General features: G+C 39.6%; 1 long non-coding RNA gene across 1 annotated transcript; it reads left to right on the forward strand.

Moving 5' to 3' along the window:
* The first annotated feature begins 34,257 nt into the window (after positions 1-34,257).
* On the forward strand, positions 34,258-54,878 carry LOC145506627 (uncharacterized). The gene is made up of 2 exons (XR_014054077.1): positions 34,258-34,600; positions 54,171-54,878. It is a non-coding gene; the product is annotated as an uncharacterized LOC145506627 (long non-coding RNA).
* The last annotated feature ends 17,211 nt before the right edge of the window (positions 54,879-72,089 follow it).

Below are 72,089 nucleotides of genomic sequence, written 5' to 3' on the forward strand. Positions count from 1 at the left end.
CGGTGCTGTTAGGAACAGCAATAGTGACCTAGGATTTTCCCATCCGAAGAGTGGACAAGCAGCCAGAGCACCACTGGGCTTCTTGTTGTCACTTAGGATCTCAGGTCCAGAGATACTAAATCAGTTCAGTGAGATCCTCCTAGACAACCACATGTTTATTGAAGTTTGTGAAGCACTTAACTGAAAACTCAATATCTTTATGAAATGAGGAGTAACTCGGGTGTTGGAATGATTATAACAAGAAGGGAGGGATCTGTTGGGGGTCCAACCTGATGACAAAAGATTCAAAGCTGGATGTTTTTAGGGAAGAAGTTTGGTGAACGAGCTGAAAACTGCAATGAAGAGCAAGGAGAACAACCACCTCCCTTGAGAGGATGCTAGGGAGGCAGTGTTCTTAGGGGGATCTCGGTTTCATTTACGACAAGAAGATAAAATGAACATCTAGAGACGAAGTTAAGTATCTTTGAAGACTCAAGAATAGGTTGAGTTTGCTGATTTGGGGCTGTGGGTTCAGCAGGGCACAGTGAAAATACTCAGAGGTTGAGGAAGTATTGGAGATGGCCTTATGTGGTTATCTAATAGAATTAGTGGGGCAAGTGTGGGGCTTACCATGGTGACAGACATAAACAAGGATGAAAGATGTGATGACTTATTCCTGGTGGGTTCCAGGCAGATAAAGATGTCACATCTACCAAGGTCATAGGATAAAGAAATGTGGGCTTTCAGGGGCACTCCTCTCCAGTTTCAATTATAAAGGTTTGGAGGCAAAAAGGGAAACAATTCTACTTTTTTCAGCAGAGAAATGGATAAATGAAGCTAAATTTATACACACAATAAAATGGGCTTCCCAAGAGGCTCAGTGGTAAAAAATCCACCTGCCAATGGAGGAGATGCAGGAGACCTGGGTTTGATCCCTGGATCAGGAAGATCTCCTGGAGAAGGAAATGGCAACCCACTCTAGTATTCTTGCCTGGAGAATCCCATGGACAGAAGAGACTGGTGGGCTACAGTCCATGGGATTGCAAAGAGTCAGACATGACTAAATGATTGAACACACTTATACAAGGAAATATTATAGTGAAGTTAAATAAATGAGCCAGGGTCATGTGTTTTAAAGTAGCTTAAACTCAAGCACATAATGCTGAGTGAAAGAAGTGTATTCCATAAAAGAGTTTTGATATCAAACAATCAGCTTGATAACACTTTTAAAAAAAGTTCGATACAAAACACAATAATGGATGTTCTTAATGAATATATTTGTATGCTTGTAAGGGTATAATGAACATATACTTAAGAAACCCTGATGATGATCCACCGGTTTTAGGAAATTGTTTACCTCTGGAAGAGAAATAAGGAGGGTTAGAGACAGGATGTTAGCAATATTTTTGAGCCTTATTTTAAAAAGGCTTCCCTGGTGGCTCAGACGGTAAAGCATCTGCCTGCAATGTGGGAGACCCGGGTTCAATACCTGGGTCGGGAAGATCCTCTGGAGAAGGAAACGGCAACCCACTCCAGTACCCTTGGCTGGAAAATCCCATGGACAGAGGAGCCTGGTATACTACAGTCCATGGGGTCGCAAAGAGTCGGACACGACTGAGTGACTTCACTCACTGACTCCCTCACTTATTTAAAAAAAAAAAAACAGATCTGAAGCAAATATACAAAACATCGACATCTGTTCTACCTTAGTGCACATATGAGTTTTTGTTATAATTATTTGAAATGCTTTTTTCATTTTAAAATAATACATGAAAATGGTAGATAATGGAAGAAGGATTATAATTCACCAGTGAGCCTTGAAGATAGACACTGAAGTTCTTTAAAAATGGTGACATGGCCGTTTTATCCAGTCACCTCTTCTTCCTTTAACTTGTAGGCACAAGAATCCATCTCAACCCTGTCATGTCCTTCCTTTTCTCCTTCCTTATCCAGAGGTAACAAGCAGGATAAATGCATCCTATTTTCTAATGCAGAACAATGTATCTTTCACATCTGTCCTCTCCTTCTAGGCTGTTCCAGAGACATACTGTTTTACAACTAAATAGTATCTTAATATGTAAATACGCTTTTGTCTTCCTTGGATAGTTTCTTCCCTGAGAAGCAATTTGATTCCTCCTAAGTGGCAAGGACAAGGAAATAAACATATTACTGTAAAAATGGCAAATTCACCTGCAAAACACTAAACGTTCCATCCTTTGCAAACAAGCATATTGATACAACTTTTTCACTCTCAACAGAGTGTAAACTTTGAACTTATGGTGAGTTCGTGGTGATGATGATGAACTTGAATTATGTTTGAGAGACCTCTTACTGGAATTAATCATCACTTTGAGATTCAGTTTTTTCTCAATGCATTATTACATGGACTCATAAGTCAGATCTCTAAAGCAACTGAATTCATCTGCCTCTACGTGTATATATCAAGTATAATCAATGAGTTGAGAGCCCTATATTTGCTGAGAAAACTGACCTACTTCGTCTTGCTAATAGTGTTCTCAATTTATCAATGAAATACACATGGCAGCCATGAAGCCTGATCAACTTGTCACGAAGAAAAATCAACCATTTTAAGTAGAAAGCATTTCTGTTTTCATCATAACCCAATAATCAAATTTCTTTTTGATTTTTACTTTTGTAAAACTAGTGAGTTTTACTTAAGCCCAGAATGCATGTAATATAACTTCTAAAACAACACATGCAATTTTGAACTATATGAATAATGTCTAAATCAAGGGCAATGTTGTATGGATGTGTTTTCAATCTTTTCATTATCATCTCCTAAGGACCCTGCCCTTCTCTAGGGGATCTTCCTGACCCAGGGATAGAATGCGCATCTCCTGTGTCTCCTACATTGCAGGCAGATTTCTTACTCACTGAGCCACCTGTGAAACCCTATTTTTAAGATATGATTTTGTAATTGTCCCATGCTCCTTGAGATTTTAATATCATAGATACCATGTATATCTCTTTTACATATTGTGTGTATGTCTGGGCTTTATTCATAAAACTAGTAAGGTTTTTTTTTTTTTTTTGCCCTCTAAGAATGAATTTTTGCCCACTTAGGGGTGATACCTCTCCTGTTGAGAATGCCTGCTGGATGGGAAGTTCTGCCGTTATATTATTCTAAACTTACAAATATTTTAGTACCTACCCTTCTCTCCTTTCTTGTTTAATCTTCACTGCAACACCAATGCATTAACATATACTAAGTCATATTGCAAGTAAACAGGATTAGTTAACTGTTTTCCAACCATCCTTCATTTCCCACTAGGAATTTGATCATTACTTTAAAAGCAGAATGTTTTTCATGCCCAGGCATCTGCATATCAACTTTCCTTTTGTTCCTTCCTTAGTTGACCACAATGGTTCTCAAATTTTAATGAACAGAAGAATTTCTGTGCAGAATTGTACACACCATATCATATGTACCCTCCATTACGAGTTAGGAAAGGGCTTTTTTCAAGGGTAATTTTGGCTATACTCAATTTTCACCTTGCATGCAGATTTGAGAAGCTAACCATTGTATAATTCCACACAATTCCATGCATGCATTAGTCAGACCCTAGCTCAGTCTGTATTCAGTTCTGGGCATTAGTTTTGAGAAACACTGACAAACTAAATTATGCTTTTCTAGAAGATCACAGTCATAGTATGAGGAAAATGGTTACATTACCGGGGCACAGTTAACCTGGGAAAAGAATGCAAAGGGAAGACCTCATAACTGTCCTCAAGTATTTGAATAACTAGCAAGAAGGATTAAGCCATTAATGCAAAGTGGGTATGAGCTCAGGTGCTGGCTTGAACCCTTTCAACTCAGGAAGATAACATAACCAATCCATGACTTAACTTCATTATCTAAAAAAAAAAGATATTAACAGCATTTACTTTATTATGTGCCCATATTATCCACAGGGTTAAAGAGAAGATTAAATAAGTTAATATATCTATAAACTGCTAAGAACAGTAGCTAGTAGTATCATGCACTATCCTAATGCCAGTTTGAGGAAAGTGTTAACAGTTCTAAGATACGTATTACTAGCTTTAGAAAGTTCTTCACAATGTAATGAACGCCCTGAGTCTGGAAGTAATCAAGCAGAACCTGGCTGAGTATCTGTCAGTGATTCTGCAAAGCAGACTAGATTAGAGGCTGGGGTGGGGGGCTGGGCTTCATGATCTCTCAAGATCCTGTCAGTTCCAAGACTCAGGGTGTCTGCAGAACCACCTAATTATCTCCAAGCTTAAGCTCCTTGAACATTTGGTCTGAGGGAAGTTGTTTGCAAAATTGACCCATAAACAGAATTCCACACAGCAGTGGCCTAAAAATCTTCCCTATGTGGTTGGTGATGTGTCTTCATTCCTGTTCAACCACAGCGCCAAGCCCATGGGCTCCCTGAACGTTGGGGCCCCACGAGCACGCCCTTTGGTCCTTACACTGAAAATTCTTTGTTAGTCTCCCAATGAGTGAATGACTGCCAGTTCCTGCTGAAAATATGTCCCGACCTTAGATGGACTGTGTTTTCCTTGGTGCTAACAATGACTAGCCTTCACTACTAAAAAAAGGGACTATACATCGAAATACTTGTTGTGATACTGCTTACCCAAATATCAATACGACATATGGAAAACTACAAACCCAACAGCTCTATTTTAGGATATATACAGGGCTCCAGTAACTGGGGACTGGAAATAATTTCTACTTAATTTGCAGAACTGATCAGACCAGTCATCCATAAGTCGCATATGCATGGCCACTGACAATTTTATGATTCCAGTTTAAAAAATATTAATCCAATGGTCTTCATTTTTTTAATTCTTCCACCTTTCTTTAGTATTTCTTCAGTAATTTAGACTTTTCTTTACTACTTATAACCTTTTCCTTCAAACTCTCTTTTCTCCTGACTCAATACTTGCAAATCTTCATATCCACTCAACCTGTTAAATGCATCATGTCTGTTTTGTCTGTTTCCATCTCTCCTTGGTGTTGCCCTTAGGTCTCTGCTCTTTACATTCTTCTCCTGATGAACTTGTTTCTTTTCCTTAATCCCCAAATTCCCATCACTCTCAAACCATCTAAAAAGTCTCCTGAGGAGACGATAATGAAAACAAGGTTGAAAAATTTTGGTTGCCTTTGACATGGACACCAAATAAATAGAGTTCAAAACTGCACTTGTGGGACTTGCCTGGTGGTCCAGTGGTGAAGAATCTACCTTGCAATGCAGGAGTCGTGGGTTTGATCCCTGGTTTGGGAACTGAGACCCCACTGGCTGTGAAGCAGCTAAGCCTGTGCACCAACTAAGCCTGTACACCAACTAAGCCTGTGCACTGCTACCACCCAGCCCAGTGCCACAACCAGAGAGTCTGTGCACCAGAGTGAAAGACACATCAAAGACCCCATGTGCCGCAACAAGACCCAATGCAGCCTCATTAATTAATTAATTTAAAAAAACCTGCACTTGTCATAGCAGCCATCTTACATGCATTTTGGATTTAAACAAAATGTACCAGTTTTATGAAAGAAATTTGATTATTGGGCGATGATAAAACATATTTTCTTTTAACCTAGTAAGGTTGATTTGCATTGTAACATGTCACTCTTCCTAAATGATTGATGTGGATACTCTTGTTCATTGATCAATTAAGGACACTCTTAGTGCAGGCCTCTGGCCCAGGCATCAGTTAGAGAGCTTTACTCACAGGATAACTCCATGCAAAAGCTTCTACCAAGATCACAATCAAATCCTGCTCACTGCCCATGACTGATTACTCCTCTGTGTTGTGTGTGTGTCTCAGTCGTGTCCTACTCTTTGTGACCCCACGTACTATAACAGCCTGCCAGGCTCCTCTATCCATGGGATTCTTCAGGTGAGAATACTGGAATGGGTAGCCATTCCCTTCTCCAGAGAATCTTCCCAACCCAGGGATGGAAACCAGGTCTCCTCCATAACAGGCAGACTTCACTATCTAAGCCACAAGGGAAGCTCAGACTACACCCCTATTCAGATTCAAATACCCAACTATCTCTGACTCTTTTCCTCCTCTTAGTCTTAATCACCTCCCTACAGCCAGTGAGCCACAATATGCCACTGAATTTCCCCTGCAAAATGTCTCTTGTCTACCCTTTCCTTTGTATTCACATGTAAGCCTTCACAATCAAGGATCTGGATCACAACAGAAATTCATCTTTTCTCACTGCTTCTGGCCTTCCTCCTTTCCCAGCCAGTACATTAACCTCCCAAAACACTAGTTTTCACCAATTCATTAATGCTTCATCCAATAAATATTTATTGAACACCAACCCCCACTCCATGAAGACACTCCAGAGTGGTAGCCACACAAGAGGCACCCAATAAATTTTGGTGGAAATTTTGTAAAATTCTCATATTTATTTAGAGTTAAGGAATATCCTTTGAGCAACTTGACACTGCTAATTCTTCCTAGAGGAGCATTGAGTCAAATGACCTGGGTCAGAAACTTTCATATTGAAAAATGTTCCTTGGGGGGCACTGTGAGTGCCTCATACAACCATATCAATGCTTCAATGTCCCCTTCCAGTTTGCCATGGCACAAAGGACAAAGTCAAGGGAATGTGAGAGGCATAAAGACGTTCTTATTCTTGTTATTTATTTGCCTAGCCCATACCTCCACATGGGGTCAGGCTTACAAATGAAAGAAGTATGGAGTTGTTTTTTCTTAAGGCTCATCAAAAAAGCCTTTGACCAAAAATATCTCACCTTCTGGGCCAACCTCAGAGTGAAACTCACAAGTTAGTCTTTGGAATTAAAACATCAAGGGCTCAGCCTAAAATGTTATTAGGGAAGTGACATATTAAACCAGGGTTGGCCTTTAATTCCTTACTACCAATTAAGCTTGTGTTCAACAACACATCAATTCTTTCAGAGTCTTTCACATATCTTCTCTTCCTTTTCACTCCTGATTCTGTCACTCATGGTCAGCTCCGCTCAGGGCTAGCCAGGAAGCAGGTTTGTGTAGGTTGAACACTTAGCATCTCCAGTGACAACCATGGCCATGGACCACACAGATGTCTGCATTTCCTGATCAGCTTTTCCTTCTCTCACTCCCATTCTATTAAAAAAAAAAAAATTCACCTCTCTAGTATAATCTATATAAAGGATAGTATAAAATATAAGGCTCTGACTTTCTGAACAGAATTTCTATAATATAATATAAAACATCAGTCTTCCCATCCAACATATTTCTACTTACTGTTCATTTATTGGCCTCACATTGAACATGGTACCACTTTATCACACTGTTCTCAACCAAAACTTTGATCACTCTGTTCCTCCAATCAAAACTTTTTTTTCCTTCTCTTTCTCCTTTTCCAATTCATCATCATTGTCTAAGGCCTAACCTAAATTCTGCCCTCCAGAAACTCCTCCAGACTATTCCAGCTAAAATTTCTCTCTCTTCTGAACTCTTCCAACAAATATCCCTCCCCTCCATTTGATACATGTCCTTTGCAGAATTCATTTCTTATGTACATAATTTCTAAAGAGATTGTAAATTTCTCAGTGATAGGGATAAGATCTACTATTGCTTTTGTATTTTTTTATTAAAGACCAGAGAGTGTTCATTTTTGAGAAAATGCATGAAACATGCACTCATAAACATATTTCTCTGTGAAAATGTATTATAATTCAATTATAGTTATACCAAGACTGAGCAAGGCATTGGCCAAGCCATTGGAAAAAATATGAAGGCATCGAACATGGAGTAGGGACCATCCACTTGAAAGTGGGTGTTAGATGGATGAATTGACTATAGAACTTCGAGGCTATGAGTTGCTGTGAGGAGGACAATATTACTTGAGCTGATAAACTGGGCAAGTTAGATAGACAAGGGGAGAATTTATTGGAAAAATATTTGTTGAGTACATATGATGTGCAGTTACTGGGTTAGGCCCTGAGGAGGATACCATAATGAATTTGCCCTCATGAAATTCACAAATGGAACCTGTTACAACATATGTTCAGGAGTTTCATGAGCTCTCAATCAATGACCCTTTTTGAGTTTAGCTAAAGCATATATTCAGACATTCACAATTATCACCCAGAAAGAAAGCTTAAGCCAGTTTCACAAACTGCTCAAGGGTTTAAACTACAAGGTATAGTCTAACAACATAAGGAACAAAAAATAACAACTTGATTGCAATTCAGAACTTTCCTAATTTATGAGAACCCAAAGTAACCATCAGTATCCAAGGTCAGATTTGAAGTTGCCAAGCAAGGAAAAACCTGGGCTCTAATCTTAGTTCAGATTCAGACCAGCCATGAGACCATAGAAAAGGCACTCAGTTTCTTTGAGCCACCTTTTTCTCTCTATAGAATGCAGAAACTGAACAAAAACAAACATCATATATTAACACATATATGTGGAATCTAGAAAAATGGTAGAGATATTTGCAAAGCAGAAAAAGAGACATAGACATAGAGAACAAATATATGGATACCAAGGGAAACAGGTGAGGGGTGGGATAAATTGGGAAATTGGTATTGACACAAATACACTATTGACACATGTATAAAATGGATAACTAATGAGAATGTATTGTATAGCACAGGGAATTCTACTCAATGAAAAGTGGTGGCTTGAATAGGAAAGAAATCCAAAAGGTGGGGGGTGGTATATATGTATGTATAGCTGATTCATTTTGCTGTACAGTGCTTCCCAGGCGGCTCAGTGGTAAAGAACCTACCTGCCAATGCAGGAGATGCAGGTTTGATCCCTTATTGGAAAGATCCCCTGGAGGAGGAAATGGCAACCCAGCATTCTTGCCTGGAAAATCTCATTGACAGAGGAGCCTGATGGGCTACAGTTTAGTTCAATTCAGTCGCTCAGTTGTGTCCAACTCTTTGCGACGCCATGGATGGACTTCAACATGCCAGGCTTCACTGTCCATCACCAACTTTCGGAGCTTGCTCAAACTCATGTCCATTGAGTCGGTGATGTCATCCAACCATCTCATCTTCTGTTGTCCCTTACTCCTCCTGCCTTCAATCTTTCCCAGCATCAGGGTCTTTTCAAATGAGTCAGTTCTTCGTATCAGATGGCCAAAGTATTGGAGTTTCAGCTTCAGCATCAGTCCTTCGAGTGAACATTCAGGACTGCTTTCCTTTAGGATGGACTGGTTGGATCTCCCTGCAGTACAAGGAACTCTCAAGAGTCTTCTCCAACACCACAGTTCAAAAGCATCAATTCTTCAGTGCTCAGCTTTCTTTATAGTCCAACTCTCACATCCATACATGACTACTGGAAAAACCATAGCTTTGACCAGACAGACCTTTGTTGCAAAGTCATGTCTCTGCTTTTTAATATGCTGTCTAGGTTTGTCATAGCTTTTCTTCCAAGGAGCAAGCATCTTTTAATTTCATGGCTGCAGTCATTATCTGCAGTGATTTTGGAGCCCAAAAATATCAAGTTTTTCACTGTTTCCATTATTTCCCCATTTATTTTCTATGAAATGATGGGACAGGATGCCATGATCTTACCTTTCTGAATGTTGAGTTTTAAGCCAACTTTTTCACTCTCCTCTTTCACTTTCTTTAAGAGGCTCTTTAGTTCTTCTTCACTTTCTGCCATAAGGGTGGTGTCATCTGCATATCTGAGGTTACTGATATTTCTCCCAGCAGTCTTGATTCCAGTTTGCGCTTTATCCAGTCTGGCATTTCACATGATGTGCTCTGCATATAAGTTAAATAAGTAAGGTGACAATATACAGCCTCCATGTACTCCTTTCCCTATTTGGAACCAGTCTGTTGTTCCATGTCCAGTTCTAACTGTTGCTTCTTGACCTGCATACAGGTTTCTCAGGAGGCAGGTTAGGTGGTCTGGTATTCCCATCTCTTGAAGAATTTTCCATAGTTTGTTGTGATCCACACAGTCAAAGGCTTTGGCATAGTCAATAAAGCAGAAATAGATGTTTTTCTGTATCTCCCTTGGCTTTTCAATGTTCTAACGGATGTTGTCAATTTGATCTCTGGTTCCTCTGCCTTTTCTAAATTCAGCTTGAACATCTGAAAGTTCAAGTTCATATACTGTTGAAGCCTGGCTTGGAGAATTCTGAGCATTACTTTGGTAGTGTGTGAGATGAATGCAATTGTGCAGTAGTTTGAACATTCTTTGTCATTGCCTTTTTTTGGGATTGAAATGAAAATTGACATTTTCCAGTCCTGTGGCCACTGCTGGGTTTTCCAAATTTGCTGGCATATTGAGTGCAGCACTTTCACAGCATCATCTTTGAGGATTTGAAATATCTCAGCTGAAATTCCATCACCTCCACCAGCTTTGCTCGTAGTGATGCTTTCTAAGCCCACTTGACTTCACACTCCAGGATGTCTGGCTCTAGGTGAGTGACCACACCATCATGATTATATGGGTCTTGAAGATCTTTTTTGTACAGTTCTTCTGTGTATTGTTGACACCTCTTCTTAATATCTTCTGCTTCTGTTAGGTCCATACCATTTCTGTCCTTTATTGAGCCCATCTTTGCATGAAATGTTCCCTTGGTATCTCTAATTTTCTTGAAAAGATCTCTAGTCTTTCCCATTCTATTGTTTTCCTCTATTTATTGCATTGATCACTGAGGAAGGCTTTCTTATCTCTCCTTTGTATTATTTAGAACTCTGCACTCAAATGGATATATCTTTCCTTTTTTCCTTTGCCTTTAGCTTCTCTTCTTTTCTCAGCTATTTGTAAGGCTTCCTCAGACAACCATTTTGCCTTTTTGCATTTCTTTTTCTTGGGGATGTCTTGATCCCTGCCTCCTATACAATGTCACAAACTTCTGTCCATAGTTCTTCAGGCACTCTGTCTATCAGATCTAATCCCTTGAATCTGTTTGTCACTTCCCCTGTATACAGTTCATGCGGTCTCAAAGAGTCAGACATGACTGACACAGCCTAGCAGCAGATTGAGTTTGCAACAAGAGTTTGGATAGCCAGAGGTAAAAATGAGTGCATATTTTCTTTCTACAATATACTCTTGCAGTGGTTCCAAGATGCTCCTCTAGCTAGAATCAATGAAGACCAAAGAGAACTTATAACACTCGTAGCATCCTTAAAGGTGTCTTCTTTGAGCCCTTAGCAGGAAACACATACATGGCTCGGCACATCAGTGAGGTTATAAGCACCAATGTGTCCATGCTATTGTCTGACAAATGCCCGTGTTTAAGGCTCCATGGGAACTCTGAACCAAAGGGAAGCACGTGGCCCAGTAAGACTATAGGGAATGTCCCCATATAACTTTCCTGTATTTGAAAAACAGCAATGCAAAAATTGAAACTTCTCCTCTTGAGTTGGCAGCAGAATTGTGGGAAAAGTTTTGGATGAAAGGAAAGTCAGTGAAGATTGGTCTTTTGGCTCTGCCTTTTCATAAAAGGCAAAAATGACTCTTCCTTTAATGAAGGATGGCTGGGGGAAGCTTAGAAGATTCACTGATTTGGTTTCATTCTAGTTTGCTTATCTAAACCAGATCCAAATGATCTAAGACTTTGGGGGTTATAAAGTGGGACGGGAATTCTTAGGGCAGACATGTAAAATTTCCAAGTCTCCCTATTTCTTGTCATCCTTTCAGCAATGTGGTGCCAGCAAAAACCAGCTAATAGAATCTCATGATCCAAAATTAATTTGGAAAAAAAAATAACCAGCCAGAATTTTTTAACCTAAAAAACAGGGTGGCAATTTAGGTTGGATTTGCATTTTCGGCAAAGGCTCATGTCAGTCTTGCTTTTAGATTTAATGTATTCCCTCATGCCTAATTTTTTATTTTATAAATAAAATTTGTATATATTTAAGGTAGTACAACATGATGTTTTGTTATATGTATATGTTATGAAATGATGCATACAATGAAACTAATTAATACATCCACATGAGGTAGAATTTTACTAAGGACAGTTTTAGAGACCTAGGGCAGATGGGCGCCAACAAAGCTGGAAGACCCGTAGGGTCCAGTGAATGCCCCCAGAGAGTCACCCAGGTTTCAGTCTGAAAGTAGCTAGATTTCCTCTTACACTCTTCTCTGGAAAGAGAGAGAAGAAAGTTAAAAGAAAGGGATATTTTAAAAAATAAGATTCAGTTTTTACTAATCTAGAGAAGGCTTAACTTTTACCATGCAGTGTTCCCTGACTCCAATCCATAATCTTCTTTTCCTTCTCTAAACTATAATATTTGCCAGAAATTTTCCTTTTAAAATTGGTAATATAACTCTGTGTTCATGAGAGACAGTCTAATAGAAACAAAAAAATTCAAATTTGTGTTTCATACCATGAAGTTTAGAAGGTGGAAATTCACAGGCAATTGACATACAACGCATTATACTATATTTACTATGATTTATATAACAGTGAAGTTAACTTTAAAGTAAGTTATAATCATAATTTATTAATTCAATTGCTAATATCTTTAAATTATTAAAGAGAGAGGGATGGTTTTATTTTTGTATTTTGAAATAACAACAATTTAAAGTCAACAATTACAGTAATTTCCAATTTAGCTTCTCATAAAATATTTCAGCTCCAATAACAAATGAAGGTGTGTAAATTTGATAAAATTTTGATAAAATTCTGCTTTCTTATTTTGAAAGTTTACCTGTGAAATAGTGTGATTTATATCACTAAAAAAATACAGATAATGCAATTTTTTTTCTTGAAACACAAAGTAGCTTTCAATCATATTAAACCAACATTTAAATTATATGTATTTAAATTAATCTTAAAATAGCCATTTTAAAGAGATGGGAATACCATACCACCTGACCTGCCTCTTGAAAAATCTGTATGCAGGTCAGGAAGCAAGTTAGAACTGGACATGGAAACACAGACTGGTTCCAAACAGGGAAAGGAATATGTCAAGGCTGTATATTCTCACCCTGCTTATTTAACTTACATGCAGAGTACATCATGAGAAATGCTGGGCTGGATGAAAAACAAGCTGGAATCAAGATTGCCAGGAGAAACATCAATAACCTCAGATATGCAGATGACACCAACCTTATGGCAGAAAGTGAAGAAGAACTAAAGAGCCTCTTGATGAAAATGAAAGAAGAAAGTGAAAAAGCTGGCTTAAAACTCAACATTCAGAAAACTATGATCATGGCATCCGGTCCTATCACTTCATGGCAAATAGATAGGGAAACAGTAGAAACAGTGACAGAATTTATTTTGGGGGGGGCTCCAAAATCACTGCAGATAGTGACTGCAGCCATGAAATTAAAAGATGCTTGCTCCTTGGAAGAAAAGCTATGACAAATCTAGACAGCATTTTAAAAAGCTGAGACATTACTGTGCAACAAAGGTCCGTCTAGTCAAAGCTATGGTTTTTCCAGTAGTCATGTATGAATATGAGAGCTGGACTATAAAGAAAGCTGAGCACCGAAGAATTGATGCTTTTGAACTGTGGTGTTGGAGAAGACTCTTGAGAGTCCCTTGGACTGCAGGGAGATCCAACCAGTCCATCCTAAAGGAAAGCAGTCCTGAATGTTCACTCGAAGGACTGATGCTGAAGCTGAAACTCCAATACTTTGGCCATCTGATGCAAAGAATTGACTCATTTGAAAAGACCCTGATGCTGGGAAAGATTGAAGGTGGGAGGAGAAGGGGACGACAGAGGATGAGATGGTTGGATGGCATCACTGACTCAATGGACATGAGTTTAAATAGACACCAGAAGTTGGTGATGGACAGGGAGGCTTGGTGTGCTGCAGTCCATGGTTCAAAAAGTTGGACACGACTGAGCGACTTCACTTTCACTTTTCACTTTCATGCATTGGAGAAGGAAATGGCAACCCACTCCAGTGTTCTTGCCTGGAGAATCCCAGGGACGGGGGAGCCTGGTTGGCTGCCGTCTATGGTGTCGCACAGAGTCGGACACGACTGAAGCGACTTAGCAGCAGCAGCAGCCACATTTCAGATACATCTTATTTATTACCTAGATCAAGTACAAATTATCTCCTTTAGTGGAATAAGTAAAATTATGCTTTTGTCTAGTTCATGGAAAATTTAGTTCTATCAACAAACTTGTACTTATACTTTTTAACACACATGTACCAATGAATACACACACACACACAAGTCAATCAAGAAAACTCAAACAAGAAAATGCCACCTTTCTAACTGGCTTTAATGCAGTATTGTCTCATCTAATAAGCCTATGATACAAAGAGATATTTTCAAGATATAATTCCAAAATATATAGAAAAAATATAAAAAACCAAAATCTGTAAATCTATTCAAATACTGGAACCTCAAAATGTCTTGGTGTAAAGTACCAAAGACATATTTCTTGTTCATTTCTTATTTTAACTCATCCCTTAGTTATCTAGGGTGTGTTTTGGGGGCAGTTTTTTTTTTTTTTAATCTATAGGATTTTTTATTGTGTTATACTTGATTTACAATGTTGTGTTAATTCTTGTTGTAAAGTGATTCAGTTTTATATATATATATATATACACATTCTTTTTGGTATTCTTTTCCATTATGATTTATAGTTCTCTGTGCTGTATAATAAGACCTTATTGTTTGGGGGCAATTTTTATAGTAGTCAGCTGATGAATTTTACAAAACTTTGTAGGTATTAGTGACAATTTGGTTATTTGTAAAATTCTGAGATTAATTTCATTTTTGAAAATACTCTATGGCTATTGTCCCATATTTGGTTGTTTCAGAAAAAATTCCTAAAGTCATTTAAGACCATTCATTTTGTTTTGTTTCTATAATAAGAATTGTTTCCGCTTATAGTGGTTAGGTCTGCCTTGATTCTTGAAGCTTTTGATTATTTACCAGTATATTTTATTGTGTTAATCTATATACTAATGCAAGCTGGGAAGAGACAAATCTATTAATATCAGATAATTTTCATATCTGGAAAGTTTTCTTTGGTCTTTTCTTTTCTCTAAATGAGAATACTTCTATTCAGGACCTGAGTTTTTATGAATTACACTTCATATTTTGCTAACAATTCTCTCATATTTTTATAGTACTAATTGCTTCCAAATTCTGAGATTTTTTTTCTCAGTTTACCTTCTATCTCAAGTCTTCAAATATTCTGTAATATTGTGTCTACTTTCTAGTGCTTTAAAACACAATTTACTTTAATTACTGCTTTTATTTAGAAAAATTCTTATCTGAGCCTTCTTTAAAATAGAAATAATGTCCTCATTGAGAACAAGATTTTCTGTAAATATTTCTTATATTTAAGAAATGAAGTAAATCTTTTTGTTTTCTCTGAATAGCTAATGACTTGTTCTTCTCTCATGCTGCAAATGGTTTTCTTGTATTTATTTTTCTGTTTACTCATTATTGAGTAATTTAATGAACATGCCTTGAAATGCTGGTTTAAAACCCATGTTTAATTCCCTTCTTCATGTATAGAAAGATACCCATGCCTGGTATTGTGAAATAGTAAGTTTAAAGGAATTATTCTCACCAATGCCTGCATGATAGCCATTTCCTCCGCAATAAGCTATGGCTAAGAAGCTAATTGTCCAATAGATTGTAAACAAATATCAGACCAGAGATATTTACTTTTATCTTTCAAGCAGTATAAATGGAATCTGTTCAATAGACCCATCTCGAATCCCAATGGTAAGTTGAAAAGGCAGGATAAGTGGATCACCTACAAGTAGGGTGCCTGGTCCCAAAGGAGAGCATGTTCTAGTCCTCATTGGTCCCTACACCTTATGACAGAGGTACTTTTCCATGAAGCTTCTGAAGCTTAAATGTCAAAGACCTGTCACTTGCACAGGGGCATTTCAGGGCTTGTGAAGGTCTCTAACTCTGTTTCACATGATCAGATAGTTCTGTAAAATTTACAAGACTAAGATATCTCATTCCCTCTATCTTCCATATACGTCAGGTGACTAGGAGGTAACTTGTAAGCATTTTTGATATCTTGAAAAGATGAGACTGAGTTTGAGGTCAATTTAGTTTGCTTTTGGTGAAATATATTTGTGTGGCTCCCAGACACTTCTATACATAAATTCTTGCTAGTCATGCAGATGTAGGAGTGGCTTCCAAGAATATGCCTATTGGCCATGTTAATGATTCACCCCCAAGCTATGACAAAAAGATGCAAGGCCACAATAGGAACACATTCAATGGGCAGTCGAAGAGAAGTAAGATTTTAAATGGATGGAATCCAGAAGTCATCTATAACAGTTTAAGTCTTATAACTCAAATAAGAAATAAACTTAATTAATACTTTCCCACATTTGAGAACAACTCTAAAAACTTTCACCATCAGACACATCAACAACTGACCTTCATTTCCACTTTGGCCCAGGCTCTTCATTCTTCCTGTATCTATTTCTCTGCTCTTCCCCAGTAGTATATTGGACACCAACTGACCTGGGGGTGTCATCTTCTGGTATCATATCTTTTTGCCTTTTCATACTGTTCATGGGGTTCTTGAGGCAAGAATACTGGAGTGGTTTGCCATTCCCTTCTCCAGGGGACCACATTTTGTCAGAACTCTCCACCATGACCCATCTGTGGCCCTAAAAGCCTGCAACATTATGAATGAGTCATGAATCTAAAAGAAATACCATTAAAATGTCATTATTAAAAAGAATTTAGATCAACCATGCAAAAGGAAAGATTGAATTATCTATGTCCAGCATAGAAAAAAAAAATTACTAAATCATTATGTGAAGAGGAAACCAATGATTATACAGCCAAAGTTTAATTTAAATTAATGATTATTAATTTTAGAAATCATGTTCTTTTCTTCTTGTTGGTATAGTTGATTTACAATGTTGTGTTTGTTTCTGTTATAAAGCAAGGTGAATCAGTTATGCATATATATATATACATATCTCCACTCTTTTTTATGTTCTTTTTCCCTATAGGTCATTAGAGAGTATTGAGAAGAGTTCTCTGTGCTACACTGTATGTCCTTATCTATTTTATAGATAGTAGTGTGTACATGTGAATTCCAATCTCCCAACCTGCCTTGTCACCACACTTTCCCCTGGGTAACCCTAAGTTTGCTTTTTACATCTGTGACTCTGTTCTGTTTTATAAATAAATTCATTGTTACCATTTTTTCAATTCCACATATAAGTGATATCATATGATATTTGTCTTTCTTTGTCACTTCACTTCACTTAGTATGATAATCTCACATACTTCATTTAGTATGGTAATCTCTAGGTCCATCCATGTTGCTAAAATTGGCATTATTTCATTATTTTTATAACTGACTAATATTCCATTATATATACCTACCACATCTTCTTTATCCATTCATCTGTTGGACATTTAGGTTGCTTCCATGTTCTGGCTATTGTAAATAGTGCTGCAATGAACATTGGGCTGGTTTTAGAAAAGGCAGAGGAACCAGAGATCAAATTGCCAACATCCGATGGATCATCGAAAAAGCAAGAGAGTTCCAGAAAAACATCTATTTCTGCTTTATTGACTATGCAAAGCTTTTGACTGTGTGGATCACAATAAGCTGTGGAAAATTCTGAAAGAGATGGGAATACCAGACCATCTGACCTGTCTCTTGAGAAACCTGTATGCAGGTCAAGAAGCAACAGTTAGAACTGGACATGGAACAACAGACTGGTTCCAAATAGGGAAAGCAGTACATCAAGGCTGTATATTGTCACCCTGCTTATTTAACTTCTATGCAGAGTACATCATGAGAAACGCTGGGCTGGATGAAGCAGAAGCTGGAATCAAGATTGTCGGGAGAAATATCAATAACCTCAGATACACAGATGACACCACCCTTATGGCAGAAAGCAAAGAAGAACTAAAGAGCCTCTTGATGAAAGTGAAAGAGGAGAGTGAAAAAGTTGGCTTAAAGCTCAACATTCAGAAAACTAAGGTCATGGTATCTGGTCCCATCACTTCATGGGAAATAGATGGGGAAACAGTGACAGACTTTATTTTTTTGGGCTCCAAAATCACTGCTGATGGTGATTGCAGCCATGAAATTAAAAGATGCTTACTCCTTGGAAGGAAGGTTATGACCAACCTAGAGAGCATATTTAAAAGCAGAGATATTACTTTGCCAACAAAGGTCCATCTAGTCAAGGCTATGGTTTTTCCAGTGGTCATGTATGGATGTGAGAGTTGGACGGTGAAGAAAGCTGAGCACCGAAGAATTGATGCTTTTGAACTGTGGTGTTGGAGAAGACTCTTGAGAGTCCCATGGACTGCAAGGAGATCCAATCAGTCCATCCTAAAGGAGATCAGTCCTGAATGTTCATTGGAAGGACTGATGTTGAAGCTGAAACTCCAATACTTTGGCCACCTCATGCAAAGAGTTGACTCATTGGAAAAGACCCTAATGCTGGGAAGGATTGGGGGCAGGAGGAGTAAGGGACGACAGAGGATGAGATGGTTGGATGGCATCACCGACTCAATGGACATGGGTTTGGGTAAACTCCGGGAGCTGGTAATGGACAGGGAGGCCTGCCCTGCTGCGATTCATGGGGTCACAAAGAGTCGGACATGACTGAGCGACTGAACTGAACTGAACTGAACTGAATGTTGGGGTGCATGTATCATTTCAAATTATGGTTTTATCTGGATATATGCCCTGGAGTGGGGAAAATCATATTTTTTTTAAAAGAAAATTCGTTGTGGTCTTTTTCAAGTTTTAAAAAAATTAATTTGCTATAATTCCTTTTCTCATTCTGAATATTTACATTCATATCAAAATTTTGCATTTCTAATTTTGCATCATTTTTCTTTAATCGAATCCCTGGTATTTAATAATTTCCAGACCCACAGAACCTGGATTCATGTCTGACTTCTGATCCATTGGAAAAGAGTTTGTGACACTCAGCTGCCTCTATCCCTTGACCCACTCTTTGGGGTCAACCAGCTTTTCTTCTCACTTCCCTAATGTCTCCGTCCTGAAACACCTTACCCTCATTAGACACATCCAAAACTGAGCTCATCTTTCTTCTCAAGCCTTCTCTTTCTCCTTTTCTGTTGTAAGTAGTAACACTACCATCCTTTGAGTCACCTTAAGTCATAAACACGAAAAACATTTTCAATTCTCATTTGGCACTTCATGTATAATCAATCACCAATCCCTGTTAATTTTCACTTCTGTGTTCTCTCCAGCTACTCCTTTGACATTCAGTTTCAGTAACTATTCATTGAGGTAACACATGTTTTCCATTGGTCAACTGCAGTTCCTCCTTCACACTGGCTCCCAGGATAAACCAATATAAGTACATGACTTCTCTTTCATGGTGCCCTTTCAAATTCAGGGCAAATTCCAAGCTCCTCAGGATGAACTATAAGGTCTTCCATGTTATGAACCTGCCTATCCACCAACCTCATCCTCAGCCACTCTGCTATCCCCACACTGGGACCCCTGCCTGATACCTTGCTACAAAACTGAACTATCCCAGCACACTCTTGTTTCCTACCTTCATGCCTTGAGCATGCTTTCCTCTCTACCAGAACGTTCTACTCTCCCTTCAAGCCACTGCATCCATTCAGCCCTCCCAGTTCTGTGGAGGCGCCACTTGTCAGATCCTCCAAATGCAGGTAGTCATTCTTTCTTCCACACTAACTTGGGATTTTCAGTTCAAAGCTTTTGTGTTGCATCCATTATTGCAATTGTGTGCTGCCTTTCTTTCTCAGTAGACAACGAGATCTTCAAAGTCACAAAATAGATTTTATTCATCTTTATTAACCCAAATCTCAGTTGATATTGACAGGAGTCAAAATGCACCACCCCAAACTATGATGCTGTGGCATGAGGATGGTTTAGAGCCCAAGGCAGTTAAGAAGCAACAAGTTTAGAAAAAGCTCTTCTCCTATCCCTCCATCTGCCTAACAACAAGACATAAGTTTCCCTTTGTAAAGGTATTCCCCTTCCTCTCTCTGGAACTAGGAAGAGAAGAACCCTTTTCACTAGAGACAAAAAGTCAGCACTGAGATGGGTCTGCACAGACAAACCTTAGTAAAATAACCTTAGCTTCCATTTTTGTTACTGTTCAGTCGCTCAGTCATGTCCAACTCTTTGCAACCCCATGGACTGCAGCATGCCAGGCTTCCCTGTCCATCACTATCTCCCGGAGCTTGCTCAAACTCATGTCCATCAACTTGCTGATGCCATCCAACCATCTCATCCTCTGTCACCCCCTTCTCCTCTCGCCTTCTATCTTTCCCAGTATCAGGGTCTTTTCCAATGAGTCAGCTCTTCACATCAGGTGGCCAAAATATTGGAGCTTTATTTACCTTCCCACTGTATAACATTCCTAGAAGTGCCAACTCTTTTATTAAAATGGTATATAAGCTCCCAGGTCTAACCTCCTTTTGGGGTATTCGTTTGTTTTCTATGAAGGCCTTCATGCATGCAAAAATATTAAAATATTAACATCAAATTTGTATGCCTTTTCTTCTGTTATTCTTCCTTTTACCAATTTAATTCACAAGCTCCAGTTACTAAAGATAAGAAGGTAGAGAAAAGTTTTTTCGTCCCCTACAATGTTAATTAAAATGCAGTGAATTATGTAAGTAAGGTTAACTGCATGTTTTATGATCTGTAAATTAAGGTTAAGCAGACAGTCTATGATCATGGATTAGAACAAACTTAATCCGCTCAAATCTAAGTGGAAACCTATAACACTATACAGCTAACCAGGCAAAGATCACTAATTATGAATGTAAATATGATCAGTTTCTCATCTAAAACCCAACACCATGCCACTTTGAACACAGATTATATCACCACATAGCTTGCTGTAACACCCGAGTAACTTGCAAATAAACCTACATTACTCCTAAAAAGAGGCCAAGCTTTTATTAGCTCAGAAATTGCTATTATCTGAGAAAAAGTGCAGTTCTTTTTGTAAACTCAAGTTAGAAACTTCCTCAAACTCTTAGAGATTTAGAGGAGCCGACACTCATTTTGCCGTTGGTTTTTCCTGAATATTAACAATCTCTGTTTACTTTAAAAGAAAATGTACTCCATATGTTCCAGAATCATTTGTACTAAAATCACCACATGGGAGTCATAAATAAATATCACGTATACATATGTATAAACGTTCTTCGATGTGGAAGAGACTACTTTTGTCTTGAAAATGAGCAGTTCTCATTTTGATCTCTGAGAAGGAAAAAAAGGAACTGTGTGTTCTCTCCCTGTTTTGGCTACTCATTCTATGTAATCTCAGCACTGGGAAGGTGTCCTCCCATTGAACTTGAGTCATTACAGCAAATCCTTCTGGATACAGGCGAACCACAAGTTAATTTAGGAAGAAGGAGTTCAGTCTCCTAGTCTCATGTCTTTAGCCCCTCTGACAACCAAGGGATCAAATCTGCTGTACCCTAGTGCAAGGGCAGGAACCATACATTTGGCTCAAAAGTAACAAGTCTCCGATCTTCGTACTCTGCTGCCGGATAATCATTTGACTTTGGAGAACTAATCTACTCAGATTCTGTTTGTTCAGTGACACAGGAATGATGGAGCCTCTTCCACCTTGATCTTTGTGAAGTATAAGTTGAGAAAATTAAGAAACAAATATTCTTTAAAAAGGCACTATTTAAAAAGCAGGCTATTCCAATGAATTTCCCTTATAGGACTTCTGCGTGTGCTTGTGCTCAGTCACTTCAGTCGTGTCCGACTCTTTGTGATCCCGTGGACTGTAGACTGTAGTTTGCCAGGCTCCTCTGTCTGGGGAATTCTCCGGGAAAGAACACTGGAATGAGTTGCCATTTCCTCCTCCAGAGGATCTTCCCAACTAAGGAATTGAACACTTGTCTCTCGTAGCTCCTGCACTGCAGGCAGATTTTTTTTTTTTTTTTACCACTGAGCCACTGGGGCTTCTACTACATCTTGATCATCACCGTCATCATCACCACCATCATTATTCTCAGTGAGGCTTTGTGTATGGAATGCAAGCTCAAGGAAAGGCTAACGTTTTAGTTTCCATTGGCCAAAATGATGGACAGGCATTAGCATAAAAGCCCCAATAGTTGTAGAGTGAAGACCCAGGAGACCCACTGCTTATACACAGGTACCACTGCCCCTGACTTGGACTAGTCTTATTGTCACCCAGTGTTGTACCACTCAACAGAGGATGAGTGGATTCAGCCTCCATGGGTTTCATCTTTCTCCTTCCCCATGGCATACCACATCTGTTCATCCTAACCAAGAAGAAAGCTACTGGAGCCCTCTGTCTCTTTCGATGCTGGGGGATTGAGCCAGTCAGCTCCTAGATTTTTCAGACACCAAAATCTCAAAAACTGAATTCTCAGTCTTTCCTTCAAATTCTAGCCTTCCCCATCCCAGGAAACATTATCACCATCCACCTCCTTAAGAGCAAAACCTAACAGTTATAAAGAGTTCCTTCTACTTGGGCATCCATGTTCAATCACTAGATCCTGTTGTTTAATCCCCTACGTGACTCTCAAATATAGGTTTTCCCCTGACATTTGCAGAGTCCACGGGAAGAGCCCCATACTCTATATTTAAATATTTAAAAGCTCTGAATAAAATGAACAAGCCATTAGAGAAAATAGCTCTATTCTCCTACCTTGACAAACATACTTCCACAGTGACCCAGAGAGACGGGTTCAAATGAAAAGTCCTCATCTCCTTGGCATTCCTTGTCCTTAATTAATGACTCAAGAAGAGCTGGCTTGCATACCCTTTGGCATCTCATCCCAGCTTTAAGAACCTTGTGGACACACACATGGGCACCCAGGTTTCAGGTCTAAGCTCCACAAGCTTTCTTTTCATCCCTGCACATGGCTGCCCCTTGGCCACCCTTAAGCCCAGGCCCACCTACCCTGTATGCTCTGCACACACTTGGGAGTTGGGGGGATGCACAGGAAAGAGGGTAGCACAGGCCCTGGAAGCAGACACGGGGTCATTTGGGCCAAGGATTCCAGGGCTCTGTATACCAAAGTGTGGTCTAGAAGAGGGTGGGCGTGGGCTCCGGGTGGGTTCCTCAGGGGGAGGAACACAGAAACAGGACAGAATTAGGCCTATGAAATGAGGGGACTAGGGCAGGGATCCTTTGCCCAAGTCTAGGAATACTGCTACTCAATTCTTTCTGTTTACTGTTCCTTCCCTCCTCTGCCATTATCCTAGGTTCTTGCCTTAACTCCTTCAATAGCCTTCTAGTTGGTCTCTGAATAACAACTTTTGTGTCCCTTCAAAACATTTTCCATATTACAGCCAGAATGATTTCATGTTTTCGTGATTCAAATATCTCTTGGCCTCAAATCTTTGTAAGTCTAATTAACGACTCTTAAAGCTTTTAGATAAACTCTTTAACATGGTCCACAAAGATACTGCATCATGTGGCATTGGCCTCTTTCTCTACTCCGAACTCCATCAGTCCTGGCTTCCTCTCGGTCCCTCCCACCGCTGGTGCCATGCTCTAACCTCTGCATGAAATGCTCTTCTCTTTCTTCCCCTATGTGTTAAGTTACTCAGGTCTCAGTTCCCCAGGAAAGCTCTCCTAGGCTTCAGAAAAGATCAGCTTTCCTTATCCCATCACATCACTCATCAAAGCCTTCCTGGACTAGAAAGTCACTAAATCCCAATGGCTACCACCACCCGCATCTCTAAAGTGGAGATGGACAGGAAGTGAAATGTGTAAAAAACACTTAACACAGTGCTTAGTATGTCTTTTTTTTTTTTCAATTAGAGGATAATTTCTTTACAATGTTGTGTTGGTTTCTGCCATACAACAGTGTGACTCAGCCATAGGTATACATGTGTTCCCTCCCTCTTGATCTTCCCTCCTACCTTCCCACTCCATCCCACCTCTCTAGGTCCTCACAGAGCCCTGGGCTGAGCTCCCTGTGTTATACAACAACTTCACACTAGCCATCTATTTTACAAGTGGTAATGTACATGTTTCAATGCTACTCTCTCAATTCATCCCACCCTCTCCTTCCCCTGCTGTGGCCACAAGTCTATTCTCTCTGTCTGTGTCTCTATTCCTGCCTTGAAAATAGGTTCATCGGTGCTTGGTATATTTTAAGAACTAAAAATTCCACATGCTACCTCCCCAGCACTGACCTTAACATACGCGGCTGTAAACTCCATTAGGGCAGGAGCCATGTCTGATTTCCCCAACACCCACCAGATTAGCTAATTCACCACCATCCACCGTTGAGTCAAATTTACTCATCTTACAATTATACTATTGAGCTTACATTTGCTGAATGAATAGGTGAAGAGTCCCTGGCTGAGATTTAAATATCTTTAAAGTAAAACAAGATGTTGATTTAAGGATAATCATGAAGTTCAATATCTAGCACAGGCTTGATATATTCTGGGTCTTTAAAAATGTTTGATCCGAAAATACATGATTGAATTAGAGAACTTTTGTCTTTGCCATCGGCACACAAACTGTTACGCCCTGACAATGTGATCCTAATGGCAAAAAACAAAGCTTACTCTGTCATGGACCCTACCTGTCTTGTACCTTTCACAAAACAATTTAGATAGAATCAAAGGCAGTATGTTTTTTGCGTTTGAAGATGATATAATGCTGAAAGTGTGTAGGAGAAGTTAATAGAGTAAGTGCCAGAAAAATGGTTCACAATGATCTGCAAAGATGATGCAAAATGATTACATAAAACCAAGAAAGAAAAAAAAGGGCTTCATTTAAATGACCATTGTCTTCATTTTGATGTAAATCCTTTTGTTGTTTCTGTTATACCTCCCTATCTCTCTAGTTTTATGTAAATGTGTATATGTATAGAGAGACAAGCATGTATGCACTTATTTTTTTAGAGAATAGGGATAACTCAGCAAATACTGTTGTATAATCTATTTTTTCCAGTTAACACCACATCATTAAATATTCTTCTGAAATATCATTTTCCAATACCACAGCAGGCATTCTATAATTTATTTAACCATTATAAGATTGTTTTCAATTTTGTTATTTTGGACATTGTTGCCACGAACACTCTTACAACTAAGTGCCCAAACCATTAATTCTTTGAGAAAATTCTCAAAATGTGATTGCTGACATATATATAGCTAACTTGCCTTTCAAAAACTCTGTATCAATTTATTTTCCCATCAGTGGTACATACGGGTTCCTAGTTTTCTCCTTGGCCGAAATCCTTTGTTTCATTTTTTGTTAATCTTTGCCCGTGTATAAGTCACAGCTGGTATCTCAATTGTTTTAACTTACTTTTTGTATGACATGTGAGATTGAATTATTTCTTGCATTTTATCAGCTGTTTGTATGCCCTCTGACAAAATGAAATTTGAAAAATATAAAGTTCTACATTTGTTTCTCCAAGACTTAATAATGTAATCATAAAATGGGGAAACTTGGCTTGACAGCAGACTGCATGAAAAGGAAAATGAAAAAAATGCAAGGGGAATGTGAGAGCTGTCTTCAAATATTTGAATCATTAGAATATAGAAAAGGAATCATGTTTAGTTTATATTTTTCCAAAAGGAAAAAGTAGGGCAAGTAGATGGAAAGTTCAGGTCGGCAGACTTGAGCTCATCTTAAGAGAGAACTTTTTAACTGTCTCAACTATCCAAAGATGGGCATGATTGTTCCACGTAGTAGGATCCCGCCACTAAAGGAGTTTAAGAGTATAAATAGTCAGGTACCAGGAAGTTGTAGTTTCTGTACTGGGTTAACTAGTTGACTCTGAGTATCTCTTTAAGCTCAAAGATTCTTTGCTTCTGTGAACATAGGCTCATAGTAATTTCTTTAAAATAAATATATTACTATCTACTTATTTAATAGCAACTACCATGTAAATAGTAATTAAAATATCTTTTAAAAGACCATTTTTATATCATCTAATGAAGAGAATATGGTAGTTTGGGTTTTGAGTTTTTTTGTGTTTTTTTTTTTTCACTCTTATCTAAATACAAAAACTCAAATTTCTTTAGATTTTCATCTCCTTAAATTTGAATATGTTTATATTACATTATAAACAAGATTACTGGGGGTGTTAAACTTTAAAATAAGGCATTTTTAGAAGCATAAACAGTTTAGTAATAGAATACCAGAAATTAAAAGAATTGTCTAGCTAACAAACGTGCTAGAATTGGGAAGAACTTCACTGACTTAATTTAAGTAACATATGTCCTTAAAAGTAATAAAACTATTTCTCATTAAACTAATCTATAGCTTTTTCATTGAATTAGATGTGTCCCTAATAGAGAGCTCAACATTTCTAGTTATGGAAGGCTGGTTATATTTGAAATCTACAGACAATAAGATCAAAATCATAAAACATTGCCATCTTTTATTTAATATGTTTCCTTTCCTTTCTCCTTTTGGTTCACCTGGTAAAGTAACACCAGTGTCTTCCAATAGTCTTCAAGTTCTAAACAAAGAAGACCCAGAGCACATCTTATGCCAACCCAAAGGAGTATAATCATTCCACAAGGGCAGCCCTCTTGGCCGCATTCAGCTGTAGAAATCTACCTTCAAATTTGGTTTATATGAGCAGGCATCACATTGCAGAGCACAGGGATTCTGAATCAATTAGTCAGATCTAAAGCTTTAATTCATCATAATACGGTAATAAGCTAGACATGCTGTGGTATGCATTAACGCCCGACTCTTTCCAATATTCCACTATGGGTTTTTTGTGTTTTTATTTCTTTAAGCCCAGTTTGTTAAGTGATACCAGCCTACGTTGTGTTATATGATCTTGCTGATACTGCAGATAAAATATAGCTGCTATTTATTTTGGTAATTTAATATGGTACAAAGACTTTGAGAAAATTATGCTGTTCACATGCTATTTCAGGGTAACAGTGACCCACCCTGATCCAGAGAAATCAAGTTAAACTGGGCCCAATGTTTTCCATTTTGTTTTGTAGCAACATCTTTCTGAGCTATGTTTAATCCCCCAAAAGCTGAAAACACTAACTAGGTCAGGGAAGAAAGCCCACTGACTGTGATGTAAAAGTAAGCCCCACTCTAGCATTGGTGCAGTCTATATTTTTGTCAAGTCATTTATGGTTTTCCAACTCCCCTTTCCATTTATTAGTTCCAGGAACTAATAGCTTCTTTTAAAAATACTGTCTTTCTAAAATTATGTGGGGTGAGGGGAGAGGAAGTGGGGGAGACTTATCTGACCTCCTTCATTTGTCTTATGATGGAAGTGCACCCAACCACTATCAAGAAATTCCAGGTGACATAAAAATCTAGATGCAGCCAGCAAAAGTTTTCTGCCTTGTCTAGCAGAGTCAATCTAATAAACGTAACTAAGTGTTCAGGAGTAAAAAGTGATAAAGAGCTAGGCAAGCAAATCTATCTGAAGTTCTCCCCAAAGGCTGTACTTTCTCACATTTATGCCTCTGGAAATGCTATTCTCTTTGCCAGGAATGTCAGTCAAAATCTTTTGGGAGCGAGTTGGGAAGTTCTACTGGTTCTCATCTCTGTAAAGAAAAGGGAGGTCATATCATAATCCCCTGGAGAATTTCCCAAATCCACATGCCTTTTTCCTCTATACTGTCTGCCCATCCCTATGGGAACGCTGTTTTATAAAGTACCAAGTAATTACTGAACAGCTTGATGTTTTTCACATTTGATGGAAAGAAAGGTAAGTAAAATGCTAAATATTTTCAGTCACTCAAACTAACTTCCTGCTTCTTTCTTTTTTTCCATCTACCCTCTTTTCTGGTATTTTTGAAGGAATGTTCTGTGTGTCAGGACCTCTTACTGAGGATTGGAAATGGAGAAATAAATCAGACTTCATTTCTGTGGATGTTATGAAGATCTAGTTAGGGAAACAAAAAACATACATAAAGAATTCATTTAGTGGGGAAATATATAGATACAGTGCTTCACTGGCATGGCTTCATTATGTTTGGAGGGGGATGTACTGGAAAAGTCAAGACTCAAACAGGAGGGGTGAAAGCTTGGATATGGACTTTTATTAATGTCTTTTGACTGGTGTACTGAACACAAAACTTGTAGGTCTTCTCAGAGTCCCTCCAGTGCTTTCTCATTCTTTCTTAGTGTCCCAGCTGCACCATGAGGTCCCTCTTCTTCCTAACTTGATCGGGTTACCACTTTACAGAGCATGAGATCTGGCTTCCTGAGAGGCTACAAGGAGGCAGATGTTAGAGCCTAGAATTTCATGAAAATTAACTCCCCAGAGGTTGAACCTTGACCAATGGAAACAAGAGACCAGAGGAAATTCAACACATAATTTCTCTCTTCATTCTCCTCTCTATAGACTGCTCTTAGGTATGGTTCTCTTTGCAAACCCAGCAGAAATGTCTTCCCGAGGAGGTGAGTGATCTCACACTTGTTAAATAACCTTGTTGTTGTTCAGTCACTCAGTTGTGTCCGACCCCATGGACTGCAGGATGCCTAGCTTCCCTGTCCTTCGCCATCTCCTGGAGCTTGCTCGAACTCATGTCCATTGAGTCAGTGATGCCATCCAACTATCTCATCCTCTGTTGTCCCCTTCTCCTCCTATCTTCAATCTTTTCCAGCATCAGGGTTTTTCTGATGAGTTGGGTCTTCGAATCAGGTGGTCAAAGTTTTGGAGCTTCACCTTCATCATCAGTCCTTCTAATGAATATTCAGGATTGATTTCCTTTAGGATTGACTCATTTGATCTCCTTGTAGTCCAAGGGACTCTCAAGAGTCTTCTCCAATGACACAGTTCAAAAGCATCAATTCTTAGACGTTCAGTCTTCTTTGTGGTCCAACTCTCCCATCTATACATGTCTACTGGAAAATCCATAGCTTTGACTATATGGACCTTTGTCAGGAAAGTTACGTATCTTTGCAACTTATAGGGAAGCAGTGGCCATGAAGTAACCCATCACATCACATAATTTCTCAACTCTCCTTTCTTGGGTGCCTTTTCACTATAATCCCACTGTCCTTGGTCCTCTGAACCATTGTTATCTTCCTTTCTTCTCAACTTTTTGCCAACGTGTGTACAATCTATATGACTTTTCAAATTATTTCCTTTGGAAATGCTTAATAATTCAAACTTTTGTTTGAAGTTTTATGTATGCATACTTAAACCTTTATTCAGTATTTTTGTTAACACCTGTCTACAGTTTTCCAATAGGCACAAGCTGATTAGTTGGGAAGATAAATTTTCTCAACTTGGAGCAAGTACCAGTGGTTCAAAGAACACATGTTCAAAGAAAATAAAGTATTCAAATACAACCACCCCCATCCCATCAGAATATCTGCTCCAAGAGGAATATTTGACAAATTCACCACTCTACCCCCAAACCGAGAACACTTCCAGCACAACATCTGTCAAATGAGAAAAATAAGTAAAGATACAGAGCCTTATTTAAAATTCATGCAAACACATTCAGGATCAAGATCAGGGCTCAATCCTAACCAAACCTTAAATGTGTAGTGTAAACACTATCCCTCTAAGAAGACTTTCTTGGGCTCCAATCATCCCTAAGTCATCTTCCATCCTTTGAATTCCAAAAAAGTTTTATTTGCTTATCTCTTATGACATTTATCACTTTCTACTTGGAAGCATACTTACAGCTCTAGTTCATCTTCTCATTTCTTGGTACACTCATCCAAAATTTTGTGTTGTTGAACAGGAAGTTTGTGTATGTGTGGATCATGGGTCATGAAACCAACTCAAACTATTACCTTTGGAAATACCATAATTATCCCAATCAAAATAATGTGGATGGAGAACAGGAAATTAATCCCGATAATACCCTGTCTAAGCAACCAAATGTATTTTTCCTCATCTGCTTAGCAACAGCTTACTAAGTCATGAAATACAACCTAGAGGTTTGGGGGTAGGGGGGGTGGGAGGGGAATTGCAACTGTATCACATTTCCCCAGAGTAAATGCCATAGGCATTCATCTGCTGATCTATCTTCCACCATGCACATACTTAAGACAAATTGCATTATTATTATTACTTATTAAAGGAAAACCCAGGATCTCCCCCACATACCTTTCTTCTGGTTGACCCCAAATTTGCTTTGAGTCCATTTCCCTAACACTCACTCTGATTTTCCTCTAAACTTCTGGATCATAATTCAGCCAGATCATTAGTAATTTTCTTTCCTTATTGCATGATTTCTGTCTGCCTCTGGGTGGCTTTATTTTAATTAGAAAAAAAAAATAGAATGGAAAAGTTTCAGTTGTAAATACACAGAGGTTCTATTGGCAAATATGAGTTTGGCAGAAGAAAGGCCCATGGTCAGCCTAGCTGTACTTTATTGGCTCAAAAGCAAGAGCAATTTTGAAGGAAATTAGTATAGTTTTTTTAAAGTGACAATTTTCTCCATCAGGTAGATTACACTATTTCCTGTTATTTTATGATACTGATATTTCACTTATACATTTTCTCCAGCTCCCATAAAATTTTCCATCTGGACTTTTCTAATCCCTTTGTAAGCCTCTGGATTCAGTTTCTTCTTGTCTTTCTTCCTCTCTTTCTTTCTCTCTTTCTTGTCTTTTCTTTCTTTCTTTCTTTTTTTTTTAATTGTGAGTCTCCAGCAAAGTTTATCAGCAGGAAACATAAGTTTACATCTTAGCTAAGGAGCTTATCCACTCACAGAAAGTTACCCATATAGTTCTGGAGGGGAGAAGGTGTGGGTAGAAATCAGACTCAGCTACTAAAGTTACCTTGCCTGAAACCTTAGCTCATGCCTTGAATGGCTTACAACTAAAATCCTTGAAAATTAAGACTCAGGGATTCCGGTTGATAGACATTTTTCCACACAAGAGATGAAAGAGCAGGTACAGCCAGAGTTTCTTTCAAAGGGGAGGAGTAGCAATTGGCTGTGGGCTGTAGGAAAAGAAAAATAAAGCAAATATTCTTTAAAAGCTTAAATAGTACCAAGCAGATCTCTTTTCCCCTCTGCTTTCCCAATGGAATGATAAAGTCTTCCCAGGCAGAGGAAAAGAAAGAGATATAACAAAGGCTGACGCATCACGTGAATAAAGTTGCAGACTGATTACAACTCATGCAAGAGATTTTATTACTGATGGAACAGAATGGGAAACATCTCTTTCTTTATGGACATTGCTTCCTGTTTCTGGAAAACAGTGTGTTTGTCTCTTTCATTCCCCCAACATGGCAGGTCAGTTGACTTCCCCTTGGTCGTCTTTGTTTATTGACCATGCAATGGTTTAACTTTTCCCACACTGGACAGATCTTTGTCCTTCATCCGATCCCTGGTGGCCTCATTCCAGTATTTTTTCCATGACTTTTGGAATTTTACTAGCATCCCAGGGATATTTGTTTAAAGAAAAATATGGGGATGATAATGACCATGTTTATTGGAACTTTTAAGTAGGAAAGCTAGGAATGGATATTGAATTCTAAAAGGTAGAGTGCTTCCTCTGTCCAAATGAAGGACAGGATGAACAGACTACTGATGGTATAATCACTTCCAGAATCTGCAGGGAGCTCAGTGCACAGAGAGCACACAAAGAGGGCTCCTGAGACGGTGGGATAGAAACATAAGTGATGCCCAAGAAAACCCTCTCGCGGGGGAAGATGCTGTGACATTAGCAACCAGTAACAGTGCCCTCTTGCTTCTTAGTGTTTTGGAGTTTAATTCCAGGGTGAGATTCAGGCTCTCTGCTTCATTCTACATGCAAAGATAATACAAAAGCTTAGGCAATTATCTAGGTAATTCATAGCAAAAAAAAAATATATTGGAAACAAAACCTTCATTGTATTTTCAATCAAATATGTTGATTGCTCATCTATCCAAATCAAATTCAAAATACTGCCTAGCATCTAAAAGACTTGGGTCATATTCGCCCAATGAATGAATACACCACAGACTCTCATTTCCCTATTTTGCCTAGTCAATAGCACCTTAGGACTGGAATTGAAATATTTTATATTGATCATTTTATGTACCGCCCCCAAATACTTTACATAAAAGTACCCAAATTGCCAGCCATTTATGACTCAGGGCCTACTTTTATGCCATTGTATTCTTGCAAAAGCAAAACCACTTCTTGAAATTACGGTGCTTGCCAAGAAATCTCCCAGTTTTGGGTTGCAAAAACTATCAAAATTGAATTATTTCTGGGGACTGAAATTATCTCTTGGAGAAAAATTTCAGATGGGAATTGTCTGCAGAACGATTTACTAAAAGGAGACCATAAGAATCATGTTAAAAACAGCATTTAGGGAAACAACATATTCATCTATTAAAATTTCAATAATTACTTATTCATTAATTGAAATTAACATTTCATCATTGCTTCAAATAGTGCTTATACTTGGAGTCTGACTTTTTTCCCATCTTTTCTTTCCCCTATTTACGTTTTATTTATTTATTTTTTTGGCTGCGCTGGGATTTTTTTGCTGTGTGAGAGCTTGAGAGGCGCACAGGCTTAGGAATTGTGGCATCTGGGCTTAGTTGCTCTGCAGCATGTGGAATCTTCCTGGACCAGGGATTGAACCCATGTCACCTGCATTGACAGGTAGATTCTCAACTGCTAGACCACCAGGAAAACTCATTTTTCCTCTCATTTAGAAGTTAAATATTCGTCTGGCTTTTCAGTGTAAAAATGACATACATAAGTAAATTCTGCAGATTCACAAGGAACACCGGCCAGTTTTATTTCTTGTGTTCCCTTCTAAGATGCTGAGTCACATCTGTTTTCCCTAATGTGTTCAGGAATTCTTATCCACACATCTCCCTTATTGCTCTAATTTGTTAACCTTTCACCTCCAAATGATGCAAAAAGAGGAAAATGTTTTTTCCTCTCTTTTCATCCAAATTATCAAAGTAACACTTTTGCTGACACTGAGATGAGATAAATCCAACCACCAAGGAAACAATGAGGGCAAAGCCCAGGAGGAAAAAAAAAAATAGAACATGTCCTGTAGACTGATTTTCTAACTTAATTGAGTCATCTGAGGGATTTAGCTGGCCAAACAATTCTTATGTTCCATCCTTGGTTTGGGAAGATCTGCTGGAGAAGGAAATGGCAACCCACTCCAGTATTCTTGCCTGGGAAATCCCATGGACAGAGGAGCCTGGTGGGCTACAGTCCATGGGGTCACAAAGAGTTGGACATGACTTAGCAACTAAACAGCAACAACACCAAACATATAACATAAAATTGACTATCTTAACCATTTTTAAAGTTCAACAGTGTGTAAGCATAATCACATTGTCATACGATAGATGTCCAGATTATACCCGTTAAATGACTTCCTTTCTGCTAGCCCCTGTCAGTCATCTTTCTGGCTTCTGTTTTAAAGACTTTAACTTCTTTACATACCTCTTGTAAGTGAAATCATACAGTATTTTCCATTTTGGCTTGCTTATTTCACTTAGTGTAAGTGAATCCTCAAGATTCATTCATGTTACAGCATATGTCAGAATCATCTTCCTTTTCAGGCTAATATTTCATTGTATATGTCATCCAATTTTATTTGTCCATTCATCCACTGGGAAGCTGCATGCTTTTGTACTGACAGATTTTTGCAAAGATGCTTTCTAATCTGTTGTTAACCACACTGGCAAATTGTGAACATGGGAATAATTCCTTCCCCTGAAATAAATGATATTTTTATATCAGAAAGGGAAAATGGGAAATGATGGCTTATACTGCATTTTCCATAAAGTGAGCTTACCTGACCCAATCACTATATAAATATTTTGACTTTTAAAAATTTAGATGTCCAAATGATTATATTCTATCACCCTTTTGACTTGACTAAAAAGTGATTCAAATATAAAGCTTTATTTGTAGGTCAAACTCAAGGTCCACACTTCTGGAAATTCAGGCTGAAATACTACAGAGTCAGTTTTTGGATGTCAAACCTCAGGGAAAATCTATCTTTTGTCAGTATATTAACTCAGCCTTGGCCCACCTCTACAGTGCTCAGAGTAATTCTCTTACAAATAAACCTATTTGTAGCAGCTAATATGCCTAAGAAAAGGGGCAATTTCTTTCCTTTCCATGAGGAATCTGTTACCCCAGGTACATCATAAATGTGATAAGGGACCTGGGGGTGGGAAGATTACTCATCTGGATTTAATATTTAGAGGATTATCAGATAAAATGCACAATATCCAGTTAAATTTGCATTTTAGGTAATCGACGAAGAATGTTCTAGTGTAAGTATGATCTGTGCAACATTTGGGATATACTAAAACATTCTTCATTTGGTTACTTGAAATTCATATTTCACTGAGCATCCTCTATTTTTATTGGCTTCTCAGTGATTCCCACCCTCATCTGTAGGAACTTGAACTTCAAGCAGCGTAATAGAGGAGACAATCAAATGACGTGTAGGAACACTAGGGGGCGCTGCAAGAAACTGAGAGCAGGCTGGCTGTTGGAGTTGGATGAGGTCCGGAATCCTTGGTTGGAAGAGGGCCTCTCCTCCCAGTCACACTGTAAAGGGCAGTGCAGCACTGAGGAACATGTGAGGACGGGCGTGACACAGGGGCAGAATCACCCTCAGAGCCACACCAGCCAACCCCCCGCAGGGACAGGGCACAGCCAAGCTGGCCAGGCCACTGGTGACTGGAAGGTCCCCTGGCCACCAGCCAGAGCTACAGAAGCAACAGCTATGGCTATGAGCACTTGATCAGACATTGGCCTCAGCAACCACAATGAAAGAATTTCACTAACTTCCAGAAAGGACATCTGAGCCTCCCAGGTATTCTGCCAAAGAGGGGAGAGTGGATATTTGGGAACTAAGTTCTAACAATTCGGGTGGTGGGAGCTTGTTTCTAAACCTCTTTTTAATCCCATTGTCTTGGCCCTTTTACTGACCACTCCCACCCCCTGCCACACACACACACACACACACACACGAGTGTGTGAGAACCAGAGTGAGGTTCTCAAAAGTCAAAGCTAACCAGGCTTCTTAGGAGCAGAAAATATTTCATCCATGTCCACCCACCAACTTCCCAAAGTAGCTAATGACATGGACTGCACTGACCTTCTTGACTTGCCTTCCATTATGGAACTTCCACAAACTCAGACACTTCACTGCTTTCCCCAGCTTTCCAGGTATAAAGGGAAACACTTCAAAGTTAAAGAGACATGAGTGATTCCAAAAAAAATAAGTAAATAAAACCAGTCAATGCCAAAAACTATAGTACAGATAAGTCTTCATAAATGCAGTAGAATCAGTTCAGAGCTTCACGTCCTATGTTGGAAGCACTTTCCTTTCTGAGTCCTTAAGAGAAATGTGGGAATTGCGGGTAACAGTCTAAAAGTCAATCACCTCTTTGCATCCTTTTTCGGGCTTCAATTTTCACTCACATTCTCTATTCCAGAAGCTTGACAGCTTGGAAACCAGGTACTGAGGGTTTGAGAAGTCACCCACCCACTACACATACCTTTCTTTAAAAAATATGAATTCCATTTAGTCAGAGTGAAACATTTCTACAAGCTCTGAACACTTACCTGTTCTGGGTCTCTTATCAGAGAAAGAAAATATGAAAATAATCATCAGCTTGCCCAATGATATGAGTCACCTGCTGGTTTTACCCAACAGAGGAGAAATACTGGCAGGCTATTTTGAAGAAAGTTGCTCACAACACATGACTTAACTTTATTCTTCTTGGGAACAAAACCAGAAAGAGTGAATTAAATTGGGACTTAAGATGTTTTTGGAAGCCTGATTCAGGTCTCTACTGAGAGGATCTAGAATGTACGGTGACAGAGCAGGACACAGTTGACCTGGAACCTTTAAGGTCACCTCTCTACAAGATGATTGCCCATGTGATATGATTAGAAGATTCCGGCAATCGTCTCTTAGACTGGTCGGCCTTGTATGCCCAATATTGCCAATGTTAATTATGACATCTATGAAAACGCATGAGGAGGCAGAAAGCAAATTCACAAATATACTACATTGTTGGTAATTTGCAACTTTAATCAAAAGCACCACCAGAGCACAGACCTGTATAAAAGCATGATGCCCCTGGAAAAGCAAGTCAGAGTTTACTGCCAGCATGCCAGGAATGAGGCTCTTGTCTTTGCATGGTGCTTTATTGATTACAAAACAGTTTTCTATACATTTTCTCCATTGATTCTTAGAATATTTGTGTGATATGGATGCTATGGTTCATATTTTGTGTTTAAAGAAAGCTTATCTTCCTCTCCAGGCTCATTTTCCACATTTGTCTTAACCTGTCCCCAGTCTCTCCAAACCCCCAGCAGCCTTCCTCGCAATCTGTGTTCCCAGCAAACTGAAATTTTCTGAATGTCTTAAAAGCAACTTCTCCCATCTCCTCGGCTAATAAAATGAAATTCCTTCTTTGCAAAACACTTTTTCTTCAAACATTTGCTTAATCTTTAAAGTCTCAGCTTAAAGCATGACAAAGCTTTATCTGACCCTGTAGGGCTCCTGCACATCCCCTAAAGCAGCTCTGAATGCACTTGACTGTAACTACATGTTTCATGGTCTGTCTTCTCCACCCAGCTGCCAATTCCGTGAAAGCAGATCTCACGCCCAGTGCCGAAAACACTGCCTGAAGTATGTGCCTAAAACATTTGTCCCATGAACAAATGAAGTGACTTCCCCAGGATCAGGGGAGGTGAAGGCCAGCCCTGGAACTAGCATCCAGTCTCTAATTTGTGTGTAAGGGCCAGTTGTTCATGTAGTTGGACTGATTTATGTGTTTTCAAGATGAAAGAGAACAGTCATCGGGTCAGAGGATGTTCTGAATAACTAGGAGTACAAGAAGAACTCTCAGTAAATATTAATCAACCCAATGTTAAAATTCATTCCACAGATCTTGGCTATATTGCCAATCTGTTCACAGTCTACTAAAGTCAGACTCTTGATCTGATTCTAATGGAAATTGGAGGTCCATCATGAGAAACACATCATGTTATTTATTTGTTTGTTAGCATCTCAAAGGAAGCAACTTTATTAGTAAAGGAGAACAAAGTTGGCATATCATGTAATTTAAATATTAATCATTTTTTGTTGTTGTTTAGTTGCTAAATCATGTCCAACTCTTTCGCGACCCCATAGACTGTAACCTGTCTGGTTTCTCTGTCCATGGGATTTTCCAGGCAAGAATAATGGAGTGTGTTGTCATTTCCTTCTTCAGGGGATTTTCCCAACCCAGGGATTGGACCCACATATCCTGCATTGGCAGGCAGTTTCTTTACCAATGAGCCACCAGGGAATCCCTAAATATTAAACAGCAGTTCGGTTCAGTTCAGTCACTCAGTCGTGTCTGACTCTTTGCGACCCCATGGACTGCAGCACGCCAGTCTTCCCTGTCCATCACCAACTCCCGGAGCTTGCTCACACTCATGTCCATCGAGTATGTGATGCTATCCAACCATCTTATCTCGGTCGTCCCCTTCTCCTCCTGCCTTCAATCTTTCCCAACATCAGGGTCTTTTCCAATGAGTCAGTTCTTTGCATCAGGTGGCCAAAGTACTGGAGCTTTAGCTTCAGCATCAGTCCTTCCAATGAATATTCAAGACTGATTTCCTTTAGGATTCACTGGTTTGATCTTGCAATCCAAGGGACTCTCAAAAGTCTTCTCCAACACCACAGTTCAAAAGCATCAATTCCTCAGTGCTCAACTTTCTTTATGGTCCAATTCTCACATCTGTACATGACTACTGGAAAAACCATAGCTTTGATTAGATGGACCTTTGTTGGCAAAGTAATGTCTCTGCTTTTTAATATGCTATCTAAGTTGGTCATAGCTTTTCTTCCAAAGAGCAAGCATCTTTTAATTTCATGGCTGCAATCACCATCTGCAGTGATTTTGGAGCCCAAGAAAATAAAAAATGTCACTGTTTCTGTTGTTTCCCCATCTACTTGCCATAAAGTGATGAGGCCAGATGCCATAAGCCAGATTTTTCACTCTCCTCTTTCATTGTCATGAAGAGGCTCTTTAATTCCTCTTCAGTTTCTGCCATTGGGTGCTGTCATCTGCATATCTGAGGTTATTGATATTTCTCCCAGCAATCTTTTTTCCAGTTTGTGCTTCATCCAGTCTGGCATTTTGCATGATGTACTCTGCATATAAGTTAAATAATCAGAGTGCAAAATACAGCCTTGACGTACTCCTTTTCCTATTTGGAACCAGTCTGCTGTTCCATGTCCAGGTCTAACTGTTGCTTCTTAACCTGCAGACAGATTTCTCAGGAGGCAGGTAAGGTAGTCTGGTATTCCCATCGCTTGAAGAATTTTCCACAGTTTATTTTGTGACCCACACAGTCAAAGACTTTGGCATAGTCAATAAAGCAGAAGTAGATGTTTTTCTGGAACTCTCTTGCTTTTTCTATGATCCAACGGATGTTGGCAATTTGATTTCTGGTTCCTCTGCCTTTTCTAAATCCATCTTGAACATCTGGAACTTCATGGTTCACATACTGTTGAAGCCTGGCTTGGAGAATTTTGAGCATTACTTTACTAGTGTGTGAGATGAGTGCAACTGTGCAGTAGTTAGAACATTTTTTGGAATTGCCTTTCTTTGGGATTGAAATGAAAACTGACCTTTTCCAGTCCTGTGGCCACTGCTGAGTTTTCCAAATTTGCTGGCATATTGAGTGCAGAACTTTAACCGCATCATCTTTTAGGACTTGAAATAGCTCAACTGGAATTCCATCACTTCATAATATGCTCCAAAAAGTGTCAGACTGGAACTCTACCATCATTTCCTCCCTCAATCAAGCAACTTGAGTGTTAAATGCAAAGATGATGCAGTTGGTTCATACACAGTCTTCTCTACAACCTGAACGTATGAGTTCATCTCTGAGCAAGGTGAGGAGTGTTTCTGACGTGGTCTCATCATCAAGGATTCAACCAAATGAGTCAGCATTCTCCACTAATATCAAAGTTATCTTTCACTTGTATATCTGTCTGCAGCTTTTACATCATCTTTTTAAATATTTATGTCTTTCTCATTTGCTATCCCATTGTGTTCAGCTACATTTGCATTCAAACCCTCATTCTCAAATGAATGTTCCTGACTGATTTCTTTTTTCCCATCTTGGAACAGAAGCAAATGACATACATCTGAAATCTACACCTCTCATTTCTTTTTTGGTCAACCCACTAAGTCATAGTCCTCTCGCTTTTCTCCACTGAAATGTCTGGTTGTTTCACCTGATTACCCAAAGTATAGCATTATCTCACTCTGAGTGGATGAGCTGACATTAACTGTCACAGTTCAGATGCTAGGGAATTGTTTGCGATCACAAAATGTATAGGCTTACAAAGCAACTCGGCTCAACCAGAAGCAATCTTTGAATCTTTCCTTCAATTCAAAACAGAAATTTCTAAAAAAGATAATGTCATTACTTTTAGGGGGACACTTAAGTCCTAGCTCTTCGTATTTCCTTGGAAGGGAGGAAAATTCCATTTACTCCCAAAAAGGGAAAAATGAGAGAAATGTTTTTGTCCTTTCTATCTTTTATTCACTCCCTAAGAGCGAAAAGGTGAATTATCAGATTGGCAGGAATGAAAGAAGGAACAGAGTATGCATCAACCAGTCCTTTCTAGCAAATTCAAACATGCGTTCCATCTCTGCCCCTGCCAGGTACAGCCTGCCTGCTCTGCGTTGTCATAAATTGGTTCGACTTATGGGAAAGAACTTAGGAAACTTGATTATAGCCTCTTCTTTAGGCCATGATTTTCAATCTGTTATTTCCAATCCAAAAGCTGATATTCATTTATCTTATCATATTTATCTGTCTACCTAGTTTAGAATATAGAGGAAGACAAGGGTAGGATCAATTACCAAATCTCAACAAGTATATACTTTCCTGTTTTCTCTCAGAGCCCTTGGCTGGTTACATTGCTTACATCTCACTGCCAGCAGGAAAAATGCAGGCATTTGTAATCTTACATACTATAGTATGAATCCTGCTGCTTAGAAGATTTGTGACCTTCGGCTGAACAAATTAACTTCCCTCTGCCTCAATTCTCTCACTTCAAAGCAGGACCAAAAATAGCCACCTTATTCTGTTTTATTCAGAATGTAATGAGTTAATTATATGCAGCTAATATGCAGTGTCTGGCATGGAGAGGTCTTGGTTGGAATCCTAGCTGTGTCACTTACAAACATTAAGATGTTTCCTGAAAGTCCCTATAAAGATAAAGCTAAGCAGAAGATAGAGGATGTTATCTGCATGAAGCCTGTTACGTTTATCTCAGGAGAGAGTGCATTATCTAAAATAAACAAATGAATGTCTGTAACAAAACAGAAACAGACTCACATACTCACAAACCTGTGAGGAGAGGAAGGGGAGGAAGGGTATGGGATTATAGGGGTATGGGATTATGAGATACAAATACTAAGTATAAAATAGCTAAGTGACAAGGATATATCACATAACACAGGGAATTATTACCATTATCTTGTAATAACCTTTAGTGAAGTATAATCTGTAAAAATATTGAATCACTATGCTGTATACCTGAAACTAGTATAATATTATAAATCAACTATACTTCAATAAATAATAAGTAAATAGAAAATAATAAAAAAAATAAGCATCTTAAGTGGTTTAGATTCACCAAATAGCATTCTACTATCCTTGTCTTTCCTCCTGGGAGAAGAGTGGTCTCTCCCGACAATTCTTCTGAGAAAAGTGTGTGTAAGAAACTGCTATTTACTGTAAAGCTAAAACAAGCAGCACATGGCTACCCATTCCAGTGGTAATGGAACAGAGAGCCATGATCTGCCCTTCAAGCCTGCAGCAGAGTCTTTTGAAAACCTCATCAGGAAAGTCTCCAATTTTCAACTCTCATGAGCAAATCCAAGTGGGTTAGATGCTGAGATAAAAGCCCGCATTGGGTAAGTGGGGCCATTGTGTTTGAACAAACACCTTTGAAAGGTATGGATAGTCTGAATTTTTCCTTCTCCTAGAAACTGAAACTAGAGCTATTTTGGATTTCTTTATCCTGCCCTCTTGTGCAATTTCCTTTTCACTCTCAACTTCATTTTGCTCTACTTGTCATCACTTCATATTCTATGGATGGTATAAGCTCTCCTTTGTTCCTGCTATTTCAAGCTTCCTCCTTATCAGGGGACCGATACATGTTCCTTCTTTGCTCGATGGTCTCAACATCAGAGTTGAAACCCCTAGACATGCCGGAGCCACACTGTTGAATCCCAGAAGAGCTAAAGGGGTTCCTTTTCTTTCCTGAGATATTTGCAGTTTCTTCTCTGAGATTCAAATAAAAATTTTTTAAGGAGTTAGTTCATCTAATTGGCACTCCCAGAACATTTTTCTTCTATCAAATTGTTATGGAGGTTAGCAGGGGGTTGCCCTGTCATCTTCTATAATGAGAAAAAATGGTTTCAAAGGAAAGTTGTGTGGGCAGTGTCTGTTTTGGTTTTATTATTATTATTGTTTGGTGCTACACGTCAACAGGAAGTAGTAACCGTTTTAGCCTTAATTTGAACCCAGGGTCAATCTTATTCACATGTGGACCATATAACTTCTTAAAGCACTTTAGTCTCCCTTACCTGTCTGTTGATACCTGAGGTTACTTCTGTAGAAGAGAGAGCCTTTCAATCACCAAGCAGGGAGGAAAATCAAGATGAAAACGCAACTGTTTAATAAAAAAAGTGATGTCTTGACTAAGACAGTGGTTCTCCACCTGGTTTTCTCCCTCAGGAACCTGAAGGATATGACACACAGCCATATGACAGTGGCTCTCAGTGGTAGTCATTCTCCCTAGACTGAGGAGCAGAAAGCTTTAAGAATCACAGACGCTAATTCCTTTTCAAAGAATAGGATTTGATAGAGGGATAGACACTAGGAGAAAGGAGCCACAGGATAAGGAAGTCAAGAGCACTAAAAATAAAGTTGGAGGACTTCTTAACTCTGCCCATGGTTGACCCTGTCAAGAGCCAAAAGCACAAACTCTTCTGTGAAGTGCTGGAGTACTGCTGATATAGAGCTGCTATACTACGAAGACTCCCAGCACTTCCATACTGATTGTTCCAGCGTCCTTACATCTACTCTTAAGCGGATCTGACAAAGCCTGAAGTGTGCAGTGCCCCCCACCCCCACACCTTCTCAGTTGCATAAGGAGCCAGCAATCTCTTCAGGACAAGTAGAGATCCATGGAAGGACCACATATGATACAGAGTGGATAGATGTGAAGCTACAAAGATAGGAACCTAGTCACTGTTCATTAAGGAGTAGTGTGTGTCCCATACAAAAGAGGGATTTGATGCATAAGTAATTCTTCAACCTTCTCCGTCACGTATCAGCACACTGTTTTTAAGGAGAAATGGAAGTTTTCAATCTCTAAATAACTTGATCACACATCCACAGACTGCAAAAGTCTTTGGTCTTTCTACAACATCATATTCTCTTCTTCTTTCATACTCTGCAGAAATATTCAAGACCCACAGGTAAATTTTCCAGCTACGGGACAGATAGACAATCCTAGCCCAATTGCTTGGGTGAATACTTTTTCAGGAGCAACATTTTTAGACTCATTCCTGGGAATTTGACCTGGGTATCCTAATGTGATAATCAACTAGATTAAGCATGACTCGGGTGAGCTAAGAAAAGTGTTCATGAAACAGATCAAACAGTTTGTTCATTCACTCTCTAGGCATGCATTAGGGTCAAAATTTTGAAGCTACCCAAGATCCTACTCAGCCTGACAACCTCCTAAAGGAAAAGCTGGCTTTCTGCTATAGTCCTCTGTGATTCTTAGAGGAGCAACACCAGCGGCCCCTATAAATTTGTTATAAATGCAAATTCCTGGACTCCCTGAAAGTCCAGTGGCTAAGACTCTGCACTTCCAATGCAGGGGACAAGTGTTTGATCCCTGGTCAGGGAACTAAGATCCCACATGTCATGAGGCAAAAAAAAAAGAAAGAAAATGAAAGGCAGATCCTGCAGCCAAATCCAGACCGACTGAATCAAAAATGTATGGCAAAAACTACTACAATATTGTAAAGTAATTAGCCCCCAACTAAAATAAATAAATTTATTAAAAAAAAAAAAGATAATTGCTAAAAGAGATTTAAAGTACACTTAGGAAGCCTCAATCAACCCTAAGCTGGATGAAAAAAAAACAAAAAAACAAAAAAAACTCTGAGGATAGAGCTGGGCAATCAGTGTTTTAACAAAAAGGCTTCCAGGAGATTCTAAGGCACGTAAAGTTTGAGAACCACTGACTTTTCCCTCCTATACCTTGATTGAGGGCTTCCCAGGTATCTCAGCTGGTAAAGAATCAGCCTGCAATGGAGGAGACCCTGTTTCAATTCCTGGGTCAGAAAGCTCCCCTGGAGAAAGGATAGACTACCCACTCCAGTATTCTTGGGCTTCCCTGGTGGCCCAACAAATTGTGGAAAATTCTTCAAGATATGGGAATACCAGACCACTTGACCTGCCGCCTGTGAAACCTGCATACAGTTCAAGAAGTAACAGTTAGAACTGGACATGGACCAACGGACTGGTTCCAAATAGGGAAAGGAGTGTGTCAGGCTGTATATTGTCACCCTGCTTATTTAACTTATATGCAGAGTATATCATGTGAAATGCCAGGATGGATGTAGCACAAGCTAGAATCAAGATTGCTGGGAGAAATATTAATAACCTCAGATATGTAGATGACACCACCACGAAGGCAGAAAGGGAAGAGGGATTACAGAGCCTCTTGATGAAGATGAAAGAGAGAGTGAAAAAGCTGGCTTAAAACTCAACATTCAAAAAACAAAGATCACGGCATCCATTCCCATCACTTTATGGCAAATAGATGGGGAAACAACGGAAACAGTGACAGACTTTATTTTCTTGGGCTCCAGAATCACTGTGGACAGTCAATGCAGCTATGAAATTAAAAGACGCTTGCTCCTTGGAAGAAAAACAGTGACAAACCAAGACAGTGCATTAAAAAGCAGAGACATTACTTTGCTGACAAAGGTCTGTGTAGTCAAAGCTATGGTTTTCCCAGGAGTCATGTACAGATGTGAGAGTTGGACAATAAAAAAGTCTGAGCACCAAAGAATTGATTCCTTCAAATTGTGGTGCTGGAGAAGACTCTTGAGAGTCCCTTAGACAGCAAGGAGATCAAACCAGTCAATCCTAAAGGAAATCAACCCTGAATGTTCATTGGAAGGACTGATGCTGAAGCTGAAGCTCCAGTAGTTTGGCCACCTGATGCTAAGAACTGACTCATTGAAAAAGACCCTGCTGCTGGAAAGATTGAAGGCAGAGGAAGAAGGGGACGACAGAGGATGAGATGGTTGGATGGCATCACTGACTCAATGGACATGAGTTTGAGCAAGCTCTCGGAGATGGTAGAGGACAGGGAAGCCAGGCATGCTGCTGTCCATGGGGTCACAAAGAGTCGGACAGGACTGAGCGACTGAACCACAACAACATACCTTGATAATTCTGTCTTCATTGGTCCAACCATTCAGGTAAGTCACAAAGATTTCCTGATCCCCAGCTGTACCAGTCTTGGTTGGACTACAAAAGAACCTTCTCCACCGTCAAGGAGTTACACACAGATATGAAGCAAGTACGGAACAATCTGAGTTAGCACAGAATATCACGCTGCATCATACAGTTCAGACTCCTAGAGAGAAACACGTGGCTTTTACATATGGTTAGCAGAGATCAGTCAATTATAATTCAGGTGAGCAGAGAAGAGGCATACTCAAACACCACTCCAAACAATGCAAAAGTTCTGTGGATTGCTAAACAACTGTAGCAGCCAACAGCTGGTCTGATGCTAATCCCTTAGAAATGGGGTGGTTCTTGGAGAAAAGCATAAAGGACATGATACTTAGAATCACAAACAGTTCCAGATTCTACCCATAATTGCCTTTGGCTGGAAACCAGAGGCTTGCGTGCGCAGCGTGGGAAGCACTTTTGGTCCTGCACCAAGCCATGCTTGTGCCCACAGATAGTGATCTGCACATTAAAGGATTCCAATGTCAAGGTCTAGGCAGATGGCTATGCAGACCAGTCAGTATAGTGGATAAGAGAGTCATATTTTGGATGCAACCCAGAAGAAAGGATTGAGGAATCACATTTGATCAACGGAAAACTGGCTGTCAAGTCACCATTCATTGCATGCTTTTTGTAACATAGAGAACGCTTATTGGATATAGAAGTATAAACAGTACCCACTTTTCAACTTTGTGAGGAGTTACCAAATATCATATAAATGCCGAAAGATAACAAATAAACAATTAAAAAGCACAAAGCAGAACCATGTAAATACAGACTGAATTGTCTGCACTAAGTGGTTATCCAAGGAGTGACTAGACCCAGATACTGTTAGCAAAGGAAAACGCAACTCAAGTATGGACAACTAACAGAGGGTAAAGATCTAATTTTAAGAAAAGGAAAAGAGGATGGATGATGTTTGGAGGCATGATAGGGAGAGAATAGAAAAAGATTAAGACCTTCCATTTGCTTGAGAATAAAAACAGAACATGTGGTAAGGAGGAAAAGGAAAGACTCTGGGAAGGTCAGTGGATAGCGGGCCTTGGAATCTGCGGTCTAGGAACTTAACTCCAATTCTTTAAAGTTTATGTTCAGAAGTCAACATGGAATTCTAGAAAGAATAATGCCATGGTAGAAATGATGTCTCAGGACATTTTCCTATTTATTGCACACTAGTGCCGAGAGCAAGAGGGTTTCCATCTTGCTTTGTGGTTGCAGAGTCAGCAGCCAAGGAGAGAAAAAAAAAAAATCATGGGCAACAATGAAAAGGACTAAATGGAAAGGTAGCCAACACCCAGGACTAGGTTAGATTTTCTCAACCCTGGTGCACTACAGAATTACAAATGCCCAGCCAAAACCGATTCAATTCTTATCTCTCCAAGCTGACAAGACATGGGCACTTTTGAAAACCTCTTCCAGCATTTCTACTGTACAATGAGAGTTAAAACTTACTACCAGTCTAGGAGTCTCTGATTGGATGTGTTTAGTTAGTTGGTTGCAAGTGCTTTCAAAATAGATTATCTATAGTGAGGAAGAAGCAAGGAATTTTAGAGTTTAGAATTTAGGACAAGTTTAGAGCAAGGACAGAAGAGGGGGGTTATTAACTTACAGGGATCCACAGAGAGAACAGATGAACCATGCTTCCATGGTTTACAAAAATAAGGAGCAGGTCAAAGAAATGGGAGATCAGGGAATGAAAATTAAAGGCAGAGGTGGAGCCTCAATCATGATATCCAGTAAGTGACCTTTTGGTAATACTGGGGTTTCCCTGGTGGCTCAGATAGTAAAGGATCTGCCTGCAATGCAGGAAAACCGAGTTCAATCCCTGGGTTGGGAAGATCCCCTGGAGAAGGGAATGGCAACCCACTCCAGTATTCCTGCCTGGGGAATCCCATGGACAGAGGAGCCTGGCGGGCTACAGTCCATGGAGTTGCAAAGAGTCAGACACGACTGAGTGACTAACACTTTTACTTTCACTTGTCAGTACTGAAATTTGAAATTTTGAATTTCTTCTTTCTCTTCCTTCCCTCCCCTTCTATTGGACTTGATTTTCTCAAATAATTTCCCAACTGTATCTTTAGACTTTTCCCTGTAAATTCTTCCCAAGAGAAGGACTATTGCTTGCTTACCTTCTCATCTCTGACCTCCAGCTTGCAACTGGCATTCGCAGTGGTGTTTTCCTCAGTCTCTGCACTATCATATGCTGTCCCCTGCTTAAAATTAGCCTGTACCTTACTATATGGATAAATCAGTTATGGCTTACCTATAGTAATAGATCCAAGTATTGCAAACATCTAGGGTGATTCATACCCACTAATATTAAGCTGTTTAATATTTTTTAATTGAACTAAGCAGAAAAATCTGGTTCTGGATATAAATTATATTATTGCTTTTTTCTGCCTTTCAGCATCAAAGTAAAATGTTCAAAACCTGAAAATCTCAAAAAGGCAATCCCTTAAGTATTCATTTTTTAAATCCTGCTTAACTGAAATCATTTTATATGAATAAGGGGTAAGAGGAACATATTACCATGATAGGTTCAGGCTAATCATTTGCAGTGGGAAAAGTTGGCAAGTCAGCCACAATGATCACTGTGCTGGCCAGACTCTGGCAGGTCCTCACTGTCAAAGACCATGCTTGTCAGATTTCTCCAACATCACTTTCATTGACTTTATGAAACCCTTCGTATTTCGAAAAACTTGCAAAGTCACTCTGTATGCACATGGGATTGTAAACAACCAATAGTAAGAGAGGGACACCATGAGATGGTGAGAGATGGAACACAAATGGTGGAGCTTAAGGTGAAACTATGAAAGACTGGAGTGTGGGTTTATTTGCTATGTGGTCAGTTCATTAGTGAATATTTGTATGTTGTGATTACTCTTGCTTCCCAGTGTTATCTTGTGACTTTTGAGACTCACATGATTCATCTTCTGATGAAAATATACTTAACTTGTTACCATCTGTATGTTGTGGTATTTGCATTTCTAAGTGTGTTTCTTCACTCTGGTGTTGAATTCATCAGACATACCTTTCTTTCATGACCTTTGCTTTTGTTTGTTTCCATATTTGTTTTTAAAGTGAAACTTTGAAACCCAGATCTGATCAAGTCACCTTCTGGCTTAAAACACCTCAGTGGTTTCCCACTGCTTTTAGGGTAAAGACAAAATCACTAAAGAGGTGTTATAGAGACAGCCAAAATGTCAATAGATGAATGGATAATGAAATCATAGTATATATATTTGTCCTTTGGTTTCCCTAGAGGATGGTTCCAGGACTCCTGGGGGTACCACATCATGTTTGCTCAAGTCCCTCATATAACATGGCATGGTACTGTTGGCCTCCGTATCCACAGATAAGGAACCCATGGATACAGAAGGCCAACTATATATACAATGGAATATTCAGTTCAGTTCAGTCGCTCAGTCATGTGTGATTCTTTGCAACTCCATGGATGGCAGCATGCCAGGACATGAGTTTGAGCAAGCTCTGGGAGTTGGTGATGGACAGGGAAGCTTGGCATGCTGCAGAAAATTTTTTTAAAAAGGATTATTATTCAGTCATAAAAAGGAGAAAATCTTGCCATTTGCAACAACCTGGATGGACCTCGAGGGCACTATGCTAAATGAATGTTAGACAAAGAAATACAGATGCTGTATGATTTCACATACATGTGGAATCTAAAAACAAAAGAAGACTTCACAGAAAGAGATCAGATTTGTGGTTATAAGATGTGGGGCAGGAGAGAGGGGTAGGGAATTAGAGAAAGATGGTCAAAAGATACAAACTTCCAGCAATAAATAAATACTAGGGAGATAATGTACAACATGATGACTGCAGTTAACACTACTGTCTGATATATATGTATATATATATATATACATATAAAATGTTGAAAGTAAATTCTAAGGTTATCACACAAAAAAGAGAAAAAATTATTTTTTTCTTTTTATTGAATGTATATTACAGGATGGGTGCTAACTAAATTTATTGTGGTAAGCTTTTAACAATATATGTAAGTCAAAGCTTTACATTGTACACCTTAAACTCATAGAGTGATTTTGTCAATTACTATATCTCAATAAAAGTAGGGGGAAATCCTTAACAGAGTCTACAGAACCTTGCAGAGTGGACCACTGTCTTCCTTGTTATATACTCTGCTTTTTATATTCCAGAATTTTTTAAATGGTTCAAGTAATAAATTTGTTCACCTTAATTGTGTGATATTTTCTTTTGTTCTCCCAAATTTTCAAATGAAAATTTCCTTCTACAGTAATAAAACACCTTAAAGGAAAGGAATTAGTTCAATTCTTATATTTTTCATTTTTCAAAATAAAGTTTCAAGAGAAGTTTGTCAAAATAAATTTACATTAAAAAAGTATCTTCTCAAAACAGAAGACTTGTTCTTAGGCAGCCTATTATTATTTCTATTTAAAATGTCATGTTTTTCTTTGCTGAATATATTGTTAATTCCTCTCCTCTCTTAACCTATTATTCTCCCTGCCCTGCCAGTTTTTGCACTTTTAATTACCCTCTGCATTATGCAACATTAACTAGTTCTTAAAAGTTTGTATAAGTGCTTGACAACATCTACTATAAATCACAAATAGATCTTATTAAATTCGAATTCTGAAGTCTGATCCTAGATGACGTCTTTGCTCTAAGCCATCCTTTTTCAATTATGCCAATCTGCGAAAGGGGGCAATATTTGTTTCCTCTGATTCCACAAGCAATGTATTCTTTGTAGAAAATGGGCAGAGCCTGGAAATGCATTTAAAAAAAAAATAGGAAAGCAGCATAGCATCTTAATACTCAGAGATAATCACTATTATCACCCTGGTGTGTCCACTGCTCCCACTCTGGTCCCCTGCGCCATCATCCTGGACTATTACAACAGCCCCCTGAGCCACTCTGTTCCACCTTATCTTCCTGCCAGATCTTCATACAAGCCAAACTGCTCCTGTCTCTTTTGCTTTCCTTTACAAAGACATATGTGTCCCTCCCTAAGTTCCTTCAGGTCTCTGCTCAAATACCCCCTTATCAGAGAGACTGTCTCTAATTAGCCCATCTTAAAACACCCCACCCCCACCACTATCCAGCAATCTCTGCTTTCTCTCCTGCTTTCCTTGACTTCTGAGCACTTAGCACTATCTGATGTGTGTACATGTGTGTATTTATTCATTGGCTAACGGTCTGGCTCTTCTAGAGAGTGGACACTCTATGAGAGCAGGGAATTGGTTTTTGTCTACTGCCATTTTCATAGCATAGAACATAGTACCAGGCAAGTGGCCAGCATGCCATAAATGTTTGCTAAATAAATAAATAAGGGAATGAATAGTTTGGTTGACATTCGTTTTACAAGGTCTTCTTTGAAAATATGTTGACATTTCAGTTCTCCTTCACTGGTTTCAAGCACGCCTTGAAACTGGGGCCTGAATTTGCACAGCCTTCAGAGTTAGGTGCTCCAATCTGCCAATGGGCTGGTTTCCACACTGATTATCACAAACAGAGTTGGTCTTTTGTGCCTGTCTTAATGCAAAACATTCATTCTTCTGTGCATCTCACTGTCAGAAGGAAGACTCAGTAGCTTTACAACAGAAAGAATCCAAGTCATCAGCAATCAAAATGGCAGCATACAATGTCTGGAAGATTTTCCTCTGGGCCATCAAGTATGATAGCTTCATTTCCACTCTTTTCATTTATATTCCTGGAGCAGCCTTGTGCTTTCATTCTTCCTTTTGCAAAATCCCAGCTTGTAGCCACTTCATTTTAAAACTAACATTTAAAGTGAGCATTCCCCTCTAATAAAAATGATAATGATGATAATGTTGATGATGATGAGAGATGAAATTACACTATTTCTCTGGCCATTTAAATCCTCTGGTGGATGCAGCATTCTAAGGCAGCAACACTATTGACCATCACTGTAGTACCGTATGCCAGGTGCTGAGGGAAATAATAAAGGTTTGTGTTATAAAGTCATTACCTTGGCCATGGAAAACACTCAATAAATATGTGTTGAGTGATTCATTATTGAGGTCTTTGGTTTCTGTATTCACACTCTGATTCAGTTCTTCTTCTGTTAATTTTTAGGCTAAATCCAAGGCATATTTTATGAAAACTTTTATTGCAACCCAATGAAAATAACTATTGGCCAAATTAGGAATAAAAGAGAACCCAGATAATATGAGAAAGTATAGCAATATTTCATTTGAAAGCATAAAATAACTGCGAAACTGGTTCAGTCTCACCAAAAAGGAGCTTTTGCAGTGGCAGCCACCCAAGAGAGGTAAAAAGTTATCTGCTCCATTTGGATGGTCAAGTTCTATAATTCAGACTCCACTTATTCAGACCACGTGATAATTCAGACAAGCTTGAGTTGAACTGAATTCTTGCCCGACATATATTTTAATGAGTTTTGTGAGGGGACAAATGGTTTAAACAAGAGTTGAAGCGAATAGTTAACCTACTTAAGGGAACGTGGCAGACGGTGCTGGCTGCCTCCCCGGTGTGCATTCTTTTATTCCTCCTTACTAACAGAGCCCAGATTCTGTTTAGGGCAGCAGTTCAGCCCAGGAAAAGCATTCACTTTCCCAGAATCTTTGCAGCTCCAGATGGTTGTATTGCCCAGCACGGGACAACGCGATAAAGTGGATGGGGATAGGGTTGTCTTCCTAATGAAAAGGACCAGAGGCAGCTCTCAGGTGTCTTCGTATGTTTTGGCCTCATCTCTTCTCCTGTTTTCTCAGTCTCGAAAGTAAATGTGCTCTCTGGAGGCTGAAGGAGTCATCTTGCAACCATGAGGATGAAAACCACATGGTCAGAATCGTGGGATAGGAAGCTAGAAAATGCCTGTACCCTTGGTGGCTTCTTTGAGTGGCTACACTAGCCTTGAACTTTAGACCTAATTGAAGCCAGTGCACCTGGTTTCCGTTACATGCAGCCTAATGCAATTGCAACTGACAGAGGCTCCATGAATGTGCAATTTGATACAGATATGACAAATGTACCATCAGTGATTTTTATTTTTTACCTGATTGTATGTTTTAGCCTTTTCCACCTTATTAGCCTGGTTCCTATCACTACGATAAACTGTAAAATTTTGTGTCTTAAAAACAAGGTACAATTAAAAATGTTTCACTGAGAAAGTCCACATGAATATGATTATAAAACTTTCATCTCAGAATCGAAGGATCCTTTTTTCATTTTCTATTAAAATCTTTGATGCGGGCAACTGGAGAAAGGGAGATATATCTCAGTCTGTACAATTGCATAGTCAGGGAAACAGGGCTGGAACCCTACCCCCACCCCTTACACGCTTTATGACCCTGGACACATTATTTAACTTCTCCTCTCTCTGGTCACCATCTCATAAATGCTGTGTTACTATATTCATCCCAGTCCCTGCCACACCACTGCTGAATCCACTCATTTACTTGCCTTTCTCCGAAACTGTACTGTAAACATCTTGAAACTAGGGACAGCTTCTTACATGACTGTCTTCTCCCAATATCTAGCTTTAGTGCCTACCCTTCTTCAGGGGCATCTTTCCAACCCGAGGATTGAACCTGCATCTCTTATATCGCTTGCATTGGCAGCTGGGTTCTTTACCTCTAGCGCCACCTGGGAAGTGCTTAGTGCCTGCAGCCTAGAGGCTGTTTAGTGAGGATTTGTTGAATGCCTAAGTAAACTACTGTGAAACCACAACTGACTCATCAGTTCTTCAAATATATTTTCCTACAAAGAAAGTTTAGAAAACATACAGTTTGAAGATGCGAGAGGTTAGCTGAAAAGTGGCCATCATGAGCAATCAGAAGGAATATCACACCGGAAAGCATTGCACCATCCCAGTGCAGTAATGGCACTTCGAATGCAAAGGCAATACACCTTCTCAGTCTGTCTTTCACTGCTTTTTAGTGCAACATGTGGGAATTTCAGTGGCTGCTCAATGGAATTCAAAGTAAGTTTGAAACAAAATGATCCCCTGGACCTAGAGTCCATTGCATTCCTTAAACTTGGCTTCCCTCCTTCACATCTGTGGAGGCCTCTCTGTACCCTGGATTGGTCGGCATGTAGGAGGATAGAAGCCCCTTCGGCATGCATGTAACTGCAGTGTTAGCATCACGCAGCCGAGCTCCTTGTGCCCCTGGGCCTGCAGATGGGAAGTGGTGCAGACATCCTGGCCGAGTGAGTGGATGGCTTCTCTGAAACAAGAATCCACATGCTGCCATGAGTCAGAGAATCCACAACACAGAAGGAACACCCACTTTATTTAAAAACAAAGACAAAAACCCAACTCCTCCAGGAACCCTACAGCTACAGGAGAGAGCTCTCTGATTAATGATACCCACAGTTTTGACTGAGAGCTTGTTATATGGGGCCCTGTGCAAATCATGTCCCAGGTCCCATTTCACGGCATCCTTTGGAGATGGGTATTTCTAGTCTCTCTCCATTCACAGATGAGGGAGCTGAGGTTAAGAAAGATGAAGCAATGTACCAGAGATTGCTCAGCTAGAAAATGAAGTCGTCTGGGTTTCACTTTTGGTCTGTCATTCCAAAGTCCATGCCTTAAACACTCTGATAAACTACCTCAATGAGCTAACGTTTAATGGGAAACATACTCACCTGTACATTGTACATATGTGCATAGTCACTCATATGTACATAAACATATTTACATACCCATGTTCACACACATGTACATACACACACACACACATCCTCATTTGCCCACATATACAGCAGTCAATCTAGGCTGCTCTTCTTCCCTCTCACTCCTCATAAAGGAATTAGCCATGGATTCTTCCTTACAGAAAATACAAAGTGTTAAAAAGTCTCTGCAAAGAGCAGAGGCCTAAAAACACTTTACAGAACAGGAGGTGATGTTCCTGTGTGAGGCTTTTGAAATGATCAGTTACGATCTTCTTATTTATTCTTGACCTCTTGAAAACACTTTTTGCTGTAAGGAAGTTACTTGTCTTTGGTTGGTTTTGTTAAAAGTCAAAAGAATGAATGCAGAGACCTGATCTTCTAGTTAACGCTTAAAAAAAAATCCCATTTCATTTTGTGGGATTTTTTTCCCCATCTTTTTGATACAAAGAGAACTGACTCCTTTTGTTACACATGATGTCACAGACGGTGAGAAGATAATCCTTAGAGAGCTTCTATTTGAAGTGGTTCAATTAAAAGATGAGTCGTATTCTCAAAACCATTTTCCAGGTTCTGAGATATTTTCCACTTTTTTTTTTCTTTCCCACAGCCAACACAAGGAAAATGGACTGTGGGTCAGGTAATGTAAGCAACAGACCGCAAGATGATTGCCAAAAATGTAACCACCCCATCAGCTCCAAAGGAAAATATTCATTAAAGTGACACATGTTAATAGTATTGAATTCAAAACACTTGTTTGGACATCCAGATGTCGGAAAGTGCCATATCCTGATTAGCTGAAATATTCTCGGTTCTTTCAGATCTTCCTTCCTTATTTTGATTGCAAGTCGAGTTGCAGGGAAATTCTTTCCCACTACTGTCTACTGATCACATCGCTCAAGCATTTAAAAATCTCACTTGTTTCCTATAAGAAGAAATGGAAAGCACAACCACAAATATTTGTGTAAATGTCACCATGTATTATTGGAAGCTTTGTTCAGGCAGTTGGAGAATTACTGCAGGAAGCTCCCCTCACTGGATGCCTCTCAAACACTTGCTACATGGAACACGCACACCCAGACACACCCACACGCTCCGTCCATTTCTCTCTTGGTTTTTCTCAAGTGGGCATGATTCCCACATCTTCTCCCTTCTCTCTGCAGCCTTCAGATAGAAGGTATATGTTCCTCGTGAGTAATTTCAAGCCAAAGGAAAGAAGCGAGGCCAGAGAGCTGCTCTCTTCCACAGAAGGCTGAAAACAAAATCTGGAGAAAGAGAGAAAAAGCACCCTTGGAAGTTGGCCAACTCAGCATCCCAGCCAGTCATTCACCAAAAAGGAAGAAAAAGAGTGAGGCAGCAAGATTCAGCGTTAACTCTTTCCTGGAAAGCTCTGAAGCAGTTGCCCAGAGTCTCATTTTTACAGAATTAGATCACAAATGGGACCCAGCTTGCTGTTCAGTCATTTGTCACCGAATAGCAAGAATGCGGTGTCCTAACATGGAAAGAATGTCATGCCCTAAACATTTATTTCTGGCCATGTCTTTCCCAGCCTTGAGATCAAAACTTCAGCTGATAGATAAGCATAGGTCGTGGACCCCTTCCGCTCCCCACCCCTCACCTCCCCTGACGGATCGCACCCGGCTTGCCCAGCAGGCAGGTCTATCTCCTCCATTTTTTCCCCTTGCTGGGGCTGCCATGATCTTTAACCTCGGTTATGTTTATCCAAGAAGCCTCCCTCAAATTTTCTCACACCCATTCATTCCTCTGCTAGAATCAGGATTGCCTCTCACCAGCTTCCTTTGTCTTGCTAGTGCTTCTAGGAAAACTATTCTGTCCTTTATTGATTGAATAAATAGCGATCGTCTCTCCAAGTCTGTCACTCCTGCACGGCCTCTTCTATAAGCGGTGTGTGTCTTTGGGGAGTATGTGTGGGAGGGAAGAGGGATCCAGTGGATTTTCCAAGCTTGCAGGTGCTAGACTGGATGATCCAGGGGCAATATGACAAAATGCTGGAATTGGCCTTGCTTCCATAAGATCTGAGCATGTGGGATGATTCACCACATCAAAATTAACAGCCTCTGGCTCAACTGTCAAAGGCTTTGGTCCCTGCAGAGTCCATTCTGTATCAAGGCAAGTGCACTTTCTTACACAAAGAAAAATCTAGATTGGCACGTTCTCCACATTCTTTAACACTGTGTCTGTCTTTCCATGCCCAGGACTAGCATTTGCTAGATGGTGATACAGAATTCAGGGGATTAATTTGATATCAGGCTTTTCCAAACTTAAAAAAAAGTAAAATCCTTAAAGATGCATAGGAAAACATTAACAAAACTGAATGACATTTGGATCCAAAGCAAGGGTTAACATCTTATTTCTCTTCTTATCTGAGTTGTGTGCAATAATCTGCTCAAACTGTTTGTAAAGATGTGTCATTTTATATGAGTCACAATACTCAAATGTAGAAATACCCTTTGAAAGATGTGGGTACAGACCTAGGGTTAGACCATCTAGGATTAAACTTCAGCTACACTTCTTGATAATAGTGCGGCTTTGGGCAAGTTATTGATCTTTCTAAACCTCAGTTTTGGAAAGTAGGGGATAATGACAGTACCTGAGAGATTCCAATGAGGTATTTCATATAAAGCTCTTAGCTCAGTACCCGGCACAAATGAAAAGGTGTATCAATGTTAATTACTGTAAATGGTACTCTAACAAGTTCTATTTTATGAAACTGATAGCAGTTTACTAGTTCTAAGGAATCATTTTGTTAGGGAAAAACCTTTTGGAAAGTGAAAAATTAAGCCCTAATTAATTGTGGCATACATATTGATGGATGGGGTAAAGTTAATTACATCAATTTCATGAATAAGTTTTTTAATACACACAAAGATATTTACACGCACAAACATATCTATATGCATCTATTATATACATACACAGGTACTGTATATATGTGCACGTGTATGTGCTCAGTCGCTCTTTGCAACTTTCTGTCCAGCTCTGTAACCCCACGGACTGTAGCCTGCCAGGTTCCTCTGTCCATGGGATTCTCCAGGCAAGAATACTGGAGCGGGTCTCCATTTCCTACTCCAGAGGATCTTCCCAACCCAGGGATTGAACCTGCATTTCCTGCATCTCCTGCATTGGAAAGTGGATTCTTTACCACTGATCCACGTGTCTATGTATGTATATGCATGCATATATATATATATATATGTATATACACACATATATATATATTTCTTTTTCTTTCCCTGAATTAAATATCTATCAGTGCTCCACAAATTGGAGGATCTATTAAAGAGACACACCAATGTTTTATTCTTCTCTAAGGATTCCAAGTATAAAAAAATCACTTAGTAACTAAGAGCTTTCTGTACTGCAACACCCCAGGCTCCTTTCAGAGGACAGGTTTTAGTGACTTATATGTGTCATCAATGTTACTCCATCTACAGTCTCAGTCTGTAACTGCCTCCACAGATCCAGTCACCATGAGTACAAGCCTCTAAGGTTACCAGCAGGACTATGCAGAGTTCCAGCCTCCCCTTAATGTTCAGAACATAAGGCATCACTTGGGTTGAACTGGTTCACACAGACTGGGACTTATTTTCTTACTGAGAGTAGCAGACCTTCAAAGGTTTGAATGAGAGTCTCTCTCTATGTATATTTCTCTGTCTCTCTCAGAGACAGAGGAAACTTAAAGTGGTTTTAAGCCTAGGTCATGCAATGTCTCCATAAACATTTTAACACCTTCCATTCCTCCATTTCACTCTATTCTAATTAACTGCCATCAAGTGTGTTCCAAGGGGTAGATGTTTCTCTTTGCAAAAAAAGAAAACAATGGAAAAACTGAAACCACACAAAGAACAACATAATATCTCACCTAATGTGCTCTTACCTCTTTGGCCAGGATTACAGTTCAACCATTCTAGAGGATAAAGATGTTATCCTGTTTGGTTTTAGCAATCCTGTTTGGTTTTTGGTTTTGTCATACTTTTAACTTTTTTGTTTGTTTAAAACCTACAAAACTGCAGTGGCCATGTTGCCTCTCCTTTGACATCCTCATTTACCTAGTAATTCTCCTAATTTACCTGCATCTAACTTTGACCCTTAGTTCACATTTTCTTATCAAAAGGTCTCCCCCCAAAAAAAAGATTGCCCAAGGTGAAACAGATAATATTTTTTTAAGAATTCATAAAGGACTTATCTTTGGGATGTGGGCATGAGAATAGGTTTCCGTTGACGTATATTATACATTCAAACCTGTGCAGATCATGTCTCATCTGTGAGTGAGCATTTTGTCCAGAAACAACCCTAGTTACCTTTAGGCAGGAGTTGGTGGGGGACAATGAGAACTGTAGTAGTTGTCCTTCATTCACCAATTCAGGATCCACTGAAGCTTCAGGAGGAAGAGGAGAGGATGCAAGAGGAATGGAGGGGGAAGTGAAGGGAGAGGAAGATGGGAGGAGAAGTAGCTCTCTTGTCTCTACTAGCAAACAAAATGAGAGGTACTGAAAGAACTGAAGCCCTGTCTACCTCCAACTTCAAATCCTCTTGAAAGCAGTTCCCACCTGCATCCAAGATCATCCACTTTGACTGCATTGCTGGGCACATTCTCCCATTGCCTGATCCGGTTGATATCGGCCAAAACAAAGAATGCTTCATTCCAAACATAAATTTGTTCATTCTTTCAACAAAATTGTTCTCATTCATTCAGTTCACTAGGTTACAATAGCCTTCCCAGGCTCTTTAGTTTCCCTTCCCATGGATGATGGCTTGGGTCTTTGAAATAACGGTTAAAAGCACTCAGGTCTTGTTATGTTGGCCCTTAGCAACAGCCATCCCCTAGGTTGTTTAAGAGTGGGAAAGGCTTGGGAAAGGAGAAGAGAAAGCAGAGACCTGCTGGGCATTATTCTAATCAGGGTTCTCCTCTTGGCAACGGGCACAGACAAGCTCCTGTTTTGCAGAGCAGTACTCCCCAGGGTGCTGGAGGGAAGAATAGCAAGATGGAGCAGGTGCTAGGCGGGCTAGCTCGCCATCAGGAGGGCTTTCATCTGCTTTGAGGGGAAAGTCAATGAGTCCACAGTGTCTCCAGATCAGGCTGAGGGGAGCAACTTGAGAAAAAGCTCGGAGACAGAAAATCATCTTGGTCTGAAGACTATAATGGCTGTTGAGTCAGCGACCTGGGTTGGAAAAGGTCCCACCCTCTCTTTCCCTCCCTTGACCAACCTACATGTTTGGAGGCACATCTCCAAATGGGTGCTGTCACAGAGCAGAGACATGGACCTAAAAATTGATATCCATCAATCATGATATCATAATGGAAAGGAAAGTGAAGTTACTCAGTCGTGTCTGACTCTGCGACCCCATGGAGTGTAGCCCACCAGGCTCTTCCATCCATGGAATTTTCCAAGCAAGAATTTTCCAACCAAGAATTTTCCAAGTGAATACATTGCCATTTCCTTCTCCAGAGGATCTTCCTGACCCAGAGATCGAACCCAGGTCACCCGTATTGCAGGCAGCCGCTTTACCAGCTGAGCCACCAGGGAAGCTACCATGATATCATAAGCAACCAACAACTCCACTGAAGATCTGGTTTTCACAGAGAAATGATTCCTCAGTGCCATATAGGAGTATCTTGCAATGAAATCTCCTTTCTCTAGGATGTAAAAACAGCCTCACTGCCTGAAAGCACAGAGTGACATTTTCATGGTGCTTTCTATTTTCTTTTTGGTTAAAGGTCCATTCTTGCTAGAAAGGGGAAATTCATCCCTTCATAAGGATTAGGAAAAGTGATATGATGGCATGGAATAAAGAAGAAAGAGCCCATGGAATAGGAGTCGGGGGACCTGGGGTCTTGTCCTAGCCTCAGAAGACACATGACGCAACCTCAAAAGGTCTCAGTTTTCTCATCTGTAAAATAGGAAGATTAGCCTAAATTGTCCCAAACCTCCTGCCATGGTGAGAGTCTGTGACTTATGACAGTTCGTTATCAGATATTGGTCCCTTCCTATAATGAGGTTGTGCTGGACTTCACACTTCAATGAACAGATGTGTGTCCAGATTCTATAAAGTTTCTCTCCTTCATCTGTAGCAACAGTCAAGGGGATAAAGCAAAAAACAAACAATGGAAATTGAATTAAGTGCCATTAGTTAATAGCTGTTGATCTGACTGAATTGTTCATGTTTTAACAAAACTATAGTGTAAGGGGGGAAAATTAAGACTGCCATATACATAAAATTGAACAGAAAACATTAAACAAATGAAGCTCATAATTAACAGTAGCCAGAGGCAAATAATTGGTAAAATGTAGATCATGGAATAAGGGTGACAAGATCACTGACTTTTGATGTTAGATTTATTGGCAGTGTGAAGAGAATAGAGATATAAATGAGTTAGAAAACATCTAGGAAATCTTGCATTCTAAGAATCTATCAATCAGCTGTAGTAACTATGAAGGTTGGGGCTTCCCCAGTGGCTCAGTGGTAAAGAATCTGCCTGCCAATACAGGAGCCACAGGAGAAACGGGTTCCATCCCTGGGTCAGGAAGATCCCCTGGAGAAGTGAATGGCAACCTGCTCCAGTATTCTTGCCTGGAGAATCCCATGGACAGAAGAGCCTGATAGGTTACAGTACATGGGGTCGCAAAGAGTCAGACACAACTGAAACGACTTCGATCGTATGCATGTGCACAACTATGAGAGTTACCTAGTATAAAACTCAGATTTGTGGATTTAATACTGTCTTATTGATAACCATATATCATTATTCTATGATAGAGGATTGGAAACAAAAATAGTCATTTTCCCTCCATCTGGGACACCAGGCCAGGCTCACCGAGAGAGAAACCATCAAGATCCATTAGACTGCACAGATATAGGGTGCAAAGCTGCCCATTCGAATCTCACCTCCTCCCACGTCTGCCTTGTTCTTTGCTGCATCCCCAGAACATCCCACAATGTTGGCACATGAAAGACACTAGGCAAAAATGTGTTGATTAAATTTGAGTAATCACCCCCCTTTATTTTTTTAAATCTTTGTCAGTTATTCAAACCCTGCACATCAATCACTCCATTAGTTGCTGGTGACCAATGTGTTCTGAGCTGACACTGCTCCTCTTTAGGGAAAGTTCACTCTAGTGGAAGAGATATACATTAACCAGATACTTGCATAAAAATGCCACATGTAGTTATAAGCAACAATATATACCATGAAGGAAAAAGTAGGGCAAGGAGAAGAGAGGCTCCAACTTGATTCTAGTCAAGGATGAGAAGGCTTATTCCAGAATCTTCCCTGCAACAATGATTTTGGCCTGATACCTGAAAGAGGAATAGCAGTCAATCAGGCAAAGATGGGGGAAGGGAGACTTAGACATAGAGAATGGCAGGAGGGAGAACAGAGCACCTCATGTTAGAGAAAATTTTGAAAGGAAATCATGGTAGCCGAGCACAGAAAGTGAGAAGGTAACTTAAGAGGCAGTGGCTGTTGGTAAGGGCTGCCTCCTGCAGGTCCTTGAAAAAAGTGAAAGTGAAAGTCGCTTAGTTGTGTCCGACTCTCTGTGACCACATGGACTGTAAAGTCCATGAGAATTCTGCAGGCCAGAATACTGGAGTGGGTAGCCTTTCCCTTCTCCAGGGGATCTTCCCAACCCAGGGATCGAACCCAGGTCTCCCGCTTTGTAGGTGGATTCTTTACCAGCTGAGCCACAAGGGAAGCCCCCTGCAGGTCCTTAGATGCCATTTAAGGGTTATCATCTGGGGACTTCCCTGGTGATCCAGTGGTTAAGAATCAGCCTGTCAATGCAGGGAACATGGGATTGATCCCCGGTCCAAGAAGATTTCACATGCTCTGGGGCAACTAAACCCCTGGACCATAACTACTGAGCCCAAGCTCTAGAGCCTGAGCTCCGCAGCAAGAAAAGCCATGGCAATGAGAAGCCAGTGCACTGCAATTAGAGAAGGCCCATGTGCAGCAATGAAGACCCAACACAGGCTAAATAAATAAATAAAATAAAATAAAGCCAGGACTGCCTTTACAGATTAAAAAAAAAAAAAAAGAATGGCCATCTGAAATAGCCCATTACTGAGCAGCTATTTTGTGTAGGGCACTCTCCCACAAGCTGAGTACACCAAAAAGGTTAAGGCTCAATCTTTCTCCTCAAACAATTAGAACTCTTGTTTTTGAAAAGAAATTGTTTTTACTTTTTTTTTTTTTAAAAAAAAAGATAACAAGTATTTCCTGCCAGGGACCAAGAGAATGGGTCCCAACATTCAAAGAATGGAGTGCTCATTGGACTTGGGAAGCTGGGAGAACCAGGAAGCCACCCAGAAGAGGAAAACATTGACCTGACAGGGAAGGAAATGGCAACCCACTTGTGGGACCAAGTCCATACAGGTGCCAAGTATGAAGACCAGAGGGAGAAATGTGCAAAGATGCTTGGGGAGTCATCTGAGGATGCCTTGACATGAGCCACCTGACAGCACTGTGGTAGTTGTTGTTGAGTCACTAAGTCATGTCTGACTCTTTGAGACCCCATGGACTGTAGCCTGCCACTTTCTGCTGTCCATGGGATTTTCCAAGGCAAGGATACTGGAGTGGTTGCCATTTCCTTCTCCAGGGGATCTTCCTGACCCAGGGTTCAAACCCGCATCTCCTTTATCTCCTGCATTGGCAGGTAGATTCTTTATTGTTGAGCCACCAGGAAAGCCACCTGATTTCAGTTGTGTTTCCTGAATTTCATCAAAACAGGGAGTAGATGACACACACCAATTTATTTACTTTGTGTAAATATCCCACAAAGATTAATTTGGCGAAAACACAGTCCGCATGTAAATTTTTCTATCTGCAGTAGAGGGAAAATATATCTGCTCATAGCACTTACCCAAGACTCAAGGGACTGATCCAGCGAAGGAAGGAAATGCACTTAGCCATTTTTATTATATTCCTTGGGATAAAGTCAATGGGCATATCTACCCTTAAGATGCGTTGTTTGTCTTTTGAGCCAGCTTTGGCAATTTTCTCAACACAGTATCATGTTAGTGAGCTTGTTTCCAAAAGATGTAAGTACTTCACACACATTGCCTTATTTTCATCTTCACAACTACCCTAGGTGATTAGTACTGGTGTTTTCTCCATTTCACAGTTGAGAAAACTGAGGCACAGAGTCTTAACCCAGGCCTCAACTGGTCAGGGGAGGAACTGGGATTTGAACCCAGGACATTGGGCTCCAGAGTTACACTCTTACCCTTTACATTATGCTTGTGCTTGTGCTAAGTTAGTTTAGTCGTTTCTGACTCTTTGTGACCCCATGGACTATAGCCCACCAAGCTCCTCAGTCCACGGGATTTCCCAGGCAGGAATACTGAAGTGGGTTGCTACTTTCTTCTCTACGGGATCTTCCTAACCCAGAGTTTGAAACTGTGTCTCCTGCATTGCAGGTAGATTCTTTAAAACTGAGCCACAGGAGAAGCCCCCCTTTACCTTATACTGCCTCTTTAATGTACATAAATCAGAAATAGGCAAAATTTTTCTAGAAAGGCTTAGATAATAAATATTTTCAGCTTTGCAGGGCATACACCACCTCTGTCTCTATTTTTCCACTGTTGCAATGAGAAAGCAGCCACAGATAATCGATAAACAAGTGGGCATGGCTAGAGTGGACTCCTGGCAGGTCTGACCCACCCCTGACATAACCTGTCATTGTCAATAAAAAGAGGATCATTTTTTTATATATGGACATAGTATGAAAGGGATTTTGCTTATTGGTGTGATTAGTCCTCCTTTGTACTTAATTATATATTTCTTCAACAAATCTTATCTCATGCTCTGTGTAAGATACCTTTTTAGATACTAAAGAGACATGAGTGAACTAGATAGTTTCTGTCCCCCTGGAGCTACATTCTGGTGGAAGAGACAGAAGACAATAAACATTAGAGATAAGCTAGACATCTAACAAAGTATTAGAAAAACATTGCAGATCATGGAGCTAAAGATGGACAGTGGCTGGTTACTGCAGAGAGCATGGTTATGGAAAATCTCCTTGATGGGACAACAGGTATAGAAGTGGCCTATGAAATCTGGGAGCTGGGGAAGATCACCTAGACAGTATGTACAGTTTGAGACAATAAGAACTCCAAGGACTGAGCCTTGCATATTCTAATATTTTGAAGATAAGAAAAGGGGTAGCCAGTGGGGTAGGAGGAACATGAGACAGTGATATCAGGAGTCAAGTTAGAGAGTGTTTCAAGAAAGAGAGTGAAACCAACCATGCCAAATACTGCTAACTCTCACTTGGAAAAAGTCTGAGAGGTACTCATCAGTTTGGGCGATGAGCTTGTCCTTGATGTCTTTGACAAGAGCACTCTCAGAAGAGGGAAGAAAACCTGATTGGAGGGACATCAACAGCAAGTGAAGGAAGGAAAAGAAAGTTGTGTGTGAAAAAACTCTTGCCCAGAATTTTGCTCTAAGGAAAAGAACTGGAACAGAGTAGATAGCAGATAGTACAACATACAAGAATGATGTTTATTTTTTAAGTAAGAAGACATAACACAGTATGTTTCCATACTATAATAATCTAGTAGATAGTATTTTTACTAGTAGAATAGAGAGAAGGAAAAATTAATGAAGTGAGACAAAGAGTAAATATTCCCTGTTTGAAATCGACATCCATCTGTAGAAGGCGCATTAGTACCTATGAGGGGTTATATATAATGTTGATCTCCACCTGAACAAGGTACATTAGGTGTTATTTAGTTTCTCATTCCCGTGTAACAGCTCAGTGGATGCAACATAGAAGCAGGATTGATAGTCAACCAATAGATCCCAGGGCAAACATAGAAGTTGTCTGTGGCCATGCCACTATCTATTCTGATTATTAGACACAATTCCAGTTGTTAAATATTTTGAAGATCATCCCTACACAGAATTCTTCATAAGAGTCAGAACTTTCACACATAATCATTGTCCACCTAATCAAAATTTCCTAAGAATCTTTGTTTTTCTTATAGATGTCACACACATACACACACACACACACACACATACAGTAGGTTTAAAACACTAGGCATAGCTAAGTAATTTTCTGATTGTTGGTCGCTTTTAGCTGAAATGCATCCCTCTCTTACCCTACATTTTAGGTAGTCATTCAGAGGGATAGGTTGTGGGCATTTTTAGAACTCTTAGGTCACTCCAAGTAAAACGATATCTCATACACAAACCATTGTGTCTGTAGGTTTGCTTAACTAATCTGTGGGTGATATAGGAGCAGAGAAAATAAGCTTTTTTCCCATGTAAGGATTGACTGAAAGCCTGAATGTGCCCAGCCACAGTGACGATTTCTGCAGGGTTCATGACATTGGACCTGCTGGAAGAGCAGTCATCATTTGCTACATTCTTGAGATGCACAAACGCCTTTGGAGGAAAGGTATCTTGTTTGGAGGAAATGCCAGGAACATTTTCAAATTCCAAGGTCTAGAGACAAAATCAAAAATTAATTAGGCAGCATCTCCAAAATCCTGTTAAGAATACATGAAGAATAATGCCAAACTCCCTTTAAGATGTTTTCCGTTTGGCATTTTCTCATTTTATTCTATGCAACAGAACATACAAATTTAGTGTAAGAAGGGGGGAAATTTGGAGTAGCTTCCTGAACTCTTGAAAGGCAGTCACCTTGACATTTGTGTATCCCACCAATGGCAATAGGCAGGTGTTTGATGAATGAATAAATGCATGAATGAATGAATGAGAAAACACACCTGAAGGATCATAGTGATCTCTCACACACTGTTTCTGTGGTTTCTACTGCATGATTGATTCATCTTCCCCTTGTTTCTCAGACCTAAGTAATTGAAGTCTATTTCTCAGGCCAGATTTAGTGAACAAAGCTTTTAATGATACCTGACATGTTTATAACTTACTACTGGAAATATATTGGGGTATTTTTATTGTGCTACTAATTTTTGGTTTTGTTTCTTTTCCTTCCTTTTTAAAGTAACAGATTATACTTGCTTAACATTCAGGCTGTTCATTCATTCAACACACACACACACACACTACTGTGATCTAGACCAGTGTCCTAAATGTGGGCGATACCAAGGGTAGGAAGGTGCCAGACATCTGTGAACTCACTGGCTGGAGGCTGAGGCCATGACAAAGCACAGGGTAATTCTAGTAACAGCTCGATTCTTCCTCACCACCCTCTTGGATGTCACTAACACTCATCTTTTAATCATCCTGGTCCAGTCATTGTCTGAATCCTACTTGTTTAACTTTGGAAATACCCCCTCTCTGTGCTCATCAGCAAAAGAACTGACCAGTAGCTGCAGCATCATTATACAACCCTTATGAGGGCAAGACCCAGGGTTCCTCTGTTTTCTCCAGCCTTCACACAAAGATGAAGACTGCATGCTGTCTTGGAAAGACTTCTGTTCTGGGTTCTGATTGATCATAATGTCAGGACCTCTCTACATTTCAGTGTCCTTGGATATAAAATAAGATCATTGGAGTTAATCATCTTAGATCTTTTCTACGATCTAATGACGGTGATTATTTAATACTAAAGAAATGTTCATTACTCAGCTAGAAGGAATCTGGCACCTATACGTATGTTTTGAAGGAAGTGGTTTAATAGTGAAATTTGATCTCTGAAGTACCCTGAAGAATCAGGACCAGGTTCTTAGATGCAAATATCCACTTTAACAAAAATGGCATAAATTTAAAAGCTCTCTAAGAGCAGCAGCTAAATAAAAAAGAGACTACTTTTGCTAAACATTGCACCCAATTTTCCCAGGCCAGATGCAAGCAAGTACTTCAATCTGGTCAGAGACTTTTTTTTTTTAATTGGATCTTCCTGTTCTGGGAAAGTCAAGGCAGAAAGTTGTAGCAAATGAGCCCTGGACTCCAAGCACACAAACTTGCCTTCCAGGTCCTACTCTAACAGTAAGGGCTGGTGGCATTAGGTACCTCCTTGGCCCTGTTTTCTTCTCCATGAAATTAAATGGTCCAACTCAGCAACAGTAAAAATCCCATACAATTCTATCGAAACATGGTTTTAGGAAGTCTATAACATTAGCATGGCTATATACTTCAGAAGGGCCTTTCCTGATGGCTCAGTAGTAAAGAATCCGCCTGCCAATGCAGGAGACAAGGGTTCTATCTCTGGGTCAGGAAGATCCCCTGGAGGAGGAAATGGCAACCCACTCTGGTATTCTTGCCTGGAAAGTCCCATAGACAGAGGAGCCTGGCATCCTGCAGTCCATGGGGTCAAAAAGAGTTGGACACGACTGAGCAACTTAATAGCAAGAACAATACTTCAGAAAATAACCTGATATTTCAGAAGTCCTATACAGCATCAATGTCGCCACATTAGATACTCAATAATCCAGAAAATAGTAATTCTAATTTCAGCCTAAATTAAAACAAATTCATTCTTTCCTGTACTCAAGGAAAATGAGGAGGCACAGATCAATTCAGTTGGCAATTAAGCAATTATGCATGCATAGAAATTTCTAGACTCTATACGGGAAACAAGTAAACGTATCACAGATTTCAACGGTGTTCAAGAAACCCAGAAGGTATATACAAGATACACAGTTCATTTGTTCCTTTACAATTCTTTAGGTCCAATAGTAACAGGGTTAGATATCTTCTGTCCCAGGCTAAAAAAAAATAAAATTGGTTTTAACAGTGTTGTGGATATGCATCCAGGCAAGACATGCACTTTAGGAAAATTGTTTGGCAGCTGCTATCATTATGGCTTGAATTTGGAAAGACAGAGAAGAGGAAGAGATAAGAGGTTGCTGGCAGAGGATCCTTGAGTCATAAAGATGTTTATTACATAATTATTAGTAGTATGCAGAAAGTAAGAAATCACCTTAAGTACTCATAATAGACATAGGTTGGAATATTCTGTAATTATTAAAATACATTTGCCAGTGAAATTACTATGTATGACACTAGAATGGTGGGTACGTATTATAAACTTGTCCAAACCCATGGAATGTACAGGACTAGGATTGAACCCTAACGTAAACTATGGACTTCAGGTGATTATAATGGGTCAATGTAGATTCATCACATGTAGTTTGTTTACCCCTCTGGTAGGAGATGTTGCTAACAGGGGAGGTTAGCAACATGTGTGCATGTGTGAGGGCAGGGATTACACGGGAAACCTCTGTACTTTCTCCTCAAGCTTGCTATGAAAGTAAAGTTCAGTTGCTCAGTCGTGTTCAACTCTTTGTGACCCCATGGACTGCAGCATGCCAGGCTTCCCTGTCCATCGCCAACTCCCGGAGCTTACTCAAACTCATGTCCATCGAGTCAGTGATGCCATCCAATGGCTCTAAAAAAAAAAGTCTATTTGCCAGGAGTTTGTAATAACTTGAGGAAAACACTTTTTATTAAGCAAAATGAAAACATGTTATAAGATAAAAAGTATATATGTATAATACACATCTTTGCATGAATGGATAGGGACATAGGAATACCTCTAATAGGAATACCTCTAAAATACACATGGAAAAGTAGCTAAAATAAAGCATGTATCTATTTCTAATTAGGAGGGCTGTAGGCAATGTTCTTTCTGATATTTCTTCTGATGTTTTCCTTATTTTCCATAATTTTTACAATTATATAATGATATGATTAGCAAAAAATAATATTTTTCAAAGAAGTTCAAGTAAGAGATGAAGGTAACTTGAGCTCCAGTATCAGCAAAGGGAATGTAAAAGCAAGAATTCAGTGACAGAATGTGGAAGATTTTCTTTTGGAATCCAAAGAGTCTTCAACTTCTTTCTCCATTTTGGCCAATAGCATCCATCACCTCTAGCAACAGATATTTCAAATTCCACATGTGAGGGGCTACATGGAGTCATGTTTAATTAAGAGCATCAGCCCTGGAGACAGAGAGCTTGGGTTTGAATTCTGTTCTGCCACTGACTATCTTGGTGATCTTGGGCAAGTTGCTCAGTCACTCACTAAGCCTCAGTTTCCTCATCTTTAAAATGGAATTAATCATACTGAGTTCCTAAGATTGGTGAAAGGACTCAATGAGGTCATATGTTTAACCATTAATAAACTGCTTGCCACATAGCAAGTCATCAGTAGAGGCTGACTACTATTTTTTTTAAGATATATTTATTTATTTGTCTATTTTAGGCTGTGCAAGGCCTTCATTGCTGTGCATAGGCTTCTTCTAGTTGTGACGAGGAGGCTACTCTCTAATTGCTGTGCGCCAACTTCTCATTGCAGTGGTTTCTCTTGTTGCGGAGTACAGGCTCCAGGCAAGTGGACTTCAAGAGCTGCAGCACATAGGTTCCATTGTCCTGTGACATGTGAGATCTTCCCAGACCAGGGATAGAACCCCTGTCTCCTGCATTAGGAGGCGGACACTGAGCCACCAGGGAAGCCCTGATTGATTCTTTTGTGGTTATTATTTGCCTTGTCCACCCTCTAAGTAAAGATCAAGAGGAAAGGGGACGTAATAAATGAGTTTCTGTTTCATTGAAGATAAAGAGGCAGCCCCCAGGCAAATGGAACCAGGAAAAAACCAAAAACCACTACCCACCAGACTCGCATGTATGGGCATGCTGCACAACTGAAGCCTGTCCCCAGGCGGGATCCAGTTACCCTCTTCCATTCTTGGCTGATGTTGAGACCAGACTTCGCCTCTCTCACACCTTCAGAAACACAGTGATTGTACTGCTAACACCTCACCAACTCATCCCCCTCTGTTATCAGCCAACTCTGATTTCTTGGACCCTGTTCCCACTCAACGTTACTCCACGAGGTATTACTGGCATTTATGATGCTCACCATGAAATGGCAGAACTGCATCACTGCTTTACAGAACTTCCAAAAGATGCCAAAAGGAAGCACAATGCCTTCCTCTTGGGACCATCTTGCGTGACAATGTGTGTTTCAGGAATTAAAATAGAAGCTTTGTTTATTGTAAACTAAAAACTGGCCAAAAGGAAGTAGTGCCTTTGTACCGTGACTTTCTGTGACTTTCCTGGATCAGAAAATGGTCTTCATAACTCATGATTACAAAACAGAGGCATTTCTGTTGTTAGTGTTGAAGAATTGTGTAGCGATCATCCAAAATATATTATTGACCTTCCTTTACCCAAAAGAGCAAGTCTACTTCTTTTAATTTGCTGCTTCAATTTTTTTTCCCTCTGTTTTATCCTTCCTCTCTTGCTCCTCTGCATGTTAACATAAACTGTGCAGATGGAAATATCACATATTCTAGTGAATAAGATATGAAATAAGAACATAAATTCATTATACAAGTGTATAAATAAAATCTCATATTTACATATAGAAAAGTGAAAATCACTCAGTCGTGTCTGATTCTTTGTGACGCCATGGACTATACAGCCCATGGAATTCTCCAGGCCAGTATACTGGAGTGGGTAGCCTTTCCCTTCTCCAGGGGATCTTCCCAACACAGAGATCAAATCCAGGTCTCCTGCATTGCAAGTGGATTCTTTACCAGCTGTGTCACTAGGGAAGTCCAAGAATACTGGAGTGGGTAGCTTATCCCTTCTCCAGCAGATCTTCCCAACCCAGGAATCGAAATAGGGTCTCCTGCATTGCAGGCAGATTCTTTACCAGTTGAGCTACCAGGGAAGCCCTTTTTACATATAGGCATGTAGGCAAATATTTGGGCTTCCCAGATGGCACAGTGGTAAGGAATCAATGGAGATGAAAGAGATGTGAGTTTGATCCCTGGATTGGGAAAGAGCCCCTGGAGGCAGGCGTGGCAACTCACTCCAGTATTCTTGCCTGGAAAATCCCATGGACAGAGGAGCCTGGCAGGCTACAGTCCATAGGGTCTCAAAGAGTTGGACATGACCGAGCAACTGAACATGCATGCATGCAGACAAATATTTAGGCTATTTATATAGCTTCATGGTTAAATGCTGCTTTTCTGAGTCAATAGATAAAGAAACATAAAGAAAGAGAAAACAGAAAAACTATCAATGGTACAGTAGCAGGGAGGCAGTTGTAGATCCAAGAACAGAATACAGGAGCCCTCTCTGTTTATTCTATTTAATTATTTCTCAACATTATCCCGTTCAGAGCAAAGATAATACCCAACCTTTCTTGGAAAGCCTCACATTTTTCAGGCTATGTTTCTTTTGGAGTTGTTCTGGAGACAACAACATCATTAAAATTTGAGGCAAGGGACAGACACGATGTCTATCTGGTTGCTATTAGTGTTTTGGAGATGCCAAATGAAATGCTTCTTTCTAGTTAGCAACGAGAGGTGTTGATCAAACAATAGTTTCCTAGCCAACTGCAAATAGGATGTACCCAAATGACTTTGCACTCAAGCATTAGAATTTGAGGGTCTGTGAGTAAAGCTTGACTAAGTGTGGTATTGACCTTAGGATAGTCATGGAGGACTTACTGTGCCAAAAAAAGTATGGCAGAAATAAATTCATATATTGAGTTTATGGCATGCTAGAGACAGCACTTAACATGGCATTACGAAACTCATGATCTGAAGCAACTTTGATCCAATGCTATAAGCCATCAGAGTTCATGGTAATCTTTTTATTTTCAATTTTTAAAAGTTTTTATTGGGGTATGGTTGATATACACTGTTGTGTTAGTTTCTGCTATACAGCAATGTGAATCAGTTATACACGTATCCACTCTTTTTAAGATTCTTTGACCATATAGGCCATTACAAGTACTGAGTAGAGTTCCCTGTGTTATACAGTAGGTCCTTATTAATTACTGGAGTTTATGGTAGCCTATTGAATAATCTCCCAGCCATTCTTCTGCTCCATTTTGCAAACTGGAGAAAACATTCCAGGAATGAAAATATGGGAAAGCATTCAGATATGGATTACTGAAATAACTACAAGGAAATCTCACTGCACACATACAAGTTATGTTGACATGGAAGAATATCTCCCCATCAGTCTGAGTAAACTATTACATAACAGCTAAGCTATAATAAAATCCTGATTCCAAATCAAATAAGTCTCCCAGACTTCTAAAATGAGTCACCAACAGCTTTATAAACATACAAAATACTTGACAAGGAAGTCTCTGATAATTTTTTAGTAATTATGTCTGCAAATTGTTCCTTGCTGACATCACCATCAGAAATGGTTTCCCATAAGTTTGCATCGCCTCTTCACATCTGTTCATTAATCACTAATGCTTTGAATGTTTCTATCATTATTAGGTAATTCACAGGGTTTACATGATTCCACAGCACTTTCCTTGGTGGAATTTTTAATTAGTGGAATCAGTGTGATCAAAGCCGGTCTAATCATGGTCTCATGTTCCTCGCAGTGTTTTTTAGGGCAGCTTCACAATATTGACATACTTTTATCCTAAGATCATATTTCACAAACAAAGATGACACAATTTCTAAACATCTCAAAAAAATGCAGAGAAGAGAAAAAGGGACAGGGTCACTGGCCCTGGAAGGGCCACTGAATTGACATATTTTGTGTTAAAAGACATTTCAAAGCACTGGCGTCATCTCTCTTTGTGTTGGACGTGAGATTTAAAGCTTTGCTCTGACATGTGATTCACAAACCAGCCGTGAGCCAAATATGAGTGTCAGATACTGCGTTCCGCATACTGTATTGTCTGGCAGTGAAAACAGGAGAGGGAAAGAGCTATGGAAAACAGCACTGATACTTCAGAATAAAGAAAAAGCAGTTCACAGCCTGGGCACATGGGTTCATCCTGGGAGGGAGGGTAACATGGCAAAACATTTTGGTCTTAGACTCAGAAAAGTGCTTGGGAACAAGAGAGCTCCTTGGTCTACACTGGGCCATTAAAATGGATATGACCCAGAATAAACTAAGTCCTTGATCTCTCTGTAACTGTACTCATCCAGTGATAAACACTGGCTCCCTGGAAGCCTGAGAAAGTAGAATATTTAGAGGAGTTCAAAATGTATCTAAATGGAATTTGGATTTCTCCCTAGATGACCTGTGTGGCTGGCATGCCAGAAGCTTGCCACTGGAATGCCACTGGAATGAAGATGGTTGAACAAGCAAAGGAATAAGCACAGTACTTCCTGTTGAAAACAAAATTGCTATCTTCATTAGGC

The sequence above is a fragment of the Giraffa tippelskirchi genome, chromosome 5 (assembly GCF_054371585.1).
Source record: "Giraffa tippelskirchi isolate mGirTip1 chromosome 5, T2T-mGirTip1v1.2.pri, whole genome shotgun sequence".
Taxonomy (NCBI): domain Eukaryota; kingdom Metazoa; phylum Chordata; class Mammalia; order Artiodactyla; family Giraffidae; genus Giraffa; species Giraffa tippelskirchi.